The 72,089-nt window shown below is 39.8% G+C and overlaps 3 protein-coding genes across 3 annotated transcripts; 1 reads left to right on the top strand and 2 right to left on the bottom strand.

The window, feature by feature from the left end:
* Nucleotides 1-42,678: 42,678 nt before the first annotated feature.
* Nucleotides 42,679-44,682, bottom strand: LOC112637985. Its single transcript, XM_025408831.1, has one exon. The coding sequence runs from the start codon at nt 44,680-44,682 to the stop codon at nt 42,679-42,681; it is 2,004 nt and encodes a 667-aa protein (XP_025264616.1).
* Nucleotides 44,683-45,612: 930 nt separating this feature from the next.
* Nucleotides 45,613-47,645, bottom strand: LOC112637984. Its single transcript, XM_025408830.1, has 2 exons — nt 47,642-47,645; nt 45,613-47,570 (listed from the first exon to the last, which is right to left on the bottom strand). Exons 1-2 carry the CDS (start codon nt 47,643-47,645, stop codon nt 45,613-45,615), a joined length of 1,962 nt encoding a protein of 653 aa, XP_025264615.1.
* Nucleotides 47,646-49,528: 1,883 nt separating this feature from the next.
* On the top strand, nt 49,529-55,033 carry LOC112637983 (zinc finger BED domain-containing protein 4-like). The gene is made up of 2 exons (XM_025408829.1): nt 49,529-49,730; nt 54,573-55,033. The coding sequence occupies exons 1-2, from the start codon at nt 49,529-49,531 to the stop codon at nt 55,031-55,033; spliced, it is 663 nt and encodes a 220-aa protein (XP_025264614.1).
* The last annotated feature ends 17,056 nt before the right edge of the window (nt 55,034-72,089 follow it).

The following is a 72,089-nucleotide window of genomic DNA, read 5'->3' as shown; positions in this document are numbered from 1 at the left end:
AAAATTCAACTAAGAATGTATAAAGCTATCAAAGAACGAGCACCTTCTAACTTCAGCTTTGAGCAAGCAGAAATTAATTGTTATCGTCCAAATACAACGTACGATTAATTAAAATTAAACGTTTTAAAAATGGCTGGCGACTTGTCGGAACGTGAAAGAATCACTATCCTCATGATGCGTGGATGGGGTGATAACGAAAGATCGTTCTCTGATGTCGTTCGATTATTTAATGACACGTATCCGAACCGTCGAATTAATAAGTCCACTGTGTTAAAAACAATAGAACGTTTTAGACAAACTGGTAGCGTAAGAAATCGCTCTAAGTCAGGAAGACCATTGTCTGCAACCAACGAAGAAAAACAACTTGATGTTCTGCAGACATTTATTGAAGATCCCAATTCTAGTGTTCAGAGAGTCGCTCAAACTCACGATATTGCTCCCATGTCGGTTTGGAGAATTTTAAAGAAGAACAAGTTCCATCCATATAAATTGCAATACGTTCAAGAATTGCAAAACGGAGATGAGGAGCGTCGTATACATTTCTGTGAAAGAATGATGGCACTAATAGATGTCCGGCCCATCTTCCCTTATCAAATTGTTTTCACAGACGAGGCAACTTTTACCTTAACGGGAGAAGTTAATAATCAAAATTTTCGTTTCTGGTCAGATGAGAATCCGAATTGGGTGCGGGAAACTCACACACAACATCCACAAAAAATAAATGTATGGTGCGGAATAATAGATGGCTATTTAATAGGGCCGTTTTTTTTTGAAGAATATTTGAACGCTCAAAGGTATGAGAGATTACTTGTTGATCAAATAATTCCAGCCATACAGAATACTTTTCCAAATAATTTCCAAGAAATATGGTTTCAGCATGATGGAGCTCCTGCTCATTTTGGTGCAGGACCACGTCGTATTTTAAATGAGACTTTTCCGCTACGGTGGATAGGAAGAAGGAACGGAAATGAGGGAGGAGAGGATTGGCCACCTCGGTCACCAGATCTAACTCCTCTTGATTATTATCTATGGGGATATCTGAAGAGTAAGGTTTACAGAACAAAACCTAAAACCATTCACGAATTGATACAGCGAATAAGGGATGAAATGGCTTTGATACCTTTTGAAACGAATCGTAAAGTCATTTCTACATTCTACCAAAGATTAGCATATTGTCAGGAAGTAAATGGCAGCCACTTTCAGCATTTACTTTAACACATTGAAACACATTTGCAATCGTTTGGTGCAACCTAACCTGATCTCTGTATACACGCACCGCACGCACGCACACGCACACATTTCGAACAATTATTATGATAAATGAGCATCCACAAATTTATTTACTGTTTACTATGTCGATTGCTTTCCAGGTCTTTAAATGCTCGATTGTAATTTGGTTGGGTCTTTGCTTTTGCTGACTGGATCCACGACCGATCTTGCCTTAGTTAGCTGGATCACACACACAACAGATGCAAATCCGAGCGAGTAACCTCCATGTAGTACACCTTGGATAATGTTAATACCGGCGCTACTCTATCATTCAACCCTCATAACTCGCAAAGTACTTAATAAAAATGAACATTATTATAGTGTTTTGGAAAGCTCTTGAATTAAGCTATAAGAATATGCAATCAAATGTAGGGGGTGTCATTTAAAAAAGTCAATGTGACCTTGACCTGACCTTGACGACGCCATCCAAGGTCAAACTGATAGAATCAGTATATAGATCTTCTTAAACCCTACAACTTTTGTTGGAAACACTTTTCTGTAAAACGTATATTTTCCGAGATATTTAGGGGTTTCCACACTTTTGGTAGACCCTGTATATATATGTACAAACAAAATTTTTTTCAACATGAAAATATAATTAATTTTCGACATTATATATAACCAATAATTACAAATTGATTGTAAAATTTATGAGTGAAAGAGGGAACGCAATTAATATTCTCTATAATTAGTTGTGAATATATAAATATAATAATATAATTATTTTTGAATTTATAACAGTTATAATGTATGAATTTTTACATCATTCGGAAGTATATATTTATATTTTATCTTTAATGATTTATTATATATTTAAATTATATTGATGATTACGAAAGTATCCAGTTGTAAAAATGAACTATACTTATTGCTCTATCTCTACTATATTTAAAGCTGATATGTAAGCTGATAATATTTACACACAATTACGGTCTATCATTTCGGAAGATCACCAAATACTGATAACGTTTTATAGATATGTATGATATTATGCATTATAAATAATATTAAAATAACATGTAAGATTAGATAAACCATTTTATAATCGATGCAGTAATCTAGCGAGCACATTTTCTCAAATAATTCTAATCTTTATACTACAGTAGTATACTAATAATCATAAATCCACAAGTTATAAATCTTAAGTAAAAATAAAGATGAATAGAATAATTGTGCGGAAATCACAAATATTTTAATATTTTAAATAATATAATACTACATATTAAATGAAATAGGAGTACCGCTCATCAGATTCCGCGCCTTATTGGCTGTTATTTGTCAATTTTTAATTATCTTTAATTATAGAATTATGTAACACATTTCACATAACGAGCGCTAAAACATCGAGTCGAAATTGGAAATCACTGTTGTGAGTATTGCTGTGGAAATTCAAGTTAGTTGATCAATGAAAAAGTTTGACTAATTAAGATTAAGCTGCATTCACAAAAATTTATTGGCACATATATGAAAAAAGAATTCTACATATATTCTTCTATATTCTAACATATTCATTTTCTTCTATATTCTAATATTTTCATTTTTTCATAATACAATATTAACATTGCACTTTTAATCTTATAATATGCACAATATCTACAATATGTACAATATCACAATATCATCATAGAATCAAAGATAAAAAATTATGTATGATTTTAAAATACGTGTATTATTAATCTTAAATTTTATTATACACACTATCGATTAGAAAATACTTCGTGCATAATAGCGATATCAGTTGGATAATTTTTTGACAAGTTTTCAGTTGGTACGTAACGGGTGCCTTCGAAATGAGAAAATCGTCTCTACATTATTTATCTATTTTGGTGGACAACTTGATACAATATTTAAAATAAAAAAAATATATTTTATATATTTATGCGCGTGCATAAATAGATGAAAAATGATATAAAATATATATATATATATATATATATATATATATATATAATTTATATAATTTATAAGAGAGAATGCTATTAATATCTTATGCATACCTTATGATGCATAACATACTATATTATTTTCCGCAAAGAATTATATAGTGCGCTTGATAGATAAATCTGGAATTGCCTGATTTGTAAGTATTTGTAAGTAACATTTGTAGAAGCACATGTGCCGAGTTTCACAGCATTCGCTAAGATGCGAAGCTACAGATTTTAAATTTTTTTTTTGAACGCAGCTTTACATTTGTAATTCCACCCAATTATCACACCAGTAGGAGGATTAAATTTCTCAGTTCGAAGGCAAATATGGTTTTGGTGAATGCGTTACGATCATACAAATAGTATGTTTAATTTTTTTCTTTATTTCCGGTTTACTTCTCATGATGTTAAGTTTATCCTGTATATAAGATATCATAATAATGAAATTTAAATAATACTTCTTGTCAAGTGTTTTTCAAAATAATTATTGTAATGTGACTTAAATTATATAAATAGTTACTATCACTATATATTGATATCTGAACTACTTATACACACACACACACAAATGTTTATACGCAGGAAAAAAATACTTTTTTGTTTTGAAAATACATTTAGTTTCAACATGAAAATCTTGAAATGAGGTTATATTGCGTTAATTAAATAAAAATATAATTGCTTGAATAATAATTGCTTACTTGAATGAAGCCATTTTATATAGCAGTAGACTATGATGCGTCAAAACAAACCCCACCACTCGGCCCCTAGCGCCATGGGTGTGGCTAGGAGAAGTGGAAAGAGGCGCTTTGATTGGTGGACTAGGATATTGGGAAGTTAGTTTAGGTGCTAAATACCTGAAAAAATAAATACCCCCACCTTTCGAAAGTCTCGATTTTGATTGTGAGTTGCACCATAGTGGTCCAGAACTGTGATTGAACGACGCCGCCTATGTCCGATTTAGCAAATTTTTATTTCCGTACCTCTACGGTACTAGACTCGAAGAAGCAATCCTCCTCCCACTCCAGCTCTGGTCTACCGACATAGGGATCCAATTCAAATTCCCGTTACCTAATTCTTAGGCTGGAATGCACCAATTCGGAGTAAACCCTACTCTGGTAGTAAAAATTGGCTTCTATAGTAAATCGAAGACTTCCATTAGAAATTGAGTTATTACAATAGTAAGATTCAATTGCTACTACCATAGTAATTATTTTGGAAGTAAAATTAAATATTCTCCTAAAATAAATAATGTGCAGAGAGCACCACTGTATAGTAATTTATTTCTAGCCTAAAGTATAAAAGTAACTAAAGCAAAAATTATTTCTTCAGTGCGGTAGGAGTAAAGTCAACGAGTAAAGAATCAGAAATAAGAAATAAAGTTAATAGCAAATAATTAATGTTCCTTTTCATTTGAGTTTCTAAAATAGATTTAGGCCTGCTAGATTATTTGGATTATATGGATATTGATTGAGGAGATAATATAGTGATGCGTAATATAAGAGAGAGAAGAGATCCAATGGTTATACTGACAGGGAGTTCCGAAAGCGATTTTCGTAAACAATCAGTCATGGTTTTGTTAAATATGATCGGGCCTCTTTTGGAACACAACACTGACAAGAACTGTACACTTTCATCTAAATTACAACTTTTGTGTGCGCTAAGAGTATTTTGTACTGGTACTTATCAAATAGTTACAACTGATTCTCAGATCTCTCCTGCTGTGCTGCAGTATTGTACTCAACATGAATCTTTCGCCAAGCTTTATTTTTAGATTCTAATGCCATAACATCATGTTTCCTAGATTCAATAATACCAATATGACTTTTCATTAGTTCAATAAATCTAGCTTTCACGCCTTCAGTCATATTCTTGCTTCGTTTTTTCTTTTTTTTCTTTTCTCTCCATTTTTAACAAGTATCAAAATAAAAGCAATGAACAGTCACATAAAATACGAAATACTCAAATACGCAATAATAAAACTGAAGAAAGTTTACTAAAAACGTAGAAATATTTAAGACCTTAGTAACCTAACCTAACTTAATCTCAGATTAGACCACAAAAACATTGTAATAACTCTGTTCCCTATAGGAAAGAAGCATATTACAAGAGTAAATAGAGCTTACTTCTATAGTTAAAACTACAGAAGTAAATTTAATATCAGCTCTCCAACGTGTACAATAGAAGTAATTTACTCCCGATATAAATTACTTATGTAGTTTAAACTATGGAAGTAGGCGATACTTTTGAAGTAAGTCCGATTGATTTAGTGCACTCCAGCCTTAGTCGGTACGTCTTGGCAGAACGAACCCCCACTTATCGACTTTCGGGATAGTCGGTATATGTTTCGAGGAAACAATTCTTACCTTCCCTCTCCGTCTCGGATCCACTATGAAATATCAAAACAAATAAACAAAAACATCAAAACAAACTCCTCGCTTAAACGGTTTATGACGTGCTTTATCGGAAAAGACAAAGTCTCAGCACGAGACAATAATTATAATTACATTGCACTGCAGAGGATTCTGATAATGAAAAGTTTAAGAAATGAACATGTAGATGATTGAACGCGAGGTGGGATATTATAAAAGAAGAAGGGAAAAGCTAAAAGTATTAAACATGAATTAAGATAAAAAATTTTCATATTTATTAATATACCTGCATACAATTTATAATACTTCGCAAAAATATTTTTATATTTTCTTACAATTAAACATGCTATTAATTAACATTATATTTTTCATGTTTCTTTTCGCAAAGAAAAATTTTATGAAATAATTCTATAATTAAATGATCGTTATATTCGCAATTTTCGGAAAAAAGACTAAGAAATCCATCAAGATGGTAATCGCTGCACATATAATATAAGAATACACAACTGTAGGTCCGCAGGTTTGAGAGAAAAGTCCCTGTACTTGTTCAGTATTCGATAAATGTTAGAATTTCGTCGGAGACGAAGGAATAAACCGGGATACAAGGGCAGTATTCCGTAACTATCGAAGTATGTCTCTATGTTTGTCGAGGAAGAAAGCGATCCAGTGTTCTCCTGGGCGATTATGATTGTATTAGCGACGATGGCTGTCAACCTCATCCACACCATCGGCAATCTATCAGCAGGATAGACTCCCACGTGTTTGATATCTAGCTGGCGTAATGCTTGCAGAATTTCGCGAGAGTCTATTTATGTGCAGCGAAGACGAGCGAACAAGCGGTATTATTTGAATAATTTCTTTTGATGGATTGCTCTTTTCGGTTTGTACAGCTATCGGATTTTCAACGTCTTTTTGCATGGAGCGGTTAATAGCCGTATGTTCAAATTGTTGCAGATTTTTCTTCTCTATTTTATTATTTGATTATGCTTTAATATTTTTATTTTCATCGTCGTCGTTGCTTATTATCAAATTTTCGGGAGAACTGCAAGTCGTTTGAGTAATGCTGTCTCCGTCGCTGTTGAAATTATTTTGCGCAACTATCCAGCTTTTTAACTTGTAAGCATTGCGTAATGCGCAATGAAAGATTCCGAATTTTCGAAATCCGTGATGTCCGCACTATTCTTCTACCGTCAAATTTTTGAATGCCGGTGAGATGCCTTCCAAATTATATACAGGGTGTATCAGAGCGACCGTATCAGGCTGGTATTTCGAAAAATACGCATTTACTTGAAAAATGTTCCGAACAAAAGTTGTAGGACTTTAAGGGGCGCATTACATAGCATGGTTAGTGTGACCTTGGATAGTGTTGTTAAGGACACGGAAAAATCAATTAAAAGTTTTTAAATGGAAACCCCTATTTTTGATTGTATAGCTTATAGCTGACCTCAAGAGCTTTCCAAAACACTATAATAAAGTATTTCTTCATTGAGTACTTTTCGAGTTATGAGGCTTGAAATCATTTCTTAATTTTACATAAACTGTAAAATATCTTGTGAAATATTCATTTTTCGATTATCTTACCTTAATAATTTTATGTACAAAATAATGAGAGGAATCAATTGGTGTAAAAAAAACATAGTTGTTTTAAAAAAAAATATGTAATTGTTAATTGCAAATTACATATTTTTTTCTTAAAAACAACTATGTTTTTTCTTTACACTATCCAAGGTCACACTAACCATACTATGTAATGCGCCCCTTAAAGTCCTACAACTTTTGTTCGGAACATTTTTCAAGTAAATGCGTATTTTTCGAAATACCAGCCTGATACGGTCGCTCTGATACACCCTGTATATTTCTAGAAAGTAGATTCTACAAAAGTAGGAGGACAGGGCCGGTTTTAATCCAGGTCCTCTCAGGGAGGGTGAGGCGCGAGGGGAACCGTGGTGCGGGGGGAGTGACGTCACGCGCGGGGAAGGGGGATCCGTGGCGCGAGCGATGGGCGAAGGGGTCCGCACGGTGAAGGGGGATCCGCGGCGCGAGCGATGGACGAGAGGGTCCGCGAGGTGAAGGGGGATCCGCGGCGCGAGCGATGGACGAGGGGATCCGCGCAGTGAAGGGGGATCCACGGAAAGAAGACGGTGGTGTGAGAAGGACAGCGCTACGTGTGGAAAAAGGATAGTGCTACGAGTGCGACAAGGATGTCATCATCGTGGGACAAGGACGACTCATAGGTGGGAGAAGGACGATGCAAAGTGACCAACGAGTATATTCTAAGCGAAAGAGAGAGAACGATAATATCGAGAATAACATTGCGTGCGAGAGAGACAACGATAATATCGCGAGACTTGCAATTAGCGCGCGCGAAAGAGAGAACGGTAACACGAAGATTTACAACTAGCGCGTGCGAGAGAAAACGATGTTGCACGACGTGCGAGAAAGCGCGAAAACTACATGTACAAGAGAGAACGATAATCGAGATATCGAGATTAACGCATGAGAAATAACGATACTTAAAACTAGTGCAAGAGAGACGCAGGGATGGGAACGCGAGAAGAGGAGTATAAATAATTTTTTTTTTTTTAATTAAAATATAAAATATAAATTTATTTAAAATGTGTGTGTATTAATACAATTGTGTGTGTGTGTGTGTGTGTGTGTGTGTGTGTGTGTGTGTGTGTGTGTACTTAAAATTATGATATATCTGTTTATCCTCTCGTATATAGAATTATAATAATAAAATTAAAAATGTATTAATATAAAATTAAAAAATATATATTTGTTGTGTGGGCGATGCGCCGGGCTAAGGGGAGATCGCTTGTATAAGAAAAAAGATACACATTTCATTAGATTTAATCATTTATTTTAGGATACTTTATGATATAATATGAATGGTATGTTACCAGTAATATTTTCCATTCTCATCTATACGCAACACGCTCAATTTATATTTTGGCACAGGTTTGCATATCTGTTTATCCTCTCGTCGACCGTTCATATATTCTCGTAAACTCTGAAATTAAACATAATAATTGTAAATGTTTTAATAATTGTAAATTTATTACACATCAACAAAAATATTTTTACCTTCAACGTTTCCAAGTCATGTCGTAGCATATTCTCATGCCAATCTTCATCGATTTTTTCTACGCCTTTCAATGATTCAAGATCTCTACATAGTCTATTTCCGAAACATTTTACTTTAGTGTGATCAGGATCTCTCCCGTACACGCACCAACTTATACCACATTTTACAACTGAGTCCACACAAAGTTCTCGAGATTTGAGAAATCTCTTCAACGAATTTGTGCGGGGTTTTTTCAAGCCGAGCTCTCAATTTCTTATAAACTGAACGATTGAAGTTTCCAGCTTCTTCTTCGAAAGTTGTTCCCGCTCATATTGAAGTAATTCTTCAACATTACTAGTCCAAAAATCGAAATAAGGTTCCTTATCGGATGATTCTTCCTTCGCATACAATTTCCTCCATTTCGCTCTCCTCTTTCTCTCAATCTCAATTCTTTCTATATCAATTTTCCATATCAATTTTTCCATATCATCCATATCTTCATTACCGATGATTACGTCTTCTTCAGCCATAGCACTAACACACAAGACTAACGAAACGCAAAGAACAACGAAATAATATTCTAATGCCGCAGACTCCTCTTCATTATATATCTTTTTAATATCTCGCGTCTCATTCCAATTAGAGCATCGCGTCTCATCTACCTTAGCATTTCTCTACATCTTTAGCGGAGCGTGTTGAGAAAAATTGTCGATTATTCTTATTCGTATGGAAGGAAAGAAATAAAATTTATAGATGGAATAAAAATAATTATTTATTGCACGCATCGTAAACAATATCATTTACAGCACATGTTAATAATTCGCAATCGATCAATGATTCGCTGTGAAAGACATCACTCTCGCGTATCGTTTTTACAGCATCGCATACAATAGTAATATTACTACGTTGTAATACAGTTTCAAATTGTCTAAATTTTTCATTCACGAGATACGTATTCTCGCATAACCAATTATGCATATGATCGATACAATTTTCAAAATTAAATAAATGTAATAACGTTTCTGGTTTCATGTACAAAGAATTGCCGTTTCTGGTTTCATGCACAAAGAATTGCCGAATAATGTGAGTTTTACAATTTTCGATTGACACATTTCAATCGTTAAATCTCCAATCCTTAATGGGGGAGCAGTCGATTGTAGAAATTGTTCAACGTCTGCTTGCTTCCGCAACAAATTCCACGTTGAAAAAGGCAACACTATTTGATTGTCCGAGAATCAGCTCCACGTACGATATAGCTCCAACGCTTATTCCAATGTCCAAATACTTGTACGACGTTGTGGTTAGAGCGTGCCTTCTTCCAAGTATACGAGCCGCACGACGAGGCTGGATACTATAAAAATATAAATAATTAGACCAATATTTAAGAAAATTTTAAACAAATTGAAAAATTTTTAAATAATCGAATCTTACATGTCGCATTTCTGCTTCTTACACGGCGGAGTTTCACCGTTTCGAATCGGAACGTAGAAATTCATATTTCTTCAGCGATGAATCTTTCACACGCGCGATTGATGAAATACTGCAATCGTATTAGAATTAATATCAATTCAAATAGTATCGTAAATTGCGATGTAGAGGGGATTATTGCTGACGCAACATTTTAATTTCCTCCAAAATTTTGTCGCGCCGATGTACTGCTGCGATAACATCATCATCTTCGGAACAAAGATTTAGCTGAATTTGCAAAAATCGAGCGCCGATGTACGGCTGCGCCTGATGCAATCACGTTAAAATTATTCAAATGTACGTGACAAATAGTGAAAAAATAACTGCCAAGGTTAAAATGTGTATCATCCCTAGACAAAGATTTAGCTGAATTTGTTAAAATCGAGCGCCGATATACGGCTGCCCTTGATGCAATCACGTCAAAATTATTCAAATGTATGTGATAAAACGCGAAAAAATAACCGCCAAGGTTAAAACATGCATCATCCTCAGACAAAGATTTAGCTGAATTTGCTAAAATCGAGCGCCGATGTATGGCTGCCCTTGATGCAATCACGTTAGATTTTCAAATGTACGTGACAAAACGCGAAATTTTCAAGGTCAAATTGCACACGGTACTACGGGGAATTTTTTGTAAGATGAAATCGTTCTAGAATGTTCGATGATAAAACAATGCATGAGACGATATATAAATCATGATAGAGAGGCGCACCCCATTAGTAGCTAAAGTGCATCAGGACAGTCATTAGAAACGCTAAATTTTGCAAGTGTTACAATATGGAGGAGCAAATTTTGCGAGAGCAGTCCGCTTTGCTTGATTCGTTGGAAGATTACATTGTGTGGGAGCAACGATGCGACGAGTACATCGACTCGCTGGAAGAGCAAAGTCGAATCAAACGACCGCGATTATCGATCGGATATCGACAATCACTAATTGCTCAGATCGCGCGCCTCGAAGGGCTGAAAAATTCGGTACGCGGACGTTCCGTACACGCAGGTGCCGGATGTGCGCGCCAAAATGCACTTGTGTGGCGCGAAATTGATACCGCGTTCAAGAGTCGCGACTGGTGCGGTGATAAATTATAATCACATCGAACCGCGCCAATTTCTCGATGACGCTAAAGACATTGTGTTGAAACATGTGCAGGACGCTCTAAAAAAACACAGCAGTATAAAAGTGAACACTATATTGTTGTGCCCGCGCGGCACAGGGTGTGGGGTAGTCGGGGGAAGCGAGTGATCGCTCCAATTATATAGCAACAGATTTTTATTATACAGTTCTTTATTATAAATATAATCGTTGCTTCCTTATCTTTAATCGGTTTCTTTCAAGCCTTGTTATCGTCCTTTCCTGGATCGCTTCGTGTTTAGGAATTATGTCGAGAGCTTCGTAATACGGTTTAGCGGCTAGCCCTCTTGTTCGCACTATTTTTAGTTAATGATTGCTCTTGTCGCACAATTTAACAGTTAAGTCTTCGCGCACTACTTTGACCAGGAGGTCGCTCCTCTCCTTCTACCATTGATTCGTACAATTTCATTGCCAAAGTGTCTACTCGTTGTCCGAACGCGTGTGCGGTTTCGGTCGATTTTTGTTTCAATGAATTAAATTCGATTTGTAAATGCGTAGTGCTTTGCTTCGTTTGATAGCAAGTTTCGAGTTGTGCTTTTAATTCTTCAAATGTTTGAATGTCTCGTGTTTCGAAATCTTGCATGGCTTTACCTTTTAACTTAGTATATAATATTGCTTGAATTAACGATTCTTCGTCCGCGGGATTAATATTCTGACGTTGGTCCTTGACCGCGTACGTACAGACGTTTAAGAATTCCTGTAATTTATGTCGCGTCGTTCCGTCAAATTCGGGAATCATTATTCGCGCTTCTTTTAATGGTACATAGTGCGGGGCTGCACTGCGTCGGTTTCGGATATCGCGTTGAGTTGTGTCCGTACGTTATGTCGAGTGGGACAGTGTTTGCATTTACTCGCGTTCCGTTTAAATTCGTTTGTGCGGTTTGTATGTTTCGCATTTGGTCGCGCATGTACTGCATTTCGGTTTGCATTTTGCGGAAACTGTGTACGAGTTCGGCGAATAAGGTGTTACTCGTTCCTTCGGGCGGCTGACCTGCGGCTTCACAGGCCGCGGCTACGTTTAGTTCAGCCTGTTGCGCTCGATTTCTCTTTCAACGGCTTCGTTTTCCATATTTCTTCCCGGATTTAAAATACTAAGGTCGACAGATATTGGCGAATAGTTTCTACTGAACGTTACTTGATTAACGCGTGGGTCGTTGTTACGCGCTTCGGGTGACTCAGAACTCGGATAATAGTTTTCTAAATTTTTTCGCACGCTTTCTCGTATGTCGCGGACAGCTTCTTCCGCTACTTGTATCGGTGGTACAAGCCCTGACCTACGCGCTAATTGCGCTGGCTCGCTCAAAAATCGCGGGTTTTGAAATCTAACTCGCTTTGTTGGCTCCGACATTTAATTGTAAATTTCGACTTACATTAGTAGTACAATGGCTCGCATGATCGCGTATTGGGTTGCTTATCGGGTTGCTCGACTGCTGACGCTGCTGGATCATTGTTGTCCCGCGTTGGTGCGTTGTCCGTCGGCGATGCATTGTCTGTCTGCGTTGCCTTGACCGTGGATCGACGTTGGTCCTTGAGCGCTGGTGTTTCCTTTCAGCTGCTTGGTCGTGATTTTTTTCACTGTCATCCGTATGTGTTACGTGTTTTAAGTCTATCTGCTTTAATATAGCAGTTGCTCTATTTGATTTATTAATTCTGTACTTTCTTTTCTGTTGCAGGCGTTAAGGAGCTTTTTTCGGCAGTCCTCGACCTCGGCAATCCCACCGCTGCCACCAAAATGTTGTGCCCGCGCGACACAGGGTGTGGGGTAGCCGGGAGAGGCGAGTGATCGCTCCAATTATATAGCAACAGATTTTTATTATACAGTTTTTTATTATAAATATAATCGTTGTTTCCTTATCTTTAGTCGGTTTCTTTCAAGCCTTGTTATTGTCCTTTCCTGGATTGCTTCGTGTTTAGGAATTATGTCGAGAGCTTCGTAACACGGTTTAGCGGCTAGCCCTCTTGTTCGCACTATTTTTAGTTAATGATTGCTCTTGTCGCACAATTTAACAGTTAAGTCTTCGCGCACTACTTTGACCATAGATTTACTGTTTATGACTGTCCGCCGCGGATTCGCGGTGGACGGCTTTTATTCCCTCAATTTTGGGGATTTTTGGAGGGGATCGTCCGCCGACATGACCATGTATGGTCATGGAGGTTTTTCCGGGTCGTCCAAAGTCTAAGTGCTAACGAAGGAAGTTCAAAGTTGAATTCCTTCGTTAGCGTTTTCGTGTTTCCGGGTGAACGTTCTTACGCATGGTTCGCATGCGACAGCGATTTTATCGGGTGAATGTTCGCTGTCGCGTTTCCCAACAATATTTCCTGCTAACGCTTATTTTATACTTTAATTATATAGAAGTACTAATATTTAAATAGGTTATAGTCTGAGAGACTATAACAATATTCAACGGTGAATTTGTGTCGTGTGATAAACACGCGAATAAAAATGTGAATACGAGAAACTATGAACTCTTTCGCACGTCCGATTTACGCGAGTGATACGAACAGCGCATTATCGAGTCCACCCTAGCGTCACTGGAAGAGTTTCAGGAGCACGATAGCGGGTGGGCATTGTCGCGAATACTGAACTTGACTGTAAATATTAACAAGTACAATCCCATGCGCGCGGGATGTCACATCAAGTTACTGCGGGATATTATGATGAAGAGAGCGATGATTAACGTGCAATCAAAGGACAATGCATGTTTCGCGTGGGCAGTGGTCGCCGCTCTGTATCCCGCCGAAAGTCATGCGGAACGGGAATCATCGTACCCGCATTCCTCGACAGTGCTGAATCTCCGGGACATTGAGTTTCCAGTGACTGTGAATCAAATTAAGAAATTTGAACTTGCAAATGACATTTCAATCAATGTGTACGGCATCGAAGACAAGAACATTGTCCCGATACATCTTTCGCAGCAGAAGCGGGACAAGCATGTGAATCTGCTGTACATTGAAGACGATAACAGCGTGGGACATTTCGCATGGATCAAGAATTTATCCATGCTTGTGAGCTCGCAATTGAGCAAAAAAAGATCATCACAAGAAATATATCATCGATCGGTAAGTTTTTTTTATATTTGAATAATTATAGGTTATACACTTTGTCACATAAATCTTAATTAAAATTTTTCTTTTACAGATGTCTACATTATTTTGGTTCGGACGACAAGTTGCAGTCGCATACAGTCGACTGCGGAAAGATGAACAACAGCGTTGTCCGATTACCGAGCGACAAGGACAAGTAGCTAACATTCAACAACCCTAATCGGAAGGAACGGCTTCCATTCGTTGTGCACGCCGATTTGGAATGCGTCCTGGCCAAGAAGGAAGAAGAGAAAAACACGTATCAACACCATCAAGTATTTAGTTTAGCTTACTATGTACATTGCTCGTTCGACGACTCATTATCGGCGTATCATTCGCGTCGTAGCGCCGATTGTTTAGCATGGTTCGCCGAAGACCTCAAAAATTTAGCAATTCGCGTTAAGAATATTTTAAAAACAAATGTCCCCATGGTAAATTTAACGTCCGAAGAGTCCGGAGAAATTCCGTAACGCCACTCGTTGTCATATATGCGAAAAACCGTTTGCGCAAGACGATGCACGCGTTCGCGATCATTGCCATCTGACCGGGCGGTACAGAGGTCCTGCACATTCAAATTGTAATCTAAATTATAAAGATTCTTTTTGTATTTCGATAGTTTTTTACATAGTTTTATATAGTTTTATTCGGTTACGATTCTCATTTTATCATCAAGGAAATAGCCACAGCGTTCGAAGGGAAAATCGAGTTATTGCCGATAACAAAGGAAAAATATATTTCGTTTACTAAAACTGTTGATTTTAAAGAAGAATCAAAAAATCAAATAAAATTACGTTTCATCGATTCATACAAATTTCTCGCATCGAGTCTCGATAAATTGGCATCATTTTTGGACAAAAATAAACTTAAAATTTTAAAATCGGAATTTCAAAATTTATCTACGGAAAATTTCAATTTGTTAACGCGAAAAGGTGTATTTCCGTACGATTCCGTTGACAGGTTGCAAGATACGTGTTTACCATCGCGCGAGTCGTTTTACAGTTCCTTGACCGGTGAAACTGTATCCGAGAGCTATTACGCAAACGCCGAGAACGTCTGGACGCGATTCTCCATTCAGACGCTAGGCGAATATAGTGACTTGTACCTCAAAATTGATGTCTTGTTATTAGCCGACATTTTCGAAAACTTTCGAGATAAATGTATCGAAAGTTACAGACTCGATCCCGCGTATTACTATACTCTCCCCGGATACACGTGGGACGCCATGTTGAAGCACACAAAGATCACGTTCGAGTTGCTTACAGACATTGACATGGTTATGTTCATCGAACGTGGTATACGCGGTGGCCTGAGTCAATGTTCGGGTAGATACGCTCGCGCTAATAACAAGCACATGGAGTCGTACGATCCATCGAAACCATCATCATATTTGACGTACTTTGATGTAAATAATTTGTATGGATGGGCAATGTGTCAACCGCTGCCCTATGCTGATTTTCGATAGGTCGACGACGTGTCCAATTTTGACGTATCATCCATCGCGCTAGATTCGCCTACGAGCTATATCCTCGAAGTCGATCTCGAGTACCCGCAACATCTTCACGATGCGCACACTGACCTACCGTTTTGCCCGACACGCGACAAACCACCTGGCAAGCGGGAATTCAAGCTGCTTGCAACGTTATACGATAAGAAGCGTTATGTGATACACTACCGCAACCTGCAGCAGTGTATGCGGCACGGCCTTCGTGTAACAAAAATACATCGAATTTTATAGTTTTCACAATCTCCTTGGCTTCAACATTACATAGAATTAAGTACACATTTCAGAACATTGGCTAAAAATGATTTCGAAAAAAATTTCTAAATTAATGAATAATGCGGTGTTTGGTAAAACGATGGAAAATGTGTGCAATCGTGTCGATGTAAAATTATTAACAAAGTGGGACGGTCAGTACGGCGCAGAAGCGATGATCGCGAAACCAAATTTCCACAGCAGAAGCGTTTTTTCAGAAAACTTAATCGCTGTGGAATTGCGTAAACTCGAGGTGAAATTCTACAAACCGATTTACGTGGGTATGTGCATCCTCGACATATCCAAGATATGTTTGTATGAATTTTGATCACGAGTATATGGCACCAATGTATCGCGACAAATTCCGAGTAATGTATACCGATACGGACAGTCTCATATATCACATCGAGTGTGCGAATGTGTAGATATATGAGAATATGAAGCGCGACATCGCTAGATTCGACACGAGCGATTATGCGGTGGACAATGCGTACGGTATACCGCTTCTAAATAAAAAGGTACCGGATCAAGGACGATCTGATGAAGGACGAAAACAACGGCGCCATAATGACCGAATTCGTCGGGCTCATAGCAAAGATGTACGCGTTACGAATGAATGGGAAAAAGGATACGAAGAAAGTTAAAGCGTCAAGAGCAATGTTATCGCGAGAACGATAACATTCGACGATTACACGCGGTGCTTGAACGAAGAGATTGAAATGACGCGTCAGCAGTCGTGTATACGATCTAAATTACACCAAGTATACACGATTCGCGAGACGAAAATTGCTCTGAGTCCGTACGACGACAAGCGGTATATCGTACCCGATATCACCGATGCTACCGTGGGGACATTATCGGATACCGCTGTAAATAAATGTATATTTTGTTTATTAATTGTATATATTTATATTGTATATATTTATATATATATTTTGTACATAACCATGTATATATTTTGTACATTTTATATTATATATTTTTATATTTATATATTTATATTTTAATAAATTTTATATATTTTATACGCATATTTTATGTTTCAATAAATGTTTACAATACATTATTTTTATGAATCCAAGAGTTGTATAATTTATCCATTCCCAACCATTTCACGTAAACCTTGTCACTCTTTTTTTGTAAAATTTTTTCCACGATATATACGTGGGGATTGGCGACACGTTGTAACTCGTATTCGTAGAATCCTCCAGCGACAGGATTTCCCCGCGAATTTTCGAGTATGAATGTCGCGGGATTAGTTTTCTGCACCTCGATAATCTAAAAAATTTCGGTCGTCCAAATTGGTGTGAAACCTTTTTCAAAGATGGTCTTGTATTTGCTCACGCGTACCGAATCGCCTACTTTAAATTTTGCCGGAGCCGCAATTTTTATGTTGCTGTACACCGTATTTAAAAGTTTTTCGGCGATCGTCGGAGTGACAGGTCTCATACCGATGGTGCGATGTTTTCGCGTATTGTACTCTGCAACGAGATAGCTCGTCCATCCATTTGTAATTTCCATTCAGTGTAAATATTTACCACATATTGTTTTTTAAAGTACGATTGAATCGTTCCACGACCGAGGCTTTCATAACGGAATATGTTGAGTAATGATTAATGTTGTGTTTCTTCATGAGTTTCTGCACACTCGAGTTATAAAATTCTTTTCCTCTATCGGTTTGAAAATTTTTCGGACACCTTTTGTCGTCTCCAATAATCTTTGCGATCGTTTCGGACATTTCGTTCCTGCTCTTACTCTTGAGCGGTACGGCCCACGCATACTTGCTCAACACATTGATAACCGAGAGTATGTATTTATGACACTTGTTGAGTCGAGAGTACGAACGCATGTCCACCACGTCCGCCTCCCACAGATCATCGTATCCGCGTACAATGACGCGTCTTCGTGGAAAATTTCTTCTCGCCAGAGCATGTAATTCCTCGATTAGTTGTCGCTTTTCGGAGATGTTTTTGTTCTCTTGTACGTTTGATCGAGGCATAATTAATATGCGATATTAGTATATCTCGCTTACTGTGTCGAGTCAGATGTTGCATATCTCAGCACATTCTTTATCTCATCCATCATTAATCGCAGCGCCTGCAGGTTTGTTTCGAGCGCGATAATTTTTTGCTCAATTTATCCCTGTCGATCTCTCAAAAGTTTATCCACGTATCGTTTGTTGACGGCGTCGGTATCAGCTTCCGGTTGCGCTATGCGTTGAATCTTGCGCGACCTTGCGTCAAAGCCGGTAGTAGTTTGGCAGAGAGCGTTATCGCGAACGTAATTTCTCAATAATCCATTCCATTCATAGTACAAATTGTTCGACGTTCCCAGCGATAATCCAAATTTATTAATCGACATTTCGGTACCTAGAATATTGACCGAATGACGCGTATCGCCGATGCATAGTTTAATTTATAATAATGCCAGCCTCGCCAAGTTCTTCGATAATTGACAAGATTTCATTGTCATGAGCATTGTTGCCGGCTCGACGCGAGGCGTCTAGCAATCGCAAACGATCCACCAATTCGTTGGGATCGTTCCAATGCACGTAATCGATCATGTCGCTTAGCGTCATGGTGCGCGGCGCGTCTATACCTCTTCCCATCTTTCTATCGGGGAATAATGACGCAATTATATATTTGTACTTGTACCCTTTATTACTTTTAATAGGATTATTAACTTTGTTGTCACGTTTATGCGCATTTGTTATATTTAATATACTTTGATATTTATGAAAATCGTCTCGAGTATATTTTTTATGATTGGGAAATTTTTTAAAAATCAAATCGTAGATTCCTTCGGTTTCCTCATATTTTATTCCATCAATAATTATATTATCTTCCTTGTCCACATCGAAAGATTTATAACCGAGCATCATTCCTTCGTTGGTAAATTTAACACCGTAGACGTAATCCATGCTCCTATTTTTATCAACACTCATAATATCTCCTATATATTTTTGCGCCAGTGGACCTAAATGCTCTCGGAACGTTTTCTGGCCTTCGGACGTTTCTAATTCATGTTGGACCGATGTTACAAACGAATCGGGTGTTGTCTCGTAAATTTCTTCGACGAATGTGGATGGTATTGTTTGATGCGGCTGTACTTTTATCGGAGTAGAAATAGTAGCCATATTAAAAAATTGCTTCCTTCGCTTTGATCAATTCGGTGTCGAATATATCCGTGAATCGTTTATCAGCATATTTATCCGTGCTCGCTTTATTCCTTGCTTTGACTCTTTTATTTTTTCCTCATGCTTCTCTCTAAACGTCAAACTCAACGGTTCGATTTTCGACGTATCAGATTCTCTTTTAAAGTCTCGGTAATCGGCTTAAATTGCCTTTCCAATATGATATCTTCCTCCATTCTACCAGTTTTCAAAGCGCGATATTTTTTGCGAATCGATTCGTTCGTTTTTGCAATCTCTGTCGCAATCCTTTCACGATTGCCGTTCATGATGCTCGATCGATGTATCGATGACGACTGATCGCTTTATGGTATCGCGAAATCATTAAATTCTATTCTATATCGTCCATTGATCAACGCACTATCTTTATCAATGACTACGAAGCCATATTTGCGTTGCCAACATTTCTGACACAATGCACGAAAATCGTCGTAGGACATGTCGGTATTCACGTGATCGTTGTACACGTGTTTCAAGTTTGTACCGTCTTGTTTAAACAGGATCAGCAGGTTCGCGTTGTCACGTATAAGATGCTTAGGTATCTTGGCGTACATCTGACAAAGATAGAAACAGTCAACGCTCGAGTGTCGACCCATTGCAAAGTACTCTCTTATCGTATCTTGCTTGTCGCACGCCACGTCATCAAAGATAAAGATGGAATTCGGAAGCGCCTCGCTCGGTGGAATGACATCGCTGTTATTAAAGAATGTAAAATAACCAATTTCATCTATAGGAGTTAGTAAATTTTCCAACTATTTGTATTTCGGCTGTTGAAGCGATTTCGAATATACGTACACCGTGCGGACTTTCTATCAAACTAATCAACACGTTTGTCTTACCACAGTTTGAAGGGCCGCAAACGATACCGCGTATAGTAGTCGGCAACATGTTTCCATGCTTGCATACTTTTTTCTCCGATATTAGTCTATCGTCGAAATTTAATACTTTGATAACTCGCGCTTGTCGCACGAACCGCATGTTTTTTCTTTCGAATCAATTTTGCGAATGATCACGAGGGGAAGATCTATTTATAGAAGTGTCTCGACTCAAAACCGCTTAGTATCAAAAATGTTTCTCCTTCTGTCGGATGAGAGAGACATTCTCCGGCTTACCACCGAACAACTGCAGTATATCCCAAAGATTCTTTTACTGTAAAATTTCGGTGATTACGTGGAACGATTGTGGGACAAGATTCCAGAATATATAAAGGCTGATTCGGAGGTTCGACAATATCGTTCGTGCATGCGACATTACAACCAGCCGTGGCAACGAACACACATTGACGGTCCACCACCGTTGATAAAAGATTGCTACGAATGTCAGCGAGAATCGTAAGAGGCAGCGGTCTCCTAAATCGTGCGATAAACGCGCTTCCCATCGAATTACATATTCCGGGTTATCAGTTTTGCGGGCCGGGAATTCGATTAGGGAAACGATTGGCTAAAGGTGATCGAGGTATCAATCCATTGGACGCAGCGTGTCGCGAACACGATATTGCTTACGCGCGAAGCAACGACCTCAATCAACGTCACATTGAGGATCGCATACTAGCTGCAAGAGCGCGAGAACGCATTACCGCGAGGGATTCGACTCTCGGTGAAAGAGCAGCCGCTACGACTGTTTGGGCGGCAATGAAGGCAAACACAAAACTCGGCATGGGGATGAAAAAGCCATCGACGACAAAGAGGAGGAAAAAACGAATACTTCCAGTAGCGAAACGCGGTGGTATTTTATCACTTTCACCGTTGGGAGTTGTCGGTTCTTTGGCCGGTGGTGCAGCGGGAATCGCAAAGGCTGTAAACGACAGCAAGGCAGCGCAACGTCAGCTGGAAGAGATGCAGCGTTATAATCGCGCTAGGAAGGTCGCGGACTTTATCTCGCTCCGTACAAGCGTGGACAGGGATTCTCAACGAAGTCTAAGAGAAAAAAAAACGTCGAAAAAAACATTAAAAATGCCTACGGGTGCGACAACTAACGTGCAATTGGAACAATTTGCGAAACGTATGCGCATACCTTTCTTTAGAGGTGTTTTCATGCGCAATAATTTACCGATAAGCGGTGTACGACGAAACGAGAGCGGTATCGTCAATTTGGATGACGTTGATGGTCCCGGTACTCATTGGGTGGCGTACGCAAAGAGGGGTGATCGTGTCGTATATTTCAACAGTTTTGGAAATCTTCGACCGCCCAAGGATCTTGTGCGATATTTCGGACGAGTGAAAATTGAATACAATTACTCATCTTATCAAAGTTATAAAAGAAGAAATCTGCGGACAGTTGTGTTTAAAATTTCTTCAAACGATCAATTTAAAGCCTGACAATCCATCGTCATGACTCAATATTCGTTCGACATGTCACTGACACTTACGTTGACTGGTAGAAGCAGCGTTCTCGCTGTAAGCTATTTCCTCGCTATAGATTTGACCGATGCCGATTACGAGCTCGGATTAACGGATTTTGAAATTTATCATACGATTCCGAACGTAAATTTTTCGAATAATAAATTTTATTTTGGCAACGACGACAAGGAAATTACGATTCCCGAAGGATCGTACGAATTGCACGCCATAAATTACTATCTTAAACACGCAATTTTGCGAGATGAACACTTTTCCAGAAATGTTGAAAACGATTATGATGAGGAATATCCAATAGTGCTCCGCGCCAATCACAGTACGCTAAAGAGCGAAATCAAATGCGCCTACAGAATAAACTTTACCAAACCCGACAATGTAGGATCCTTGCTTGGATTCTCGTCGAATCGTATATTGCAACCTTGCAAGTGATATGAATCGGACGAACCTGTTAATATTATAAACGTAAATATTATTCGTATAGAATGCAACGTGACTACTGGTGCGTACAGCAACGGCATGCGCGTACACACGATACATGAATTTTCACCGAGCGTACCGCCAGGATATAAGATATCGGAAACGCCGGCACAGATCATTTATCTGCCGATCGTCGTACGGAGCATTACGGATTTAACGATACGTATTGTGGATCAAAGAGGTCGATTGCTCGATTTTCGAGGAGAGGAAATTACCGTAAGATTGCATATACGACGGCGACAAACATAGTATGCTCGTGCCGAACGAAACGGAGCACGCGAGAGACAATACTTTTACACGGGACAATACTATTGCAATAAGGCGAGCGATATCGGGTGACAATAATAAGATAGCCATTAAAAAGAAGCTGAGCGCGTTGAATCGTGAATTTTTGAAATCATTGGGATTCATCGTACGAAAAGAATGATTGATATTTTGAATATCGGAGGTGAGCCAGTCTTTGACGATCGCATCATCAAGATTGAGACTCATACGTACAATCCGTACGCCAATACGAAGCTTGGATACAGCGACGAGATACGAATACCTATACAATATCAGGATTTGTACACGTTACCGTGCGAAAGCTTTCTTTACATCGAGGGAAGGTTTAATGTGCGTAAAGCGAATGATGAAATGAAGGTTGTATTGGAAAACAATTGCGTCGCATTCATGTTTGACGAGCTTCGATACGAACTCGATTGATCGCAACAGAAATGTTGGAATAACATCGACGCTCAAAAATTATGTCTAACACATCAGAAAAATATAAACTTGAAGTACGCCACGTTGGATTTGACGTACAACGGTGACAAAAATTATTTCAACTTTTGCGTGCCGCTCAACATATTGCTGGGATTTTGCGAAGATTATAAACGCGTTGTGATTAACGCTCGTCACGAATTGATTTTGATACGTTCGCGCAACGATAATAATTGTCTATTCGGACATCCGTCGTCGGAAGCTGAATTACTCAAGATACAGTGGCGTATGCCTCATGTAATATTGAACGAGATTAATAAATTATCAATGTTGCGAATGTTGGAAAGCCGACGATACTTGAACATGAGTTTCCGATCTTAGGATCTATATGAATTTCCTCTGCTACATAGCACGACCAAACATTCGTGGAAGCCACCTCCCAGCTAGAGAAACCGCGATACGTGATCTTTGCACTGCAAACTAGTAAAAAAACTTCAGCGTCACAAGATGTTACATTGTTCGATGACTGCAAATTGACCAACGTTAAACTCTATTTAAACTCGGAATTTTATCCCTACGATGATTTAAATTTAGATTTTGAAAAAAATAGATTCGCCGTCCTATTCGACATGTATTCTCGTTTTTGCAAATCTTATTACGGATGCGATAATAGCACCGCGTTATTAACCATTCCAAAATTTCTACATTGCGGTCCTCTAGCGGTCATTGATTGTTCGCGACAAAACGAGTCTGTCAAAACTGCTACCGTGGACGTGAGAATAGAGTTTGAGGGAAAATATACCGGCGAATACTACCGCCTATTGTCTCATCTTGCACGATCGGATTGTCGAATATAATCCATTAACTAATGTAGTCCGCAAAATTACATAGGTCAGCAAATATTCCCTCCATTGCACATGAAGAAAAATATAAAAGATTGAGATGTTTGACGATCGACATCAGTCTGCGATCGGATCTTATCATCATGGCTGCACCAACGTTTGTGGATCTGCAAGGATTTATCGTTGGGAAAAATTTTGTCGTGAAGGAAGCTGCGGTTTTGAGAAAAGGATCCATACTTTCTCATTACATTTTTACATGTCCGGTACCATGGTACACGCTCACAAAATCTGAGAGATGCCAGGTTTATGGCTGATTAAAAATCACCATGGATTATCGTGGAATGATGGACACGTTTCATATTGGAATTCGAAACGCTTAATCACGACGGCGGTGATGGGTGCAACGGAGAAGGATGATGCGTCACCTCTCATGTACGTTAAAGGACACGAAAAACAGCAATGGTTAGCCGATATACTGGACGATGATGTGAGAAACGATGTCATTATCGAAACTTTGGATGCAGACTATGAGGATGTAGCTTCTTTAAATAAGTTAGATGTTAAGAATACTATGCGTTGTGAAAATCATGTAAAAAATTGCGCTTTACAAAATGTATTTAAGTTTTATAATTGGTGGTTGAAACATCATGATGATGATTCTTCGAATCCATATTTATAATAAATTGATGTTGCGATATATTTTTATCGTCTTTCTTATTCTCTCCTTTCTTTCCTCATTCCTATCTATGTACGTGCGCAGTATCGTGTTTCCGTACGTGACACAGCTGCCACATATATTTCGATACTACATTGTGATACATTGTAATATATTTAAATAATTGTTTGATAATTGAATATAATTTTGATTTCCGTTCAACAGACATTGATTTTCGTTCAATGACTGTTCAATTATCATTCATTTCCGTTCAAAGGGCGTTCGACGGTCGTTTATTTTTGTTCGTTTCCATTCAACGGTTGTTCATTTCCGTTCGACGGTCGTTCATTTCCGTTCGATGACAGTTCGTTTCCGTTCGATAACCGTTCAATGGGCATTCGATGATCGTTCGACGACCGTTCAATTACCGTTCGTTTCCGTTCGAAGAGCGTTCAATTACCGTTCGACGAGCGTTCGTTTCCGTTCGAAGAGCGTTCAATTACCGTTCGACGAGCGTTCGACGATCGTTCGTTTCCGTTCAAAGAGCGTTCAATTACCGTTCGATGAGCGTTCGAAGAGCGTTCAATTAACGTTTGACGGTCATTCATTTCCGTTCGATGACCGTTCGAAGAGCGTTCGAAGAGCGTTTGATATCCGTTCAATGTGTGTTCGATGATCATTCATTTCCGTTTGATCAGTTGACGCATTACATTATATCGTGCTAATTTGCATGGGAACATGTATAGTTTTGTCTTACGACGTGTTTTTGGCAAAGCGATAATAATACGTTCCTATTCTAAAGTTTCGTACCGAGAAGTTTATCTGCTCACAAAGTCGCGATATTAATATTATACTATACCGCGCTGAGTTGCATGGGACCGGGTGTACTTTTGTCTTACGACGCGTTTTTGGCATAGTGATAATGCGGCATCTCTACTATAAAACCTCGTGCCGAGACCTCGTTGCTGCATCAGAAAGTTTCAGAGAGTGCACGAGTAAAGCGAGTTGAAATATATATTATAAAAAAAATGGAGTGTATCAATGAAAACTGCCCAGGATGGAAGCAGGTCTTTTCGGACCTGCTCGCGGTCCTGCTAGTGAAGCTGGCGTTCCATTGGAATGTGAGTATTGATTTTGTGATTATTTTATAAAAAATTGTACATCTCTAATACTTATATTTTTTATATTTTTACAGTCCCAGGATGAAATCGAAATACCGGGCTTCATTAACATCAGACGCCGGCAGTGGGTGTGGGCGGAACGGCGGTAGAGGAGACAGGACCTCTCCTTCATGTGAGGCGATGCCCCGGAGAGTCCGCCGGACGAGGTGGACATCTTTAACCTTCGGCGGCTCTTCGGAGAAGAGCCATACATGGAGGAGGAGATTTGAATGCCCGGGGAGATTCGGGCACCCATTGGCATGTGTAATGGGGAGCACAGATGTAAGTATTTTTATAAATCTTATTATAACTATATATTTTTACTATATATATTATAACTATATATTTTTTCTGTTACAGGAGCGGCCATCTCCCTGATCCGGCCCCCCACCCTCGCACCCTCCAAATATATATTTTTTAATTTTATATTATTACATTTTTAATTTTATTATAATCATAATTTAAGTACACACACACACAATTGTATTAACACACACATTTTAAATAAATTTATATTTTATATTTTAATTAAAAAAAAAACTAATTATTTATGCGCCTCTTCTCGCGTCCCCATCCCTGCGTCTCTCTTGCGTTAGTTTTAAGTATCGTTATCTCTCATGCGTTAATCTCGATATTATCGTTCTCTCTTGCACGCGTCGTCTTCGTGCTATCGTTCTCTCTCTCGCACGCGCTAGTTGTAAGTCTTCGCGCTATCGTTCTCTCTCGCACGCGGTAGTTGTAAGTCTTCGCGCTATCGTTCTCTCTTTCGCGCGCGCTAATTGCAAGTCTCACGGTATTATCGTTCTCTCTCGCACGCGTTGTTATTCTCGATATTATCGTTCTCTCTCTTTCGCTTAGAATATACTCGTTGGTCACTTACCTTTGCATCGTCCTTCTCCCACCTATGCGTCGTCCTTGTCCCACGATGATGACATCCTGGTCGCACTCGTAGCACTATCCTTTTCCCACACGTAGCGCTGTCCTTCTCACACCACCGTCTTCTTTCCGTGGATCCCCCTTCACCTCGCGGACCCCCTTGTCCATCGCTTGCGCCGCGGATCCCCCTTCACCGCGTGGACCCCCTCGTCTATCAGTCGCGCCGCGGATCCCTCTTCCCCGCGCGTGACTCCCCCCACACCACGGTTCCCCTCGCGCCTCATCCCCCCTGAGAGGACCTGGGTTAGCGGCCCTGTCCTCCTACTTGCAAATAACTCGCTTTTTCGTTTCCTTTAACATAAATGTGACGCGATGTAAAATATTTCGAATTAATTTTGCCATCGAACCATTCAATATCGTGATAATTTCGCATGAGCCAGTTATTTTCTCGCTTTATTTTTTTGGGTAATTCGGCAAACGATATTGCGGCAGATATCTTAACCCTTTCGCTACGATCGGTGATTATAGTCACCCAACGATTGACGCTCGCTACGTACGATCAGTGATTATAGTCACTCAACAATTGATACTTGCTATGTACGAACGGTGACTGTTGTCACCTTGCGCCTGACGCTCGCTATTTTTATTTTTCGCATACCAACAGTGACTTTAATCGTTTGTTATCGTCATGGTTTTCACCCATCGCAAGTGTTTTGCACTTGTTTTACGTTCAGTAATATGATTTGCTGCAATATGATCAACAATATAAAAGTAACATTTCGACAGTACACTTGTTTGGGCTCGCCGAAAAATCGGCCCGTAGCGAAAGGGTTAATCCAATGATTGATGATTGGAGCGTCAATCGCTATAACAGCAACCTCCTTAGGGATAAACTTTTTGTCCGCATCGCGGAAACTCTGAGTATCGACTATATCCATCTTATGAAAAACTTATGTGATTTAACGAGAGGCTCTATACCCTCTCAGGAAGGATTTCTTCTAACAAGACGAAAAATATTCTTGACATATTTAATCCGGTCAATCTTATGTAGTATAAAAATGAAACAATTTTAAAACTAAAATAATAATTCTTATTCTTCTCTCTCGAATTAAATAAGATTGTCTTTATAATTTGGAAACAAGAATAATATAAAGAAATCTAAATTATATATTCCTGCACTTAGAATAATTTAATATTAACGTCAGTAATTGATATGCGTCTATCATCTTTTGTAGATAGTATCAAGATAGTATCATTTCATTGTAGATTTAAGAATTTTCCATTTAAGATTAAAATATTCTTTTTTAAATAAAAAATATGATTGTCGCTATATCGATCCTATTTTATCATAGATTGAAGTGTAATAGCATTAAATTTAGAAATCTTTTTTGTGGGTGTACGAAACGACGACGCCGAGCGTGTCTCCAACAAAACTGAATATTTTTCGAAACGTTGCGCAATGATGTCGGCGTTTTGAGCGAAATAGAGGGGGAACAATTTTAAGCGTCTATAAAAAACTTATCTCGAAAAATTAACGATGACCTGACGAGACGAGTCGATTTCTATGACATTATCGAATTTGACATAAATAATACAATTAACCGTCTCAGAAAAGTGCCTTTACGAATCGCACTTCTAATCGTAAACTACCAAACCTGTTTAACGAGATTCCAATGTCCAGCGCAATTAGCGGATAGATTGGGAGCTTGAGATCAAAAGCGAATAAAGTATATCCTTTGAAATAATCGTCTCTGCTTATAGAATTTCCTTTGTTCAAAAAATGAATACCTGTTCCCAAGAAAAGCGTTTGATAAGCTTCAATGTAAAACGGTTCCTCCACGGAGAAAGCTAGTTGCAAAGGTCTACTAAAGGGGAATTTGCTTGCCATCAATGTACAGCGAAAAGAAACTTATTCCGTAGTTTTTGAAATTAAACGGATTTAATTTTCTGTCACCATTAAGCACTTTATTACTAACGAAACCGACTATTATTCGCTTCAGTAATTGACCGAGTATTACATTATCTAACGATTCAGCCATAACATCACTATCGTGAATGTTTTAACCTCGATTTTTGTGAGTAGATACTTGGCTGTAACTTCACTCAGCATTCTAGCATGCGCGAGTAACAAACCCGAGCTTATTTTTGCCCATCTAACGAGCAAGATAGCATCGAGAATATGAATTTTCTACATCGTTAATTAAAAATTTGTCTTGATTGAAAACGTCGCAATGAAGATGTCCTACGAGATCTAATGTCTTTCCTCGAAATGTAACGAGCGCGTCTCGCGAGAGCGAGATTGCCGAGATTTAATTCCAACAGATCATCCATATATCCAGGTGCGTCCATGTCCCATAGACAGGAAGTTAGATAGAAAGTTTTCGCGGGTGAAGAATAATTTAAGACAGTCACTTTTCTATAAGGCTTCACCTACCGCGACCTGGGTCCGTAGGCTGGTAGGGCTCTGAGTTACGAGTATTATTCAAACTTATTTTTATTAAATAATTTAATTGGGCGCCAGCTAGCTTTGAAGAGACACTCTAATTTTTATCGCAAATAAGAACAATTGCATGAAACAATCGCAAGGTGGATATAGTTGAGGACCCGAGGAAAGGCGTGCAAAATAAATGAAATAGTGCTCAAGTAAGAAAATATGAGTCAATATAATTCGACTTATGTTTGATGCGACAATTTACTTTTTGTCATTGTACGTTCAGGCCGACCTTCGGTCACAATTCACTTATAATATATGGAATATGACAAAATGCTTTAAGCTCTTTATACAATAATTTAACAAATAACACGAAATTTTGTTACCGGAATCTTGACAAATACCGCGACAACCTTTTACGCTATAATTTACAATTTTCTCTTTTACGAGGCGACAGGACTTCACGAGGGCTGACTTCTTTTACAAAATTTTCGTCTAATTGCTAGGGCCTCCAGCCAAGAGCCCTTGATCGTCGCGCTAGGCGATCGATCTATTTCCCCAAGTAGGGATTTCATCTGATAAAATCAATATAAATCAATATTCTGACGTGTGCGCGTCAGCCGTCGCGTGTCTTCCTCCGGCTCTGGCCCTTCTCTCTCTCGGCGAATCAACATATATCCCGGTCATAGTCGCTTCTCTATAATTTTAATTACATTAATAATTTAACAAATAATTGACGGACAAGATAAATACACAATTTTCACAATTAGCGCTCGAGGTGTCCCATCGAGCGTTGAGGTCGAGGAAGGTTTTTATTTTCCTGTCACATCTTTCCCCTCCAAACCTTGAGGTCATAAGTGAGATATGAATGTCAAAGCCGCAGGGGCCTGTGTATCTGGAAACGCGTCGTAAACTCAGTCTTCTCCTGTGCACTGTAAATTCAAGCTACTGATAAAAATGAGAAGGAAATTGACTTAAAATTTCATTGATTCTGCACGTCTATGAAAGGATGGGTAATAATAACACATGGTTACCCAATTACATACAGTTTAATAATGAGTATATACAAAGTGGAAATTCGAAATTTTTTTTTAATGGGTTCCGCATATGGCGTCATGAACTCATCAGCCGTCATAAGAGCATTTTTGCGTATAAGATAGTTGCGAACCCAGGGCCAACGGATCGTTGAGTTTGGCCTTGATTTTTCATTTGAGGGTTTCTTTACCCTTGTTGATAAGGTATTTATGGTCCTCGGGTATCCAAGATATAGTTGTATAGTCGAAGCCAATCGATGACTCTGGCATGACGTATATTACAATCCGGACAATAGAGGCGTTTGTCTCGTGCGCATCCCGGGCATCTTACTAGCGCTTGCTCGTGTTCGATGCCATGCGGGTAGATACAGTCGGCCGTGTAGAAGCCATCGGCGCTGCAAATGCGATAGAATGGCCAACATGGCATTGCCGCACTCGCCTGACGTGATGCTCCTTTGACCGACGTGCGGCAGTTCACGCATCCGATTACGTGGTGCTCTCCCACGTACGAAACGAACGTCTGCGAGCCATGATCGACCTTGGTGGATTGCATACGGTTTGATTTTTGCTTGGAAGAATTCCCACTAATCCTCGAGTTTCATCCTTTCCTTCGTGATTTTTCGTAATTGATTTACATTATCGTCGTCCATGACAAACATCTTACCACTGACGACCTCCTCAGAGGTTTTTGACGAGATTTTGTTAAATGTCCCAGCCATTGTCGATTAGCGATTGTGTGAACAATGTTATTGTTTACGTAGACTTCGACGTGGGATTTTTAAATCAGTTACGTAATACTTTCTGATAATTTTATCGGCTTTATCTACTAGTTCGATCATTGGCCCTATTATTCTCTTTACTGTCGTCGGTCCGATATATCTATGGGCTAATTTCGAAGCATATCCCTCAGCTTTATTACTTAATTTTTTATTTGGATAGTAAACTTAAGTACCGACTTTAATCTCGAATTGTTTTATTTTATTTGAATTAGCCTTAGCAAGACGTTTATCAGAACAAAATTTTATTTGATTTTTGATGCTATGTCGCAGCTTATCGAATTTGACTATTTCCCCCCCCCCCTCATTCACTAGAGAATCGGTGGTCTTCTGATCTTCTCCGGCAAAACGCTCTCTAAGGATTACCTCGGCCTCTCGCGTGAAATTTCAATAAAAGGGGGTGATTCTACTGCCACCATGCGGCACGGTGTTATATGCTAATTGTAGCTTTGTCAAATTTTCATTCCATTTGTTTTGGCTATTCTTTATAAACGCGGCAATCATCGGTTTTATTGTTCTGTTTACCCGCTCTACTGGATTTGCCTGAGGGTGCGCTAGTGGTGTCGTAATATGATTTATTTTTTTGGCTGTTAACAGGGTATTGACGTCTTTATTCACGTGTTTCATACCATTATCGGTAATTATTGATTCTGAAATCGTTTCCCCATTGTGTCAAATATAATTTCCAAGATTTTAACTACAGTTTTCCCCGTCTGATTTTGTACGGGAAATAACTCAACAAATTTCGTATAAACGTCCTGTACGAATTATGTATTTGTTTCCCTCTTCGAATCAGGGCCCCTACAGCATCGATTGATAATTGAGGTTTTATTAACGGTCTTGACTTTAGAGATCCATTTATAGAATTTTGGTTGTATTTTACTTTGATACAGACGTCGCAATCTTCTACGTAAGTTTTTATATCGCGAGTCATTCCTGGCCAGTAATAATTACGTCGAATACGATCATAGGTTATCCCTGCCTAAATGTCTTACTTGGGGAGTCTCATGATTTTCCTTCAAAATATTCGACACCTCGTCCGGTCTGATAACTTTTTTTCACTGATTTTCATCGTCAACTAACATTTTGTCAAAGTCCGGGCGATAATAGTACAGTTTGTCATTCTCAATTTTCCATTCGGAAAATTTGTCCGGTTGTTTGCTTACTATTTCACGTTTCATGTCGTACCAGTTTCTGTCATAATTTGTCATTAGGATCTGTTTACGGAAATTTTTCTCGATGACATTTTCCCAACTACAGGAGTCAACGTCAAGATCATGCATTCGAAAATGCATCGGCGGCTTCATTCATTGTCCCTCATCTGTACTCGATTGTTATATTATGCTGTAGAGATAAATTGCCTATCTAGTGAGACGACCTACGGAATTTTTCAGCTCATATAACCACTGTAACGCCTGATAATTTGTGACAACTTTGAAAGGCATTCCTTCTAAATAGCATCTTAGAGTTTTTACCGCCCACACTACCGCTAAACATTCTTTTTCGGTCGTGTAATGAATTTCTGCGCCCCTTAACAGTCGACTTAAAACTTCAATTAGATTTTCTTTCGAACTTTCAGGATCTTGTTGCACTAAAACCGCGCCTAACCCAAAATCATTCGCATCAGTATATAAAATAAATGGCAAACCTGGTATCGGAGTGTATAGCCTCGGCGCATTAATTAATGCAGCTTTAACTTCGTCGAATGATTTTTGTTCGACATCCATCGCCATGGGACCTTAGGACTTGTTAATTTATTTATAGTGATTCCTGTATACGTGCGATATTCTTTAAATGTCGATGATAGTTTACAAGTCCATTAAATTGCTGTAATTGAGTTCTATCTTTCGGCACCGGAAAATCTAGAATAGGTTGAATCTTTTCGGGATTGTGTCTAATGCCTGTTTCATGAACGATATATCCGAGAAATTTTACTTTCTTACAGGCGAAACTACTTTTCTCGCGGTTGACTTTTAATTTTGCTTCGCGTATAACCTCGAATAACAATAACAAAATTGCGAGGTGTTTGTCGAAAGTTTCACTCACTATAATCCAGTCGTCTAAATATGCGATCACTTGTTCGGATCATTTATTTGGGAAATTTCTTTCGGTAATTAATTTTTTAATTTGCCTTTTTTTAGTTTATCCATTAGGCTTTGAAAAGTGGAAAAAGCTCCTGTTAAACCGTATGGCATTCTCACCCACTCTAATAATCCTTTACCCTTGACAACGAATGCAGTATATTTTTGATTATTTTTTTCCATGGGTATGTGATGGAAAGATTTGCTCATATCAAGCGTAGAGATTATTTTGGCTTGATGTAATTGCGATAAAATAGATTTCATATGTTGGAGCGGATAAGCTGGCTGGTTTTGACGATTTACCTTGCCGATAATCTATACAAAATCTTAATCCTCCATTTGCCTTAGGGGCAACTATCGGTGAACAAGCCCAATCGCTATATCGATAATCGAAAAATTTTACGCTTCGCTAATTGTTGAATCGCTTAAGATGAGATGCCCATAGGCCTCCAGAATTTTAAATTTTCTGCTTCTATCCCGATATCTGAACTAATGTCATAATCACTGTTATATTCTTTGATCATTGATAGTATTGATAATTCTATTGGATTTTTATGTGATTCGTTTTCCGCGAAATTAAGTTCGTCATCCGATATTTCCGTATTACTTGAAAATTCATTAATTACATTTAATTGGATTGACGGGCTACTTTTGTTAACTTCTTGATTTTGTTCTAAATTTGGGAATGGGCAATAAGAGCCGTTTTTATCCAACGTCTTCGTTTGTTCGATCTACTACCTGAAAACGGATTCTGCGAAACTCTCCCATAGCTAATTCTACCGATTTACTCTCGATTTGTTTTATTGCCTTGTCTCCGTCCTTGGCGATTCGAAATTAATCCATTCGTTTTATTGCCTGGTTCCAGACGACCTAGGTAACTCACTATTACTTAATTCGACAATTGTATCATTATCCCAATGATACGGGACAAAAGGAGGGATTCAATAATCTTTTCGCGATGGTTTATTTGACAATACAAAATTATTCTCACAATTATTCTCAAAATTTGACATCTCAATATTTTCTAATGCGTTACCCCTCGTAGCACCTCTTCAGATGTAGAGTAGGGCCGCGAAAGATTTTCTAAATTTACTCTATTTGTCGATTGACCGTTTCTTCTGTCTTGAGCAGTTGATGCTTCAATCTCGATATCTTCAAAATTTCTTGATCGATTGTCATTTCTGCTTCGAGTGTTTGACAAATCGATCTCACTATCTCTAATATTGCTACTAGTGTTTCTTGAATCAACATCTCTTATACCTCGAGTATTTAACGTTTCTTCATTCACTTTATTTTGACTCATAAATAAAGCGAAATTCTTTATTAATTCATCCATTTTGCCCTCGAGTGCCTCAATGCGTCTTAATCTTATATCGACTAATTCTAATTTTCTTTCAATATAATTCGAATTTTCTAATGGGATTTCAGTCATTCCATTCAACAATTGCCTATGTAATATTTCTCCGGGGATAGGCGTAGCAGAACGCGAATCCCTTCTCCTTCCGATATCTGCTCGAACAGACACGGAGAGATTATTTGAGATTTCATGCATCAAATTTAAGTCTTGAGTGCGACTGAGCAGCGTCGGCAGGCCACTTACTGTGTTCCTCCCTTCAAACGAGGTGGAGAACGCCTCATCGTATGGCAGATCAGGGACTTTAATATTTGACGATGCTTTTGCATTTTCTGTGTTTGACTTTAATCTAGTCATTCTTTCTGGCAGGGAAAAGAACATAGTCTCCGAACTGCGTTTTACGAAAACTAATTTATTCAAATTTTACTAATTTTCCTTTAATTATTTTGCAAAGATACAATTTCCATTTTCAAAATTTAAGCTGAGGGATATTATTTGATTATTTTATTTTCGAATTTCGCGGAATTCTACTGATTTCTATTCAAACTTTCGCAAAATATCACAAATTTTATTATTTAAATTTTCAAAGTATCGTGAATTTTATTTAATTTCGCAAAATTTCGACAATTTTAACTTATTTTATTTCTTTGCAATAATTATGGAAATATGTAATAAATACGATCAGTAATAAATAATGACGTGCACATAACATAATATTATATGATATTACTTATAATTATTTTGCTTACCGAAGACTATTTCTTTTAAGTTTTTCAAAGATGATAAAAATAAATAAAAATAAATATTTATTTTATTTTTTATTTTAATATAATGTAATACAAAAAAAATTTATAATAAAAATTATCCTGCTTAATAAAAGATTATAGTAAAAGTTGCCTTAAATTGAAAAAAGTCATATTTATCTTATTTTCCCGAAAATAAGAACTGGTACTTTTATCCCCAGACTATGTTACTTTTGTTCCAGGCCGCCAGGATGAAAATAACAATCGTACATGCGAAAAGCTATAGTAACTCTTTAAATATCCATCATTTGAGATTGAAACATAAATATAATAATGAAGAACGATAAATGGAGTTTTTTAACATATATTCTTTATTTATATCTCTAACGATAATTAATTAGTGGCTTATAATACAAAAAATGTTACTTTTGTCCCCGGTCTCCCCTATATCATTTAATATATATAAAATGGACTAAATATGTCACAAAAGGAGACCGAAGCATCAAAGATTATTTTCAATTATATTTCACGTAATTAAAGTATTTATCACATTTTTTTGAAAATAAAGTAATTTATAGCGGAAGAAAGAAGGAATTGATTGGATAATGCACACTGAGGCATAATTAAGACTGTCGTATATAAAATTACAATAGTAGAATTAAAATAAGAAGTAGTTAATATTATAAATTTTTATATTATGTTATATTATATATTAAGTATATTATATTAAGTTAATATTAACTAAATTTATATTATATAAGTTATTTTATTATAAGGTTATTTAATGCAAATAATGATAATAATAGCTTGTACAATTAATTATAAGTAGATATACAGGGCCGGTTCTAACCCAGGTCCTCTCAGGGAGGTGAGGTGCGAGGGGATCTCGGTGGAGCGGGGGTATGACGTCACGCGGGATGTCGGTAGCGCGGGGGTTGCGGGGTAGGGGACGCACGTGTTGGATGTTTTATGACAAGCATAAACAAAAAAAGAGCGTTATTCTTTTGACGAGAATTTTGGGCCTAACCGAAATCATTTCCCCCTTCTTTTTTATTTTATTTTATTTTAAGAAAAAATTTAACAGCATCGATGTTCGACTGCTGTGTGCCGCGCGTGTGAGAGAGAACGATGATAGTGCAAAAAGAAGGCATACGAGAGAGAGAGAGAGAGAGAGAGAGAGAGAGAGAGAGAGAGAGAGAGAGAGAGAGAGAGAGAACTATACTTATAATAATGGGACTTAAAATTAATGCAAGAGCGCACGAAGGATTGGAGCGCAAGGGAAAGGCGTATAAATAATTGCATTTTTTTGTGTTACAATTAAAAATATTTAATATAATTTATTTAAATGTGTGAGTTATATAAATTTAGTAGTGAGTTTAATAAAAAAGTATACAATATAAAAGTATATATAATATATATAAAAATATGCAATATGAAGGGGGATAGAGGGGACCGCTCCTGAAACAGAAGAAAGACTTATTTTATCTTAATAATTAATAATAAAAGAAATTTGTAAAAAGAAATATGTACCTTAGCCTCCTGGAGCTGTTGAGTGCTGCCAGCCCCCTGGAGCTCTTAAGTGCGGCCAGCCTATTTCCTCTAAACATGCTCTATATTCCTCCTCTTGTATTCTTCTTCTTTCTTCATGTTGCATAAGCGTTATAATACGTATTTCATCGTAAAGGTCTTCCATTCCGAAGAGCTGCCGTAGGTTAAAAATATCATAATATTTCGAACTGATTTCGTCTTCTTGGCGAGTTTCCGGGGTGTCGCCCTATTCTTCCGCGAGATCATTTCACCTGTTCCACCGCTCCGCCCGCACTCTGCGTCGATGCTCGATATTTATAAAACCCGGAATTTCAACATCATAGGAGCTCTGTAAAATAATATATTAAAAATACACATACACATACGCACAATTTTTTTCACAAAAACACTACCTACCTTCCAAACGAATGCCACTTTTACTATTATCATAAATGAAAGGTCTATGAAACTCTTCTTCCAATAATACAACAAATTAATACCATCCATTTTTTGGATAGAATAATTACACACAGAAAAAAAACTACGGTTAAATTCGCTCTCCTCTCAGACAACGACACGACTAAGATCGAAAATCGAATGTTACTTTCCGCTGTAGGAATTCCAAAGGTCTCAAAAAACTGGAAGGGGTTACACTAGTGTGGCGCTTGCTGCAACAAAGATACAGTGGTTGTAAAAAAATATTCATACACCCAATCATTTCCCAGGAATTTTTTTTCCCAAAATTTCGTTATTTTATTGCTTCGAAATATAAAATGGTTTATTTCTGTGTAACAATAAATAATTTTTTGTTTATATTATAAATTCTTCTTTTCTTAATAACAAAAAAGAAAAATACAAATTATAACATTTTATATTTCGAAGCAATAAAATAACGAAAATCTTGGGAAAAAATTCTTAGTGTACGAATATTTTTTACATCTACTGTATATATTGACTATTAGTGATCTCTTCATGGTTTTTCTCTACGCCCGGTATAAACAATATAAATAGTGGTATTTGAAGAGAATGAGATCTTGGGACTCAGAACCCTTTCCCTTTTTTTCCTTAGGACGAATTGCAACGTATCAGCGCCGATGTCCGGCTGCTAGAATTTATAAATAATATAAAATAGATAATGCCCGAAATTATGAGAGGAATGGGGGCTAAAACTTATGGAGAGAGTCTGTCTCCACGTCAAAAAGTCTTCAGCTTTCGTGCAGTGAACATAAGAGTAAAGTGCAGTGAACGTAAGTGTTCTATCAAAAAGTGTAATAATATATATAAAATGGAAGACGAAGATCACGCGTTGTCGTCCGATAGTGACTGCAGTAAGATCTCTATAGAAGTCAGAGACAAAATAGTATCTATTGCAGACATTAATGCATTAAACGTACAAAGTTTTGCACGCTATATTTTTACTATTCGACTGGCGGCGCTTTAGCCGTATGTCCATCATGCATGATTTCATTACAAGGTGTAGACAGCCAAATGCTGTCCGAAAACATGTAATTGAAACATTGGATGCAACAGATGGACGCTTTTGTTCAAATTGTAAAGATCCATTATATTTAACATTTCCGTACAACATGTGCCCACAGTGCACGCGGTAAAAAAAAACATTAAGATACTGTATAAAGTGAATAAGACTGTATAAAGTGAATAAGACTGTATAAAGTGTGAGAGCAACGTAAAAAATTAATAAACATGTCGGTGTTACGATATTTAAGAAATCGCGAACTTGGCGTAAGAAATTCTGCAACCGCGACCTCTGATCTACAATCGTATATACAGATTAGAGAGAGGAATAAACTAGAGGCAGCCATTTGCAGAGATTGCTGTTTGCCAGGCGGGAATCGAGAAGCGTATTCTGAAAGGATGCGAGGAATTCACCAACATAACTATTGGTTGCTATATCTAGAATATACCATCGGTTATTCTGATTTTGATTCTGATTCTAATACGGATGCTGATCATTAATTGGAGGTAGGTCGCATGTGTAGGTATTTATTTTTAAATTATTAAAATAATTAATAAATTTTTTTATGTGCAGAAGGAGTCACCGACCATTACTCCGCGCCGTCACCACTCTTCCACCGGCCGCCCCACTATCGCTTCTCATCGACACCACCATATCATCGTTGTCGTCGCCTTCCTATTCATTTATATTTTTGTATATTTTTTAAATTCTTTTTAAATTTTTTTACATTATCTTTTACACACTTTGTATAATACACATTTATATTTTTTATATTTTAAATTCTTTTAAATTTTTCTTACATTATCTTTTATACACTTTGTATAATACACATTTTATTTTTATTAAAAATTATTAATATAAAAAATCTTATTTATTTTCAAAATTCCTCTCTTTCCCTCTCTTTTCATTGCTCCATTTATTACTAAACTATAAAAAAACTATTAAAAAATTATATTAAATTATCAAAAATATTTTCATTGCGTGATATCTCTTCTCTCGATTGCGCCGTATCACTCTTTCTGTCTTTTTCTTTCCTAGTATTTGTTCTCTCATGATAATTCTCTCGCAAGGAGCTATGCAAGCTGGGACGGGAGAGCGCGCCAAACGCAAAGAAAGTACACCATGATATAGACTTATAACTATTTATTCTGCTTATATATTTAGTATACAAATATAATTTTTGTCTTACATATTAAAAATTAAAAGCTAAAGCTGCCAGCTCGCAATCGACATGTTGATGCTTGTTGAAAACATCACTCGCGCGTATTACATATGATACTTCTTTCGGATCCGTTAGTGGACGTCAGTGGACGCGATATTGCAGAATTGCGTAAATTTGACATCAACTGTTTGGATAATTTTATCTAATCGATCAAAAGTTACTTCTATGCATTGATCGAGATCAAACATACGATGTAACGTCGATTCGACCATCATCATGCGTACATCTGAAGATTCGAGACTTATGAGTTTGACGTCGTTAATTGTACGAACTCTCACTGTTAGCGGTCCAACGCTTATGAAATTGTAATCATCTTTAGAGTCGTTCCGAAGTAAATTTTGAATATTGCGACGTTGCTCGTAGAGTCCCTTCCACGTTTCGAGAGATATCAGTTCCATTCCTCGATGATCTCCTATGGCAATCTCCACGTAACTCGGTGGACCCACATTGATACCAATTTCGAGGAATTTGAATTCCGTAGCTGTCAATGCGTATCGTCTACCTAGTATACGAATCGCACGATGCTCCAACGAAATGCTACAGAAAAAAATTAAAATTAAATAATAGTAATAATAATACAATTATAAAAATAGAAAAAAGTTAAATAAAACTTACTCGTCACATTTGTTCTCAAACGATGAAATTTTATTACGACTCGGCACGTAATTATTTTAAACGCGTCTTCCAACGTCGCTGCCGCTACTGCTTCTTTCGACATAGTGCACCGCCGCATTTCGCTATCGGAAGTATCCGTTTCTTCCCCGTCTTCTTCTTCGTCTTCGTCTTCGTCCTCTTCAGACCCATACCGAGCTTCGTCTTGGCTTTCATCGCTGTCCAGACAGCTGTGACGGCGGCTCTCTCGCCGAGAGTCGAATCTCTCGCAACGATGCGATTCCGTGCTTTCTGGGCGAGTATCCTATCCGCAGCGAGTCTCTCGATGAGATCGTTGTTCCGACAGTATTCTATATCGTGTTCGCGACACGCCGCGTCCAATGGATTTATACCTCGATCACCTCTGGCTAATCGCTTCTCCAACCGTGTGCCTGACCTGCAAAACTGATAACCGGGAATATGGAATTCGATCGGAAGCGCGTATATCGCGTGATTTAAGAGACTGCAACCTCTTACGATTCTCGCTGACATATGCCGCAATCTTTTATTAACGGTGGCGGATCGTCGATGTGCGTTTCCTGCCACGGCTGATTGTAATGTCGCATGCACGGACGATATTGTTGAACCTCCGAATCAGCCTTTATATATTCTGGAAACTTGTCCCACAATCGTTCCACGTAATCACCAAAATTTTGCAATAAAAGAATCTTTGGGATATACTGCAGTTGTTTGGCGGTAAGCCTGAGAATGTCTCTTTTGTCCGACAGAAGGAGAAACATTTTTGATACTGAACGGTTTCGAGTCGCAACACCTCTATAAATAGGTCTTCCCCTCGCGATCATTCGTAAAACTGATTCGAAAGAGAAAACATGCGATTCGTACGACAGCATTTGACGATACGCGTGATGAATTGCGACGACAGATTACGATCAATAGGGGACAACGCGGAGATGCGCAGACACGGTACGATGTTACCGACTACTATACGCGCGATCATTTGCGGCCCCTCGAATTGTGGTAAAACCAACGTTCTGGTAAGTCTACTAGAAAGTCCACACGGTGTACGTTTCGAGAACGTGTACGTATACTCGAAGTCGCTACAACAGCCGAAATATCGATATCTGGAGAATTTGTTGATCGCCGATCGACGAAATCGGCTACTTTACGTTCTCGAATAACAGTGACGTCATTCCACTGAGCGAGGCACGTCCAAACTCGATTTTCGTCTTCGATGACGTGGCATGCGACAAGCAAGATACGATAAAAGAGTACTTCTCAATGGGTCGTCACTCGAACGTCGACTGCTTCTATCTCTGTCAGACGTACGCGAGAATACCAAAACATCTTATACGCGACAACGCGAACCTGCTGATCTTGTTTAAACAGGATGGTACCAACTTGAAACACGTGTACAACGATCACGTGAATACTGACATGTCGTACGAGGATTTCAGTGAATTATGTCGTACTTGTTGGCAGCAAAAGTATGGATTCCTAGTGATTGATAAGGACAGTGCGTTTACGAACGGGCGATACAGAAAAGGATTTAACGTGTTCGCGATACCGCAAAACGATTAGTCGCTGCCGACATTCCGTCGAGAGGGGTAAAACGCTCGACATTCCGTCAACATGGCTGAAAGCGATAATATTCGTGAGCGTGAAAAGATTGCGAGGGAGATTGAGAAAACGAGCGAATCGATCCGCAAGAAACATCGTGCATTGAAGACCGGTAAACTCGACGACGATATCGCGGTCAAGACTCATTTTAGACCTATTATCGAGCCACTACAAAAAATCGCCGACAATTCTAGCTTTATCGCGGTGAAAAACGAGCCGGAGAGTAACGCTGACGCTATAATTAAAACATTACCCATCGAGCGGTACAAGAAGAAAGAGGAGAATGAGAGTAACGCTGACGCTATAATCAAAACATTACCCATCAAGCGGTACAGGGAGAAGGAGGAGGAGGAGGAGGAGGATGCGACACCGAAAAAGAGGAAACGATTGAAGGCGAAGCGTTTATTGATGCCGCGTACATCGGATGAACTGCTGATAACCTCTACACCGTTCGCGACAACGAGAACTGTACAACAATCCACGATACCCAAATTTCTTGAGATCGAAGAAGTTTTCGAAAGCCCGGTCAACCCGCTCGAATCATCCGTTCGAAACAGGTTACAAACGTCGCAAGGTCAGGAAATGTTACGAGAGCACTTGGGACCACTCGGACAAAAGTACATGGGCGTTCTTCTTAGCGGCGACGAAAAAAAAACGAGATCGATCACGTGTACGGTGTCTATTTCGATGAGAATGGAATGCCTCTCGGTAACAAACGATTCGACATTGACAAAGATGACTCTATAATCATAGACAAAGTGAGATACATTGGTATACCAGGGCATTATACGAGTTGATCTTCAAGAGAATTCCCGATGACGTCATATACACTGAGGACGATGTGCAAAAATATAAGAACATATTTGATAGAGTATTTGCGAGATTGTCGCGGGAAGCAAGCGCGAAACCGGAGGATAAGAATCCGCGAGGAAAAAGAAAGAAGAGAAATTAATCCGACGATAAATCTAAGTCTTTTAACAATAATAGTCAGTTTATTATAACCAATTATTACACTAATTACACAGTCTTAAATTAATTATGCGAAAGCGATTTCAGAATCCGCGAGCAACGGAGACGACTGATTCAATCCGCGAGCGACGGAAGAACGTTTTTTCGTGATCGAGAGATAAGTGAGCGCGTCGAGTACTTTTAAGCCAAGAAGCGCCGTGTTCCGCGAGCGCGTCAATTTATAGTGGAGCCCTTCTCGAAAGATCCCGATTTTTCGTGAACTAATATAAATGTTCAAAACGAACGGTTAAGAATTTATTTATTTTCCTTGGATCTTTCGAGAAGGGCAAGCGCTGTTTTTAAATTGCGCTGACAAAGCGATATCGCGCTAACGGCTGCCAGGGGCGCCGAATGATCGCTCGGACCCTCGCTCTCTTTAGCGAGGGCGTTTTGAACATTTCCGCCCGCCTCGCCAAGAGCGTTTGGCGAAAAGAATGGCTAGCGGAGGATATGTAGCTCGTCGGACGTTCCGAACTATTGTGATGGAGGCTCGTGATCTCCATGACCGTTGATGGGTAGCACGACGAGTTTCACGACGGGTCGTACCAACTCGGAGGCTGCGGTGCGCAATGTAACTACGCGAACTTGACCATCCTCTCCGGGGTGGATTTTCGCGATACGCGCGAGTGGCCATTTCGTGGGTGGTGTGAGTTCGTTCCGGATAAGGCAAAGTCGGCCGACCTTGAAGCCCGTCTCCTCGCGCAACCACTTAGGACGGTGAGTAATGAAGTGGAGGTACTCCTTCGACCAGCGTTCCCAAAAATGGTCTCTCATTTTTTGCAGGAGCTGCCAGCGGGATAAGCGGGACGTTGGTTCATCCAGCAAGGATGGCTCGGGCACTGCAGTCAAGGCGGCTCCCACCAGGAAGTGTCCAGGCGTCAGCGCAGCCAAGTCCTCAGGGTCGTCCGAGAGTGCCTGCAGCGGCCGCGAATTAAGGCACGCTTCTATCTGAGTGAGGAAGGTACTCATCCCCTCGAACGTCAGCTTGGCGTCGCCAATCACTCGTCGGAGATGGTGTTTGAGCGACTTGACTGCGGCCTCCCAAATGCCTCCGAAGTGCGGCGCCGAGGGAGGATTGAACTTCCACTCGATCCTCTCGGAGGCGAGGCTGTCGATGATCCGGTGGCTTTCTGGCGTGCCCGCGGTGAAGAGGGCTGTCAGCTGGGAATCAGCTCCCGCGGTGGTCCCGCAGTCGCTTCGAAGGCTGCGACAGATGCCTCGGCGAGAGACGAACCGCCTGAGGGCTGCAAGGAAGGCCTCGGCCGTGTAGTCGGAGACTACTTCGAGGTGTACGGCTCTGGAAGCAAGGCAGACGAAGACCGCTACGAAGGCCTTGTAGGAGTCCGCGCCCTTTGTTGTGCGAAGTTGAATCGGCCCGGCATAATCGACCCCAGTGTGAAGGAAGGGCCTCGCTGGCACCACGCGCTCCCGTGGAAGATCGCTCATCAGCTGTTGTGGGGTCGCCGCCCGCCATCGCACGCAAGGAAGACATCGTAGGATAGCCTCCTTGACAAGTGCTCGACCCCGTGGAATCCAATACTGTTGGCGGATTAATGAGAGAGTGAGCTGCGTTCCGCCGTGCAACGCTCGTTTATGGCAGTCGTCCACAATTAGCCGAGTGAGGTGCGAGCCCTTCGGCAGGAGGACGGGGTGACGCTCGTCATAGGCTAGGATGGAGTGCTTGAGTCGACCCCCAACTCGCAGGAGACCCTCGGTATCTAAAAAGGGACTAAAGCGAGCAAGTGAGTTTGATTTATTTAGGGCAAGGCCCTGACTTATTAATTTTAACTCGGCCCTGAATTTTTCAGATTGTACTCGCCGGATCCAACAAACTCGAGCTCTCTCTATTTCCTCAGCGGACAGAGTACTGGGGAAGCGCCGTTGAGTGCCAGTGGCCCGATTCTCCCTTACTCTCAGCCACCGCCGACACCAGGCTGTCACGCGTAGGAGCCTCTTCAGGGAGGAGAACCGCACCAGCTCGACGGCCTCGCTCATCGGCGCTGCTGTGGCTTTGACATGGACTCGAGTGCGCTTCTCCGGCAGGTGCTCTTCGGTGATGTGGCCGACGGCGGTCGGCCATGCGGTGGCGTCTAAGCTTAGCCAAGGCGGACCTTGCCACCACAGCGGATGGCTCTGCAGTTGGGGGAGAGACCTCGGGAAGCGCAGTCGGCTGGGTTGTCCTGGCCTGGAACGTGATGCCACGCAGCCTGCGGAGTGGTCCTCTGAATCTCTGAGACGTGGTTCGCGACGTAGGTTTGCCACCTGGATGGGTGGCCGCGGATCCAGCCCAGCGTGACGGTGGAGTCCGTCCATAGGTGAAGTGGCGCAGTCAGGTCGAGGATTGCCAAGGCGTGTTTGGCTAGTCGGCAGAGAAGGACGGCGGCGCTTAACTCCAAACGAGGTAAGGACACCTGTTTGAGCGGTGTGACCTTTGTTTTCGCGGTGATGAGGCGGACAATCCACGAGTCGTTTGATCATGTTTTTAGGTACACGACAGCGGAATATGCTCGTTCTGAGGCGTCGGAGAAGCCATGGACCTCGATGCGGGTGCAAGAAGGACCCAGATTAATCCAGCGAGGTACTCGGATTTGCTCGAGTACTGGTATCTGGGCGTGAAAGGTGACCCAAGCTGACGCGGAGGCGTCGTCGAGCGGGGCGTCCCACTCAAGTCCTTGAAGCCAAGTCGATTGAAAGGCAATCTTGGCGCGGACCACGACCGGTGCTAGCCAGCCGAGAGGGTCGAATAGCTGCGCCACCAGAGACAGCACAGATCTCTTGGTGACGGATGGCAGTGCGATGTGTCGGGTGGCGAAAGAGAAGTCGTCCGTGGCGGGGTGCCACTGCAGTCCTAAGGTGGAGTGAGCCTCGTGTGGTCGCCAGTCACGGGTCTCGCGCTGCAACCGGTGCTCCGGCGGGATGTCCCAGATCACCGCTGAGTCGCTGGCTGACCACTTCCGGAGAGGAAAGCCGCCCGCCATGCAGATACTGGACAGCTGTTTGCACATCTCCTGGGTCTCCGCCATCGTCGCTGCTCCGGTCAAGATGTCGTCCATGTAGACATCTCGCAGGAGAACGGCCGCTCCTAGAGGGTACTGCTTACCCTCGTCCTCAGCTAATTGCCTGAGAGCGCGCATCGCTAGAAACGGAGCACACGCTAGGCCGTAGGTTACTGTGCTCAGCTGGTACTCGGCAGGGCTGTCTTGCGGGGAATCACGCCACAGGATCCTTTGCAGATCCCTGTCATCCGGGTGTACCAAGATCTGTCGAAACATCTTTTCGACGTCGGTGGCTAGACCGAAGCGGTGCCGTCGCCAACGGAGTAGCACGTCGGCGAGCGGAGGTAGCAAGTTCGGACCCACCATCAAGTGGTCGTTGAGGGTTCTTCTCGAAGTAGTTGGCGTGGAGCCGTTAAAAACTACGCGCAACTTCGTGGTGACTGTTCTTTCGCAGCACGCCGTGATGCGGCAAGTAATGCACCGGTTTGCGCGACGTGGCGTCCGGAGTCACGCGAGACATATGACGCAGGTCCTCATACTGCCGCATGAAGTCAGCATAGAGAGCTCGAAAAGGAGGATCCCGAGCGAAACGTCTCTCCATGCTGAAGAGAACTCGTAAAGCCGTGGAGCGCGTCGCCGAGAAGTCTGGCAGCGGGGCAACAACCGGCAGACGTACGACGTACCGACCGTCCGCGGACCGCGAATGTGTCTGGCGGAAAAAGTTCTCGCACTGTTGATCCGCGGGCGAGAGAGTTACCGCGGCGTCGGGTAGTTCTTCTTGCTGCCAGAACCTTTGTACGAGAGCGCCTAGGTCTTCCTCGACCAGGCAGTGATGTGCTGACGCATGGCGCGATGTGGACGTCGTACCAACGGCCCCAGACAATATCCAGCCCAGCGCCGTCTTTTGTGCCACAGGTTCCCGCGATTTCCCTCGTCGAAGTCCAGCCTGGAGGATCATGGCGTAGACGTCTGCTCCTAGAAGGATGTCTATGGGATCCGTCGCCAAGAAGTCCGGATCGGCGAGTTCCAGCCCATGGATGTGCGTCCACGCTCGACGATCGGCCTTGATTCCGCCTTCATAAAGTGTGAGCCGGGGGAAAACCAAGGCGGCCACGCTTATTAAGGGCCCGTCGCGCAGGGAGCGGATCTGAAGAGTGACTTGACCGCGGGCGAGGCCCGTCTGCTTGCCGCCGATTCCATACACGGCGACGGAGGTAGGAGACCGACCCAGGCGAAGACGTTGGGCCAAAGCTTCGGAAACTAGCGAGGACTCCGAGCCCTGGTCAACTAGTGCGCGTGCTGTGTGAGCGCGGCCGAACCGGTCCAGGACGCGAACGCGCGCGGTAGCGAGGAGAACTGTCGTCGTCGCCTCGACTTTGTGTTGCGCTAAGTGTGACGTCTTAGTGCTCTCGACGGACGGACATGCCTCGTGGAGGGTCGTGTGGTGACGCGCGCGACACGACGAACAAGTCTTTTGAGAAGCACACTCGCTTACCTTGTGCCTTCCTAGGCAGTTCAGGCACAAGTCGTTCGCCTCGACGTGACGCTTCCTTTCCTCCGCCGTCTTGCTCTGGTAAAGGTCACAGAACATTATATAGTGATCCTGACCACATAGGGAGCAGCGACCTCGCTTACTGTCCTGCTTACGTGTGTGAAGAGTGCGAGTCTTCTGTGTCGGACTCGGATGCGGTTTAGAAGGAATGGCCTCGACTTTGACAGGCTGCAACGATTCTAAAGTGTGCAGCCGACGATCCAAGAAGAGCTGCAGTTTGTCGTACGAGAGTGGATCGTTGGAATTACTAATGAAATTCTCCCACTCTCGGCGAGATCGAGGATCGAGCAGGTCAACGACGAGGTGCACAAAAAGATCTTCACCCTTCGTGATCGGGCGCCCAATGCTCTCCAGTGATCCTACCGTGCTCTTCACGCTGTGGCAAAGTTTGCGCAGTTCCACCACGGACTCGCTCTTCAGCTTCTGGAGTGACGTGAACTGGGAGATGTAACTGCGCACCAGGAGCCGCTTGTTCTCATAGTAAGCAATGAGAACATCCCATGCGCGTTCGAAATTCTCGCTTGTCGTGGGCAGGCTTCGAATCAATAATTCTGCTTCTCCTTTCAGGCATGTCTTCAGGTAATGGAGCTTCTCGGCTGAGGACGTGAGAGTGTCCCTTCCGATTAGCGATTGGAAGAGATCACGGAAGGCTGGCCAATCCTCGTACTTCCCGGAGAAGTGGGGCAGCTGGATCCTCGGAAGAGTCGTGCGGAGTGCTTGTGAGGACGGCTCTAACCCTTTCGTGCCAGCTTCCTTTTCTTCCGTCTTGAGGTTACGCAGGAGGTCCAACAGCAGACCTTTATTGGCGAGGTAGGCCTCTTCAGCCAGAGCAGGTATGTCGAGTCTTATGTACTCTGAATCGGCCACTTGGTCGAGATAATTCAAGAGCTCATCGTTGTGCGCGTCAAACTTCGTCGAATACCTTTCCAAGGACTGCAATCGCGCCTCCACTGCGCCCACCGTGATCTTGGCAGCGCCCAGCTTCATCAGGTTCTCGTGAGTACGGGCAATTTTGCCGTAGAGATCCGTTGCGGCGGTGATTGTCAACTCGGCCTTGCGACTCATGATGACTGAATTTCAGGTGACTGGTGTTCGGAGCACAGAAAACCACAACACTTCGCACTCACTCCGCGTCGTAGAAAAACCGGTCACTAAAGATCCGGCTCGAAGGACCAGCAAATGATAGAGTTTTTGCGAGATTGACACGGGAAGCAAGCGCGAAACCGGAGGATAAGAATCCGCGAGGAAAAAGAAAGAATAGAAATTAATCCGACGATAAATCTAAGTCTTTTAACAATAATAGTCAGTTAATTATAAACAATTATTACACTAATTACACAGTCTTAAATTAATTATGCGAAAGCGATTTCAGAATCCGCGAGCAACGGAGACGACTGATTCAATCCGCGAGCGACGGAAGAACGTTTTTTCGTGATCGAGAGATAAGTGAGCGCGTCGAATATTTTTAAGCCAAGAAGCGCCGTGTTCCGCGAGCGCGTCAATTTATAGTGGAGCCCTTCTCGAAAGATCCCGATTTTTCGTGAACTAATATAAATGTTCAAAACGAACGGTTAAGAATTTATTTATTTTCCTTGGATCTTTCGAGAAAGGCAAGCGCTGTTTTTAAATTGCGCTGACAAAGCGATATCGCGCTAACAGCTGCCAGGGGCGCCGAATGATCGCTCGGACCCTCGCTCTCTTTAGCGAGGGCGTTTTGAACAATATTGATGGCGACGAGTGCGCATAAATGTCAACATGATGAGCAAGGTCAATTAAAGAGCAACAAGGAATACAAGTATAAACAAATAATCGCGCCGTTGATGTCGATCGAATTGAAAAAGAAAAAATCTGGAACGGTAGTATTCACACCTCGCGCAATGACGCTAACCGACAATAAGATCGATTACGTGCACTGGGACGATCCCAACGAGCTAGTGGATCACCCTACGATTGCTCGATGCTTCGCGTCGAGCTGGCCACAACGCTGACGACAACGAGATCCTGTCGATCATAGAAGAGCTTCGCGAAGCCGGCATTATAAATTAAACGGTGTCTCGACAAAACTAATCAGTCGATCGACGTCACTCGCATAAAAAAAAAATGCCTATCAACAAATTTGGATTATTCGAACGGAGAAATGAAGAAATCAGCACAAGCGATCATTGGGGTAAATTGGTGACAAGTTACTTGCGTCAAAACGCTCTGTGTCGCGTCGCTACGGACTATGACGCGAGGTCGCGCAAGATTCGCCGTGTAGCGCAACCTGAGGCTGATACCGATGCAGTCAATAAACTGTATGTGGAAGAATGCGTTAAAACGTTGAAGAATCAACAGAAAGAATCAGACGAGAAGCTGACTGCATTCGAGAAGGACGTGCGAGCTTTGCAGACTGCGATAAACGAGCTTCGTCATACGATTAACACTAATTCAGAAACGGTTATCAACCTGTAATGTGCTGTAGTGAACGGCTTAGGAGCGGCTGTTGTACAATTATTAAACATCTACAAAGGCTTATCGAACGGCTACGAACGGTTATCGAGCTATAATGAGTGGCAGTGATCGAAGAGGAAACGCCCTCGAACGAGGCTACGAATGATTCAAGAACAGCTGCGAACGAGGCTACGGGCACCTCAAACACGGCTGCGAACAAGGTTATGAACACGTCAGGAACGGTTACATACGAGGCGGCATACAAGTCTGGAACGGCTACGAACGAGTCAAAAACGATTGTCAACGAAGCTACGAACGAGTCAGAAACGATTGTGTGAACGAGGCTATGGGCTACTTAAAAGCGACTACCAACAGGGTCAATCACGCCAACAAACGGCTCAAGAACGACAACAAACGGGTCAACGAAGCTACGAATGGGTCAGAAACGATTGTGAACGAGGCTACGGGCTACTTAAAAGCGATTACCAATAGGATCAATTACGTCAACAAACGGCTCAAGAACAACAACAAACGGGTCAAGAACAGCAGTGAATGGCTACGAACGGCTATTGAACGGCTATCGAACGGCAGTGAACGGCTAAGGAACGGCTTAGGAACGGCTAAAGAGTGACAATGAATAATAAAACGTACGGTGATACGTATCGTTTATTTGATCGACGAATCGAAACGATGATCGGGAATGACCGAGGAAGCGACGAAACAACATAGTTTAGAGAAACGGCAGTTGGTGAACGAAATGCACGCACCAGCGAGAAAAAATTTCCCCCGAAGAAACGTCATAGTGCGGGGATACGATGACCTGTGGCAAGTCGACATCGTCGAGATGCGTCCGTACTCTCGTTTCAACAGAGGTTACAACTACATACTCACTGTCATCGATGCGTTGAGCAAGTACGCGTGGCCGTACCACTCAAGAGTAAAGGCGGAAGCGAGACAGCTGACGCTATCGCCGAGATAATTCGAGATAGCAAGAGATGTCCGAAAAATATACAGACGGATATGAGGAAGGAATTTTATAATGCCGACGTGCAACGGCTCATGCGGAAACATGACATCAATCATTATTCTACATATTCGACATTAAAGGCATCGATCATTGAGCGATTCAATCGCACGCTGAAAAACGACATGTGGAAGATGTTTATGCTAAACGGATCTTACAAGTGGATCAACGTGTTGTCGGGATTCGTATTGGATTACAACGCGCGCAAGCATCGAACGATCGGTATGCGGCCCGTCGACGTTACTCCTGCGATCGCTGAAAGATTCTTGGCTACTGTGTACAACCGTGTAAATATCGCGGGTCCGGCGAAATTCAAAGTAGATGACTTGGTACGCGATAGCAAGTACAAGACAGTTTTCAAGAAGGGTTACACGCCAAATTGGACAACCGAGGTGTTTAAAATTATAAAAGTGCAGCATACTAATCCCGTAAGCTATCTACTTGAGGATTATCGCAAAAAATCTATCGTTGGAGCGTTCTACGAACACGAGTTGCATCGCGCGAATTATCCGGATGTGTATCTCGTGGAGAAAGTACTGCGCAGGAGGGGTGACGAAGTTTACGCGAAATGGCTGGGATTTGACAATTCGCACAACTCTTGGATACATAAGGACAATATGATTTAATTAATCATACAGTGTTTATTTTCAAGAAATGAAAATATACATAAAAATCCTTATCAATATTCCTTTTGATAGTACATGTATTTTTAATAAGATATAATAAAATGTATGCGATACACATAAAAATATATGAAATATAAAAAATACAAAAAATCCTTATTAATATTCCTTTCGATAGTACATGTATTTTTTAAATAAGATAATAAGATGTATGAAATATACATTACATAAAAATATATGCAATATAAAAAATAAAAATCTTTATTAATATTTCTTTTAATAGATAGTTTATCACACACATTTTACATTTTATATTTTACATTACATATTACAATGGTATCCTATAATGTCCCCACGGTAATGTATCTGTGGTTTCGGGTACGATATACCGCTTATCGTCGTACGGACCCAAAGCAATTTTTGTCTCGTGAATCGTGTATACTTTGTGCAGTTTAGATCGTATACCCGACTGCTGGCGCGTCATTTCAATTTCTTCTTTCAAACACCGCATGTAATCGTCAAACGTTATCGTTCTCACGACAACGTTGCTCTTGACGCCTTTAACTTTCTTCGTGTCTTTCTTTCCGTCCACTCGTAACGCGTACATCTTTGCCCTGAGCCCGATGAATTCGGTCATTATCGCATCGTTATTTTCATCTTTCATCAGACCCGGTACTTTTTTATTTACAAGCGGTATATCGTACGCATTGTCCATCGCATAATCGCTCGTGTCAAATCTGGCGATATCGCGCTTCATGTTCTCATTGACATCCGCGCACTCAATGTGATATACGAGACTGTCCGTATCGGTGTACATGATCTTACATTTGTCGCGATACAGAGGAAATATGTACTCGTGATGAAATTCGTACAGACACGTCTTGGATATGTCGAGTATGCACATACCCACGTAAATCGGTTTGTAAAATTTCACCTCGAGTTTACGCAATTCTACCGCAATCAGATTTTCCGAAAAAACGCTTCTGCTGTGGAAATTCGGTTTCGCGATCATCGCTTCCGCGCCGTATCGTCCGTCCCATTTTGTTAATAATTTTACATCGACACGATTCCGCACATTTTCCATCGTTTTACCAAACACAGCATTATTCATTAATTTGTATAAATTTTTTTCGAAATCGTTTTTCGCGAGTGTTCTGAAATGTGTATTTAATTCTATATAATTTCGAAGCCACGGAGATTGAGAAAACTGTAAAATTCTATGTATTTTTGTCACACGAAGGCCGTGACGTGTACACTGCTGTAGGTTACGGTAGTATATCACGTAACGCTTCTTATCGTATAACGTTACAAACAGTTTGAATTCCCGCTTACCGGGCGACTTGTCGCGCGTCAGGCAAAACGGTAGGTCGGTGTGGGTATCGTGAAGATGTTGCGGGTATTCGAGATCGACTTCGAGGCTATAGCCTGTAGGGGAATCTAGCGCTATAGATGATGCGTCAAAATTCGACGCGTCGTCGACCCATCGAAAATCGGTATAAGGCAACGGTTGGCACATTGCCCATCCGTATAAATTATTAACGTCAAAATACATCAAGTACGACGATGATTTCGATGGATCGTACGACTCCATGTACTTGTTATTAACGCGCGCGTATCTGTTGGAACATTGACTTAGACCGCCGCGTATACCACGTTCAATAAACATAACCATGTCGATCTGTAAGCAGCTCGAACGTAATCTTCGTATGCTTTAACATGGTGTCCCACGTGTATCCGGGGAGAGTGTAGTAATACGCGGAGTCGAATCCGTAACTTTTGATGCAACTATCGCGAAAGTTTTCGAAAATATCGGCTAATAACGTCGATTTTCAGATACAAATCGCTATATTCGCCCAGCGTTCGAATGGAAAATCGCGTCCAGATGTTCTCGGCGTGCGCGTAATCATTCTCTGATATAGTTTCACCAGTCAAGGAACTGTAAAACGATTCGTGCGGTGGTAAACGCGTATCTTGCAACTTGTCCACAGAGTCGATGTATTCGTACGGAAAGACGCCCTTCCGTATTAATAAATTGAAATTTTCAGTTGATAAATTTTGAAATTCCGATTTAAAAATTTTGAGTTTGTCTTTGTCTAAAAATGATGCCAATTTATCGAGACTCTATGCGAGAAATTTAAAGGAATCGATGAAACGTAATTTTATATGATTTTTTTATTTTTCTTCCATACAAACATCTTTTGTAAACGATATATTTTTCTTTCGTTATCAGAAATAACTCGACTTTCCCTTCGAACGCAACTATATTCGTAACTATATCCTCGATAATAAAGTGTGAATCGTAACCGGGTAAATTGTGAAAGACTATAGGAATACAAAAAGATTCTTTATAATTTAGATTACAATTTGAATGCGCGGGACCTTTGTACCGCCCGGTCAAATGACAATGATCGCGTACGCGTGTATCGTCTTGCGCGAACGGTTTCTCGCATATATGACATTGAGTAGCGTGACAAATTTTTTTTCATTTTTCGAACGTCAAATCTACCATGGGGACATTAATCGATAAAATATTCTTAACGCGAATCGCTAAATTTTTAAGATCTTCGACGAACCATGCTATACAATCGGCGCTACGACGCGAATGATACGCCGATAAAGATTCGTCGTACGAACAATGTGCATAATAAGCTATGCTAAATACTTGGTGGTGTTGGTACAATTTTTGTTGTTCTTCCTCCGTCTTGGCCAGAACGCATTCTAGGTCGGCGTACACGACGAATGGAATCCGCTCCTTCCGATTGAAGTTGTTGAATTTGAGCCACTTGTTCTTATCGCTCGGCAATCGCATAGCGCAGTCATTCATCTCACGACAGTCGACCGTATGCGACTGCAACTTGTCATCTGAACTAAAATAATGCAGACATCTGTAAAAGAAAAAATTTTTTTAAATTAAGATTTGAACAATTTGTTATATAAATTATAATTATTTGAATTATATAAATTAAACTTACCGGTCACATATACTTCTTATGATCTTTTTTGCTCAACTGTGAACTAACAAGTCGCGATAGATTCTTGATCCACGCGAAATGTCCGACGCTGTTGTTATCGTCTTCCACGTATAGCAGATTCACGTGCTTATCTCGCTTCTGTTCCGAAAGACGTATCGGGGCAATGTTGTTCTCTTTCTCGATGCTGTACACGTTGCTCGAGATATTGTTTGCGAGTTCAAATTTTTTAATTTGATTTACAGTCACTGGAAACACAATGTCTCGGAGATTCTGTCGCGTAAGGTGGGTACAATGATTCCCGTTCCATCTTTCTTTCTGCGGGATATAGAGCGGCGACCACTGCCCACGCGAAACATGCATTGTCTTTAGATTGTACGTTAACCATCGCTTTCTTCGTCGCAATCTCTCGCGGCAATTTAATATAACATCCCGCACGCATTGGATTATATTTATTAATATTCACAGTCAAATTCGCGACAATGCCCAGCCACTATCGCGTTCCTGAAATTCGTCCAGCGATGCTAGAGTGGGCTCGATAACGCGGCGCTCGTACCACTCGCGTAAATCTGATGTGCGAAAGAGTTCACAGTTTCTCGTATTTATACTTTTATTTGTACGCTTATCACCCGACACAAATTCACCGTTAAACACTGTATTTACTTTTAGTAAAAGGATCCAAAAGCCTTGAACATAACCAAAAAGATCTGTGAGTATTTTTTAATTTTTATATATAAGTAAGTAACATTAACATCAATTAATGCTACATTTTAGGCGAAATGATGGCTCTTGATGCTGAACCATTCGCACTAGTTGAACGAAAAGGATTTCAAAGGTTGATGAATTACTTAGCACCGCAGTATCCATTACCTTGTAGAACATATTTTTCCGAAAAAATTATGCCATATCTCTATAAAAATTTAAAAGCATATATTAAAGAAAAATTAATTGCTGCGAAGAACATATCATTCTCAACCGATATTTGGACTAGTCCAACAAATAACGAATCATTCATAAGCCTGACAGCTCATTTCATTCGAAGTGACGATATGAATAGAGAAATACTTGTACTCAGCGCGAAACACTTTCCTGGCAGTCATACTGGTTCCAATATCGGCCAGATATTAAATGATGTGATGGAAGAATGGCAAATAAGTTCTAGTCAAATTCATCTCATTTTAAGGGATAATGCTTCTAACATGATTATAGGAACTGGTACGCATTTTTATTTTTAAGCAATTTTAATATATAGTATTCGTTTCGTAAAAATGGAGCTATGGAATACGGTTGACTAATTGATTTAAAATTATAGATATTGTGTATTTTATTTTACAGATATGTTAGGAGAGAGTGTAGGATGTTTTATTCACACTTTACAACTTGTAATTCACGATTGCATTTTTAAAAATCGAAATTTCGTTGAAATTTTGGGAAAATGTCGGAAAATTGTTGGACACTTTAGCCATTCTTCACTCGCCTGCTCAAAACTCAAAAACATACAAGAAAGTTTGAAATTGTCAGTTCATAAGTTAATTCAAGATGTTAGCATGGAACGCTACATTTTATATGTTGTCAAGGCTTCATGAACAACGGCAAGCGGTAACTGCATATGCTGCGGAGAAAGACATTCCAAGCCTTTCGGCTATACAATGGAATATGGTAGAAAACGTTATACGTGTTCTCCAACCATTTGAAGAAATGACTAAAATAGCCAGTTCAGATTTTGAGACAATTGGATATGTTATTCCGGCAATTGTTACTCTACACTCGTATCTTTCAAAACGACAAAGAGATACTGGAGTAGTGATGTTGAAAGAAGATCTCAAAAAAGCTATGGAAGAACGATTTCTAAATCCTATAGGTATTCCTATATTACATTTGTAGTGATATGGTTTGCTCGCGTTTTGTTTTCTTGGTAAATCCTAAACATTTCTTTTCAATTGCCTTAAATAGATTAATGCATTTAGATATAACTGAATTACTTTGTGGAACTAAGGCTTAAGTGCATATAAATCCATTGCAGATTAAATTCGAGTAAATCTTTTAATTACCTTAAGTAAATTGATATTGTTAATTGTAACTAGATTTTTTCGTAGAACTAAGGTTTAAATGTATAGTCTTAAGTTAGTTTGTAAAGAGAAATGAATTTTAATAAATCAATCTAGTTTTGTCTTTTGTCGAAAGAAGAAGTCTTTTCCTTTCTATTATAAAAACTTATTACACATTGTTTATTACTTTAATGAATTCCCATTATTATTTTTTCTTTGAAATAAATAATTGTATTTTCTATTGTTATATGTAGGACTCAATGTCAAGGATCAAAAATGTTTTGTGCTCGCTACCGTATTAGATCCAAGATTCAAAACAAAATTTTGTTCAGACGAAAATAAAGCCAAACAGTGGATTGTTGAAGAATTACTAAAAATGAATAAAGGAGTGACTAATGATACCGAAAATAGTACGCAGAGTCATAACGTCAGCCCTTCTCAAAGACGAGATGTCATAGGTGAAACACACGAAGATATTTGGAAGTGTTTCGACGAAATAGTAAATAATTCAAAATCTGATACTGATAATAGTCTTGATGATTCATTAATCAAAACACCGCTTGTGAGACAACCAAGTGACAGAAGTAAAAAGAAAACAGCTGTCTACAATGCTGAGCTAGCGAAATACCTCATGATACCACTGTCGCCTAGAAATGAGGACCCTTTAATATGGTGGAAAACACATGCTCTGGAATATCCTAATCTAAAAAGTTTGGTTATAAAATACCTAAGTGCTCCTCCTTCTTCTGTCGATTCAGAAAGACTTTTTAGTGCGGGAAAGTTAGTTTATTCTGATAATCGAAACAGATTGTCACCGCAGAATGCTGAAATGTTATTGTTCATCATGAAAAATTTACTAATATTAAATTACAATTTTTGATAATTCTTATGCAAATAAAATATAAAATATCATAATTAAATCGGATACTTTTCTTGGTTTTTTTATTATTACCTTGTATCCGGCAAATATCCGGCAATCCGGCCGGATATTTAGTCTACCGGATATTCGGCGGGGTATCCGGTATCCGGTATTATATTATTTCCGGATATCCGATATCCGGTATCCGGCAAATTTACTATCCGGTACATCCCTAACTTTTACACTGTTGTGTCTTTTTATAACGTCTTGGATTTGCTCGAGCACAATGTCTTCGGCATCCTCGAGAAATTGACGAGGTTCGATATGGTTTGCATTAATCACAGCACCGGTCAGAATACGGCTATCAAACGCGGTATCGATCTCTCGCCAAACGCCTTTCCGCGTTATTATCATCGCTGTAATCACCATCACTGGGAATAAATCGTCTCTGCAATCGAGTTTTTGCACCTTCGAGTCGCGCGATTTTAGCCACCAGAGATTGTCTATTTCCGATCGAGAGTCGCGGACGCTTAACACGACTGCGTTCTTCGAGCTCTTTGATCAATTCCTCGCAACGTTGCAGCCATGCAAAATACTCGCCCAAGGTGCCAATTTGGCGAGATCGCTCCACCAGATCGCTTTCAGTCTGCTCGATGTTTTCCATTTCTTCCTGTCTTTTTTTACACTATGTCACAGTTTTCTACGGAGCACTTGCACGTGACTTTTACATACACACGATAAACAATACCGTTCGCTATCTTGAACGTAAAATCGCGCAAAAATCTTTCTAACAGGATACCACTATACTCTCCTACAACTGGCGTGTCGATGCGCTCAAATCACAGTGACTTCAATCATCCCTGTATTTCTTCTAAACCTTTTTATCTTTGTGTAAAATAAATAAGTATGGTGTATCGTAATAATCATTTTTTTATTTACATCTCAGAAAAAATTCGTTTTCTCTCACACGCGTGGCAAGAGCATAAAGCAGCCGAACATCGGTGCTAATACGTTGCAATTCTTCCAATAAAAAATATGGAAAATAATTTTGGGTTGGCCCTAATATCCAATCCTCTTCAAATAGCGCTGTTTACCAGCCGGACATCGGCTTATGTAATATTGTACTTTTATTTCATACTTGTGATAAAAAACATCCAACATGTCCCCAAGCGTCCCCCACGTCTCCGTACTATGATTTAATATATTTCAATCCTCCTCCTCCTCCTTATATATTTTGTCCAATCCTTTCTCATCTTTTGAATGTGGGAAGCGAAGATACAACGCAGAAAGAGCATGAATATTGGTAGAAAAAAGAAAAAAAAAAGAAAAGAGAAAAGAAAAGAAAAAAGAAAAGAAAAAAAGGTTGGGCCCTAAGATGCAATCCTCTTCCAAGGAATACCGCTATATATTGTTTATGTTAAAAATATAGAAGAGGAGTCTGCTGCACTAGAGTATCATTTCTTTCGTTGCTCTTCTGTGTTTCGGTAATCTTGTGCAATAGCTGAAGAAAACGTAATTTTCATCGATGATGATTATGATATGGATCCAGTTGTGGCTGAGAGGATGGAGATAGACAGAGAGGAGAGAGAGATGGATATTGGTGAATTATCAGACGAGGATAAGTCTGATATAGAAATAGAACCCTTGACAGACAGTGACTACGATAGTGACGATAGTGAAGATGGTGATACATTATTGCAAAAGAAACAACGACATTTGGACTTACCCGAAATATTAACATTAAATGAAGAAATAAAAATATGTTGTATATCATGCTATTATGAAGAAAATGGATCGAAATATTGCGTCGAATGCTTTCTCCGACTATCGTTTCTATTTGTACAAGCTACTTCTGTTCGGGTACATCAATGTATTAATTATCAACATTTGACCAATATGTCCTGCAAAGAGTGCGGGAAATCTTTACATCAAATAATGCCGTGCAACATGTGTTCTCTTTGCAAACATTAAAATAGATGGATCATGGATAACATTGTAAGTATCTTTTAATTTATTATATATCAAAAGTATCTTAAAATAAATTATTAAATAATTTAAACTAATGAAATGTATATGTTTTCTTCTGTTTCAGGAGCGGTCCCCTCTATCCCCCTTCATATTGCATATTTTTATATATATTATATATACTTTTATATTGTATACTTTTTTATTAAACTCACACATTTAAATAAATTATATTATATATTTTTAATTGTAACAAAAAAAATGCAATTATTTACACGCCTTTCCCTTGCGCTCCAATCCTTCGTGCGCTCTCGCATTAATTTTAAGTTATTATAAGTCTAGTTCTCTCTCTCTCGTATGCGTTCTTTTCGCACTATCATCGTTCTCTCTCACACGCGCAGCAAGGGCACACAGCAGTCGAACATCGATGCTGTTAAATTTTTTCTTAAAATAAAATAAAATAATAAAAAAGAAGGGGAAAATGATTTCGGTTAGGCCCAAAATCCTCGTCAAAAGAATATCGCTCCTTTTTGTTTATGCTTGTCATAAAACATCCAACACATGCGTCCCCCACCCCGCAACCCCCGCGCCACCGAAATCCCGCGTGACGTCATACTCCCGCTCCACCGAGATCCCCTCGCACCTCACCTCCCTGAGAGGACCAGGGTTAGAACCGGCCCTGTATACCTACTATTATTACTTATTTTAGTAATGTATGTGTTACTGTAAATTTGTACTTATTTATACTAGTACAAAAACAGTACGATGTTACGAGTGGCACCCGTTTGGCCACGTTATATTGATCACCGTTCCGATTGACCACGTTGAAATTGACCACGTTGCGATTGACCACGTCCCGATTGACCATCGTCCCGATTGACCACCGTCCCGATTGAACACCGTCCCGATTGACCACCGTCCCGATTGACCACCGTCCCGATTGACCACGTCCCGATTAACCACGGTCCCGATTGACCACCGTCCCGATTGACCACCGTCCCGATTGACCACGGTCCCGATTGACCACAAAAAAAATTAAATTAATATAACTAGTTATAAATATAATAATAAAAAAATAATTTAAAAAATAATTTAAATATTCACATAAGGTATGATTAAGTTGCCCACAGTTTTATAAACCTATGTGAAATCCCAGTTTGCGTTGCATAGTACACGCACAGCTGCACCCCCCCCATCCACCCTGTTGCAAACCCATGTGAAATTCGGGACGGTGGTCAATCGGGACTGTGGTCAATCGGGACCGTGGTCAATCGGGACGGTAGTCAATCGGGACGTGGTCAATCGCAACGTGGTCAATTTCAACGTAGTCAATCGGGACGATGGTCAATATTAACGTGGCCAAACGGGACGCTCCCCGATGTTACGTATCGCTTGATTCAAACTACATTATGTAAATATACAGAAAACGTATAAATCATTTTTTTTAAATACATTATTATTTTTCTTATAATCAGAATATCTTTATATATAGTAAACGTACTTCTTATGCCAAAGAAAAAATACTCAGAAATAAATTAATATAAAAAGTTTATAATAAAATTCATTCAACAATTATATATACATATAATTATTTTTATTTATAGATAGAACTATTTTAGTGTTACACATATATAACTTTTTTGTTAAACAATTTTTAAAGATTTTAATTCTTCTTGAAATAACGCGAGTATCTCCGTGGAGAAAAATAAATTACAAACGGAATGCAGTTAATGAGACGTCATGGCAACACATGATCAGATTCATCATTCGAAGTCAGTTACCATTGTCACAGATTAATAGACAGATAGCCAATGACCCGGGTAAAGACTAGACCGCCATTTCTGTGTCACAGATTTTGCCCCTTACCGACACACTTTGCCCCTAGTTCGAGTCCGTGCTAAATTTCGTTGACTTTACCAAAAGACTTTGCCCCTGATGCGAGTCCAAGCTAAATTCCTTTGATTTTATCAACAGACTTTGCCCCTGGTGCGAATCCAGGCTAATCGATTATGAGACGAATGAGAGGTGAGAGATTTGGCTCCCGCTCGCACCCACTCACCAGAGATGGACAAAAAATTGTTAAAAAATTAATATTACTTGATTGCTCGAATAATTAGTAATCAATTTAAAAAATTATTTGATTACTTAGATAATCAGTAATCAAAATAAAAAATTATTTGATTATTTGAATACTCAGTAATAAAAGTGAAAATTTTAGTAATCAAACTTCAAAAATTTTTAATTATTCAGTAATTATATAGGATCAGATGTTCATTGATTAACTATATAAATAATCAAATTAGAGTCAGATGTTCTTTGATTAACTATAAACTAAATAATCAAAGAACCTAATTAATCTGACTTTAATAACTGAATAATTGAAAAATTTTAAGGTTTGATTACTGAAATTTTTACTTTAATTACTGATTATCCAAATAATCAAATAATTTTTTATTTTGATTATTGATTATTTAAATAATTAAATAATTTTTTATTTTGATTACTGATTATCTAAGTAATTAAATAATTTTCTACTTTAATTATCCAAATAATAAAAAAAATTTCTAAATTAATTATTTGAGTAATTAAATAATATTAACTTTTTAATAATATTTTGCCGATCCCTGCCACTCACATACCGTGCATTGCAAAGAAATTGTTAAATTACTAAAAGCTGTTCTGTTTGCTCCGTCTGAATCACTTGTAAGTAATTGTATATTTGCGTCTAAATTTTGTTTTATAAACATATATTTTGGCAAGTTGGACAAAATCTTTCTTATACGTTAAATTTATGCGTAAGTGTATGTGTATGAGAGAGAGGGAGTGAGAAAGAGATAGAGAGAGAGAGAGAGAAGTTTACATATATATAAAATTTATTAAATATTACAAATAAATTTTGTTATATATGAAATGCTTTTTTATTTAAAAAATCATTATTTTAAATGTGAAATAAATCTTTTTAAATATTTTGCACATTATACATTTGTTATTTTATTATTCAACACGGTGTTCCAAAATTTTTAATTACATTTTATTAAAGAAAATCACTTGACATTTTTAACATTAAGAATTTAAAAGCTTCTTATATTAAAATAAACTATAAGAAATAAATGGGCTATGTGAGCTGTGCGCGGATGTAAGGCACGTTATATCAAAATTTAATTTTTCGATATAACTTTTAAATGTGCATGAGGCACAAAAAATTTGTTTGAACATTTCCAAGACTTTTAAAGTTGAAATTAATTTTCAATTCTTTAATTAAAGTTTGATATAACGTGCCTTACATCCGTATGGCTCACATAGCCCATTTATTTCTTAGCACAATTTTTAAGTTCTTTATTTTTCACAACGTTTACCTTTTTCATTATCATCAAATATTTTTGGTACACATTTTCAAAAATTTTATATTTTTACTTACCGCAGTTTCTTATACAAATGTTAAATCTTTCATTAATCTTCAGTGGAAAACGAAACAATTTACAATTTTATGATATGACATTATTACAATGTCTATGTGCACATCTGTCGAATATTTTGTGATTTTTTTCACACATTATCGTAATCTATTTTAAGCCAAAAAAAAACGCTTGCAACAATCGAAAATAAACTGCGTACCGCAAACGGTAAATACCGAGAAAGCACGCAATTTCCATGAATTTCGTGATTTAAAAAAAAATCTACAATTTCGACTAAATTATAGATTATTCAGATCACTGCATAAGAATATAATTACTAATAATAATTTTCAGTAACTACGAAAAAAAATTGTTTACTGAAAACTGTAAGCAAAAGTGCAATGGAAAAAAGTGTGTGAGAAAATAAGCGAAAAAATAAACAAATTGGCAATAGAAAATTAATAACTTTTAAACAGAAAATTATTGAAATTATCGAGGATTACAAATTATAAAGTATAAAAATTTAATTATCCATTTCCGAACTTTGCTCGCGGAAAAGATCTTTGAAACGGGAAAAAATAAAATCTTTAAAGAAACGTCGCAAACGTCGGAAGAATTAAAGCGCCGCGTTTCAACAGATTTAACAATGAAATCGACACGCAATTGTTTTGTCTTATCGCGGCGAGCTCACAAGCTTCTGGCGTTCTTGATCACATCTACTGTGTCTCATAAAACGAATTCTCATTGTGCTTTTGTTTGCGATTTTCAATATCTTACGATTTTTTATCGTTGTTATTGAAATAATTATTGTGTACAGTGTGACGTGTGTGTGTGTGTGTGTATAGTGATCCGATTTTACGAATCTACAGTTTTAACGAAATTGTAATTTCGATAAAACCGAAGATTCGCAGAAACTGCGTGCTTTTTCGGCGTTTTTTTTTGCGGTTTGTGGTTTGTTTTCCATTGTTTCAAATATTTTTCGTAGATCAAAATGGATAAAAATAATGTGAAGAAAATTACGATATTCGACAGATGTGCATACAAAAACTGTAATAATATCAAATCAGAAAATTGTAAATTGTTTCGTTTTCCACAGAAGACTGATGAAAGATTTGACATTTGGATAAGAAATTGTGGTAAGTAAAAATACAAAATTCTTTTCTACTTCTTATTTTATGTTTATTGGCTTTTGCTCACCTCAAATTAAAGATCTTATCTTGCCGGCCAGTAGGTATATAAGGCGGGTTCTAACCCAGGTCCTCTCAGGGAGGGTGAGGCGCGCGGGGGATTACGGTGGCGCGGGGGAATGACGTCACGCGGGACGGAGGGGATTTCGGCAGCGGCGCGTGTTAGATGTTTTATCGCAATATTGTATTACATGCCCGATTGATAAACAATATTGCGTACGAACATGTTCGGTTTATAAATAATATAAACAACAGCATTTCTTCGAAATGCATCGCATGCGAGAACAACGCGTGCGAGGTAGAGGGAGCGATGGCGCGAGAGCAACGCGTGCGAGGGAGAGGGAGCGATGGCGCGAGAACAACGCGTGCGAGGGAGAGGGAGCGATGGCGCGAGAACAACGCGTGCGAGGGAAAGGGAGCGATGGCGCGAGAACAATGCGTGCGAGGGAGAGGGAGCGATGGCGCGAGAACAACGCGTGCGACGAACGAGGCTTACAACTAGCGCGAGAGAGAGAGACTTATAACTAGCGCGAGACGAGACTTAGATTAACACATGGGAGATAACGATACTTATAACTAGCGCAGGGATGGGAACGCAAAGAGAGGCATGCGAAATAATTAGATTTTTTTTTAAATTAAAATATATATAAAATTTATTTTAAAATGTGTGTATGTGTATATTATACATATTTATGTGTGTGTGTGTGTGTGTATGTGTATTTAAAATTAAAATTAAAATGTAAAATATAAAAATATAAAAATATAAAAATATAAAATGTAATGTTATAATAAAATATAATTATAAAAAATATATAAAATTAATTTGGGGGGGGGAGTTGCGCCAGTTAAGGGGGAGGCGGCTCCTGTAACAGAAAAAAAGATTGGATTAATACAAGCATAGTTAGAGAGAGAAATTTAAAGATAAAATTTATAAAAATAGTACTTACAATGTTTTAATGTGTGCACATGGGGCACATGTCGCACGGTAATATTTGATACAGTGATTTCCTGCACTCTTTGCAAAACATATTGCTTAAATGTCGATAATTCATGCAACGATGTTCTCGTACAGCACTAGCTTCCAGAAATAAAAACGATAGTTCTAGGAAGCATTCCGCACAATATTTCCGTCCATATTCTACATAATAGAACGATATGTGACATATTTTTATTGTATCGTTCATAGTCAATATTTCCGGTAAGTCTAAATTTCGTTCTCTGATTTGTAATAGTTCATCATCACTATCGACATTCTCGTAATCGCTGTCCGCCAAAGGTTCTACTTCGATGTCATCTTCGTCATTTTCGTCATCTTCATCAACATTCATTACATTATTATTGTCAATGATCCTCACATTATTATTTTCGATGATCATCACATCGTCATCATCGATGATCATAACATCATCATCATCGTCATCATTAATGATAATGATATTTTCTTCGGCCATGTTATAAAATACACAAGAACGATGAAAAAAATATTCACTTCTTCACTTTCGATTTCTCGACTCGCGCACTGCCAAACTCTTTCTGACAAGGCAGCGAGATCTCCATACGAGATCGTATAATAGAGATGCGACATTATCGCCATATCGCCGTAAACACTTCGCAAAAAAAAGTATGCGCGGTCCCATATGTTTATCGAAAGTATAAGCGATATTGTATTACGTGCCCGGTTGATAAACAATATAAACACCTTAGAATCATCTCGCATGTTTTTTCTCAGAAGGAATGCAATGTACATCAGCACCGATGTTCGGTTGCTTTGCACCCTTGCTTCCACCGCTCGTATATCAGCGCCGATGTTCTGCTTTGCGCTTTCGCGGTACATCCCTTACCCCCGATATAAGTAATTCTAGATTTTTTTCCGTTCGACGTAGCCTTATCTCTCTCTCATTGAATTATACAGCATGCGAATTTATAAACAATATAAACAAATGGTACCTCCCTGAATCGTCCTCCGTAATTTTTTCTCGGAAGAATTGCAACGCGTATGAGCGCCGATGTTCGGCTGCTTTGCGCTTTCGCGGTACATCCCTTACCCTCGATATAAGTAATTCTAGATTTTTTTCCGTTTGACGTATCCTTATCTCTCTCTCATTGAATTATACATCATGCGAATTTATAAACAATATAAACAAATGGCACCTCCCAGAATCGTCCTCCGTAATTTTTTCTCGGAAGAATTGCGACGCGTATGAGCGCCGATGTTCGGCTGCTTTGTACCTTTGTTTCCTCCTTCATATATAAGAAGGATTGAAGTGCATCAAATCATCATAGTATGTGATTTGAACGCCCATCGACACGTCGGTTGTAAAAAAGTATAGCGGTGTTCCGTTAGAAAGATTTTTGCGCGATTTCACGTTCAAGATAGAGAACGGTATTGTTTATCGTGTGCAAAAGTCATCCGTAGAAAACTGTGACGTAGTGCTTTAAAAGTGTGAAAAAGACAGGAAAATGGAAAACATCGAGCAGATCGAACGCGATCTGATGGAGGGATCTCGCCAAATTGCAACCTTGGGCGAGTATTTCTCGTGGCTGCAGCGTTACGAGGAATTGATCCAAGAGCTCGAAGAACGCAGTCGTGTTAAGCGTCCGCGGCTCTCGATCGGAAACAGGCAATCTCTGGTGGCTAAAATCGCGCGATTAGAAGGTGCAAAGACTCGATTGCAGAGACAGTTTATTCCTAGTGGTGGTGATTACAGCGGTGAGAATAACGCTGAAAGACTCGTTTGGCGAGAGATCGATACCGCGTTCGACAGCCGTATTCTGACCGGTGCCGTGATTAATGCAAACTATATCGAACCTCGTCATTTCTCGAGGATGCCGAAGACATCGTGCTCGAGCAAGTGCAAGATGTTCTAAAAAGACACAACAGTGTAAAAGTGAACACTGTGTTTAATGGTGAATTTGTGTCGGATGATAAGCGTGCGAATAAAAGTGTGAATACGAGAAACTGTGAACTCTTTCGCACATCGGATTTACGCGAGTGGTTCGAGCGCCGCGTTATCGAGCCCACTTTAGCGTCTTTGGAAGAGTTTCAGGAACGCGATAGCGGCTGGGCATTGTCGCGAATACAGAATTTGACTGTTAATGTAAATAAATATAATCCAATGCGCGCGGGATGCCACATTAAATTGTCGCGGGAGATTATGATGAAAAGAGCGGTGGTTAACGTACAGTCTAAAGACAATGCGTGTTTCGCGTGGGCAGTGGTCGCCGCTCTATATCCCGCAGAACGAAAGGTGGAACGAGAATCATCGTATCCACCTTACGCGACAGTGCTGAATCTCCGGGACATTGAGTTTCCAGTAACTTTAAATCAAATTAAAAAATTTGAACTCGCAAACAGTATCTCGATCAACGTGTACGGCATCGAAAGCGAGAACATTGTTCCACTACGACTGACAGAGCAGAAGCGAGATAAGCACGTGAATCTGCTATACGTGGAAGACGGCAACAACGTAGGACATTTCGCGTGGATAAAAAATTTATCCCGGCTCGTGAGCTCGCAACTGAGCAAACACAAGAATCACAAATATATCTGCGATCGATATGTATATATTAATATAAAATAATTATAATTTATATAACAAATTGTTCAAAATTTAAAAAAATTTTCTTTTACAGATGCCTGCAGTATTTTAGTTCAGATGACAAGTTGCAGTCGCATACGGTCGACTGCGGGGAGATGAATGACTGCGCTATTCGATTGCCGAGCGACAAGGACAAGTGGCTCGAGTTCAACAATTACAACAGTAAAGAGCGGCTTCCATTCGTCGTGTACGCCGACCTGGAATGCGTTCTGACCAAAACGGAGGAAGAACAACAACAACAAAAATTGTACCAGCATCATCGGATATTTAGTATAGCGTATTATATGCATTGTTCGTACGATGAATCTTTATCGGCGTATCATTCGCGTCGTAGCGTCGATTGTATAGCGTGGATCGTCGAAGATCTTAAAAATTCAGCGATTCGCGTTAAGAATATTTTAACGACCAATGTCCCCATGGTTAATTTAACGTCCGAAGAGTGTGAAAAATTTTACAACGTCATTCAATGTCATATATGCGAAAAGCCATTCGCGCAAGACGATATACGCGTTCGCGATCATTGTCATCTGACCGGGCGGTACAGAGGTCCCGCGCATTCAAATTGCAATTTAAATTACAAAGAATCTTTTTGTATTCCGATAGTTTTCCACAATTTATCCGGTTATGATTCACACTTTATTATCGAGGAAATAGCTACAGCGTTCGAAGGGAGCGTCGAGTTACTTCCGATAACGAAAGAAAAATATATTTCGTTTACGAAATATGTCGACCTTAAGGAAGGCGATTGGAAAAATAATGTAAAATTACGCTTCATCGATTCGTACAAATTTCTTACATCGAGTCTCGACAAATTGGCATCTTATCTAGACAAAGACAAGCTCAAAATTTTAAAATCGGAATTTCAAAATTTATCCGCGGAAAATTTCAGTTTATTAACGTGAAAAGGCGTCTTTCCATACGAATACATCGACTCAGTAGATAGGTTGCGAGATACGCGTTTACCACCGCGCGAATCGTTTTATAGTTCCTTGACCGATGAAACTATATCCGAGAGCGATTACGCGCACGCCGAGAACATCTGGACGAGATTCTCCATTCGAACGCTGGGCGAATACAGCGACATGTATCTCAAAATCGACGTCTTGTTATTAGCCGATATTTTCGAAAATTTTCGCGATAGCTGCATAAAAAGTTACGGACTCGACCCTGCGTATTACTATACTCTGTCCGGATACACGTGGGACGCCATGTTAAAGCATACAAAGATCACGTTCGAGTTGCTTACAGATATCGACATGGTCATGTTTATAGAACGCGGTATACGCGGTGGTCTGAGCCAATGTTCCAACAGATACGCGCGCGCTAATAACAAGTATATGCGACAATCGTACGATCCATCGAAACCATCGTCTTACTTGATGTATTTTGATATTAATAATTTATACGGATGGGCAATGTGTCAACCGTTGCCTTACGCCGATTTTCGATGGGTCGACGACGCGTCGAATTTTGACGTATCATCTATAGCGTTAGATTCGCCCACGGGGTATATCCTCGAAGTCGATCTCGAGTACCCGCAACATCTTCACGATACGCACACCGACCTACCGTTTTGTCCGACACGCGACAAGCCGTCCGGCAAGCGGCAAGACAAGCTCCTCGCAACGTTATACGATAAGAAGCGTTACGTGATATACTACCGTAACCTACAACAGTGTACGCGTCACGGCCTTCGTATAACAAAAATACATAGAATTTTACAGTTTTCTCAATCTCCATGGCTTCGAAATTACATAGAATTAAATACACGTTTCAGAACACTCGCGAAAAACGATTTCGAGAAAAATTTATATAAATTAATGAACAACGCGGTATTTGGCAAAACGATGGAAAATGTGCGTAATCGGGTCGATGTAAAATTATTAACAAAATGGGACGGTCGGTTCGGCGCGGAAGCGATGATCGCGAAACCGAATTTCCATAGCAGAAGCGTCTTTTCGGAAAATCTGATTGCGGTAGAATTGCGTAAACTCGAGGTGAAATTTTACAAACCGATTTACGTGGGTATGTGCATACTCGACATATCCAAGACGTGTCTGTACGAATTTCATCACGAGTACATATATCCTCTGTATCGCGACAAATGCTGGGTAATGTACACCGATACGGATAGTCTCATATATCACATCGAGTGCGCGGATGTGTACGACAACATGAAGCGCGACATTGTTAGATTCGACACGAGCGATTATGCGATGGACAATGCGTACGATATACCGCTTGTAAATAAAAAGGTACCGGGTCTGATGAAAGATGAAAACAACGGTGCCATAATGACCGAATTCGTCGGACTCAGAGCAAAGATGTACGCGTTACGAGTGGACGGAAAGAAAGACACGAAGAAAGTTAAAGGCGTCAAGAGCAATGTTGTCGCGAGAACGATAACCTTCGAAAATTACACGCGGTGTTTAAACGAAGAGATCGAAATGACGCGACAGCAGTCGTGTATAAGATCTAAACTGCACCAAGTGTATACCGTCCGCGAGACAAAAATTGCTCTGAGTCCGTACGATGACAAGCGATATATCGTACCTGATTCGACTGACACGTTATCATGGGGACATTATAGGATACCTTTGTAAATACATGTATATATTTTATTTATTACTGTATATATTTTGTACATCATATAGTTTTATATAATATACATCTTGCACATTTATATTTCATATATTTTATGTAGCGCATATCTTACATACTTATATTAAGAATATAAATACATATACAGGGTGAGGCATCTAAAACAGGCCACCTGAATAACTCCGTTGGTAAGCCGAATACAAAAAAATTGTTCAGACAAAAGTTGTATGGTTTCAAGGGGGACATATGATGGTGTCATTAGTTTAATCTTGAAGAACCCGAAGGTCACGTGAAAGTCAGCTCCAACTTTTTAAATGGGACACCTTATATGCTTTTGCATATTCTTGTAGCTCATCTCAAGAGCTTTGCAAAACACTACAATTATGTTAGTTTTCATTAAATACTTTCCAAATTATGAGGCTTGAAATCATTTTTTAATTTTACATAAACCGTAAAATATCTTGTAAAATATTCATTTTTCGATTATTTTACCTTAATACTTTTATGTACAAAATAATGAGAAGAATCAATTGGTGTAAAGAAAACACATAATTGCTTCGAACAAAAAAATGTAATTTGCAATTAACAATTACATTTTTTTGTTCGAAGCAATTATCTGTTTTCTTTACACCAATTGATTCTTCTCATTATTTTGTACATAAAAGTATTAAGGTAAAATAATCGAAAAATGAATATTTTACAAGATATTTTACGGTTTATGTAAAATTAAAAAATGATTTCAAGCCTCATAACTTGGAAAGTATTTAATGAAAACTAACATAATTGTAGTGTTTTGGAAAGCTCTTGAGATGAGCTACAAGAATATGCAAAAGCATATAAGGTGTCCCATTTAAAAAGTTGGAGCTGACCTTCACATGACCTTCGGGTGGCTCTTCAAGATTAAACTAATGACACCATCATATGTCCCCCTTGAAACCATACAACTTTTGTCTGAACAATTTTTTTATATTCGGCTTACCAACGGAGTTATTCAGGTGGCCTGTTTTAGATGCCTCACCCTGTATAGTATTATTGAAAGAAATATTAATAAACACTGTATAAATTAAATCATATTGTCCTTATGTATCCAAGAGTTGTGCGAATTGTCAAATCCTAGCCATTTCACGTAAATCTCGTCACCTCTCCTGCGCAGTATTTTCTCCACGAGATACACGTCGGAATAATTCACGCGATGCAACTCGTGCTCGTAGAACGCTCCAGCGATAGGTTTTTTGCGATAATCCTCGAGTAGATAACTCACGTGATTAGTATGCTGCACTTTTACAATTTTAAACACCTCGGTTGTCCAATTTGGCGTGTAACCCTTCTCGAAAACTGTCTTGTACTTGCTAACGCGTACCGAGTCACCTACTTTGAATTTCGCCGGACCCGCGATATTTACACGGTTGTATACAGTAGCCAAGAGTCTCTCGGTGATCGCGGGGGTAACGTCGACGGGTCGCATACCGATCGTTCGATGCTTGCGCGCGTTGTAATCCGATACGAGTCCCGGCAACGCCTTAACCCACTTGTAAGATCCGTTCAGCGTAAACATCTTCCACATGTCGTCTTTTAGCGTGCGATTGAATCGCTCGACGATCGATGCCTTCAATACCGAATACGTAGAATAATGATTTATGCCATGTTTTCGCATGAGCCGTTGAACGCCGGCGTTATAAAATTCCTTCCCCATGTCGGTCTGTATGTTTTTCGGACACCTCTCGCTATCTCGAATTATCTCGGCGATAGCGTCAGCTGTCTCGCTTCCGCCTTTACTCTTGAGCGGTACGGCCCACGCGTGCTTGTTCAACGCATCGATGACTGTGAGTATGTAGTTGTAACGAGTTGTGACGACCTCTGTTGAAACGAGAGTACGGACGCATCTCGACAATGTCGGCTTGCCACAGATCATCGTATCCCCGCACTATTACGTGTCTTCGGGGGAAATTTTTTCTCGCCGGTGCGTGCAGTTCGTTCACCAACTGCCGTTTCTCTAAACTATGTTGTTTCTTCGCTTCCCCGGTTATTCCCGATCGTCGGCCCATCGTTGTTTCGATTCGTCGATCGAATTAGCCGTTCAATAGCCGTTCGTAGCCGTTCAATTGCCGTTCGTAGCCGTTCAATTGCCGTTCACTGCCGTTCGATTGCTGTTGCTGACCCGTTCAATAGCTGTTTGATTGCCGTTGCTGACCCGTTCGATTGCCGTTTATAGCCGTTCCTTAGCCGTTCACTGCTGTTCAATTGCCGTTCACTGCCGTTCTTGATCCCTTTGTTGGCGCGATTGACCCTGTTGATAGTCGTTTTTAAGCAGTTCCGTAGCTTCGTTCGCAGTTCGTTTCTGAACCCGTTTCGTAGATCTCGTGACAATCGTTTTTTTGACTCGTTCGTAGCCGTGTGGACTTGTATGTCGCCTCGTAATGAGCCGTTCCTGACATGTTCATAGCCTTGTCCAGGCCGTCCTTGAGATCTTCGTAGCCTCGTTCGCAGCTGTCTTTGAATCGTTCGAGCCTTCGTTCGAGACCCGTTTTTCTCTTCGATTTCACTGCCACTCATTATAGCCTCGATAACTCGTCGGATAATCGTTGCGTAGCCGTGTCGGTAAACTTTTCTAGATGGTTTAATAATGTACAATAGCCG

This window comes from Camponotus floridanus, unplaced genomic scaffold, assembly GCF_003227725.1.
Source record: "Camponotus floridanus strain SB8 unplaced genomic scaffold, Cflo_v7.5 scaffold231, whole genome shotgun sequence".
NCBI lineage: Eukaryota > Metazoa > Arthropoda > Insecta > Hymenoptera > Formicidae > Camponotus > Camponotus floridanus.
Note: the sequence above shows the minus strand (reverse complement) of the source record. Positions and strands in the feature narration are given on the sequence as shown.

Bases quoted from the DNA above. Each gene is read 5' to 3' on its own strand.
- LOC112637985 (XM_025408831.1), bottom strand. From the start codon at position 44,682: ATGATCAAACGACTCGTGGATTGTCCGCCTCATCACCGCGAAAACAAA.
- LOC112637983 (XM_025408829.1), top strand. From the start codon at position 49,529: ATGGGCTACTTAAAAGCGACTACCAACAGGGTCAATCACGCCAACAAA. The intron at 49,731-54,572 runs GTGAATGGCTAC...GCTACATTTTAG, and splicing joins CAAACGGGTCAAGAACAGCA to GCGAAATGATGGCTCTTGAT.